The sequence below is a fragment of the Dendropsophus ebraccatus genome, chromosome 3 (genome assembly GCF_027789765.1).
Source record: "Dendropsophus ebraccatus isolate aDenEbr1 chromosome 3, aDenEbr1.pat, whole genome shotgun sequence".
NCBI lineage: Eukaryota > Metazoa > Chordata > Amphibia > Anura > Hylidae > Dendropsophus > Dendropsophus ebraccatus.
In genome coordinates, this window is record NC_091456.1 from 197,738,043 (window position 1) to 197,810,131 (window position 72,089).

At 49.7% G+C, this 72,089-nt stretch overlaps 3 protein-coding genes, 1 long non-coding RNA gene and 1 pseudogene across 4 annotated transcripts; 3 read left to right on the plus strand and 2 right to left on the minus strand.

Annotated features, from left to right (window-relative positions):
• Window positions 1–12,091: 12,091 nt before the first annotated feature.
• On the plus strand, window positions 12,092–12,264 carry LOC138787698 (U2 spliceosomal RNA; annotated as a pseudogene).
• A 4,338-nt stretch (window positions 12,265–16,602) lies between these two features.
• RPP25L (ribonuclease P/MRP subunit p25 like) lies at window positions 16,603–18,562 on the minus strand. The gene is made up of 2 exons (XM_069964881.1): window positions 18,456–18,562; window positions 16,603–17,457 (listed from the first exon to the last, which is right to left on the minus strand). Exon 2 carries the CDS (start codon window positions 17,440–17,442, stop codon window positions 16,885–16,887), a length of 558 nt encoding a protein of 185 aa, XP_069820982.1. The 5' UTR covers window positions 17,443–17,457; window positions 18,456–18,562; the 3' UTR covers window positions 16,603–16,884.
• A 2,598-nt stretch (window positions 18,563–21,160) lies between these two features.
• DCTN3 (dynactin subunit 3) lies at window positions 21,161–38,205 on the minus strand. Its single transcript, XM_069964882.1, has 7 exons — window positions 38,084–38,205; window positions 35,954–36,038; window positions 29,397–29,483; window positions 29,238–29,321; window positions 28,034–28,092; window positions 24,815–24,874; window positions 21,161–21,840 (listed from the first exon to the last, which is right to left on the minus strand). Exons 1-7 carry the CDS (start codon window positions 38,165–38,167, stop codon window positions 21,751–21,753), a joined length of 549 nt encoding a protein of 182 aa, XP_069820983.1. The 5' UTR covers window positions 38,168–38,205; the 3' UTR covers window positions 21,161–21,750.
• Window positions 38,206–57,861: 19,656 nt separating this feature from the next.
• On the plus strand, window positions 57,862–64,956 carry LOC138786361 (uncharacterized). Its single transcript, XR_011362214.1, has 2 exons — window positions 57,862–59,108; window positions 59,164–64,956. It is a non-coding gene; the product is annotated as an uncharacterized lncRNA (long non-coding RNA).
• A 1,969-nt stretch (window positions 64,957–66,925) lies between these two features.
• Window positions 66,926–68,161, plus strand: LOC138786686 (basic salivary proline-rich protein 1-like). Its single transcript, XM_069963666.1, has one exon. The coding sequence runs from the start codon at window positions 66,926–66,928 to the stop codon at window positions 68,159–68,161; it is 1,236 nt and encodes a 411-aa protein (XP_069819767.1).
• The last annotated feature ends 3,928 nt before the right edge of the window (window positions 68,162–72,089 follow it).

Consider the following 72,089-nt stretch of genomic DNA (forward strand, 5'->3'; position numbering starts at 1 on the left):
CAAAACCACTGGACACCAGGGACTGAACCACTGGACACCAGGGATGAAACCACTGGACACCAGGGACAAAACCACTGGACACCAGGGAAAAAAAACACTGGACACAAGGGACCTAAACCACTGGACACCAAGGACAAAACCACTGGACACCAGGGACTAAACCACTGGACACCGGGGACGAAACCACTGGACGCCAGGGACTGAACCACTGGACACAAGCGGCGGAACCACTGGACACCAGGGACTAAACCACTGGACACCAGGGACTAAACCACTGGACCACAGGGGCAAAACCACTGGACACCAGGGAATAAACCATTGGACACCAGGGGCCATACCATTGGACACCAGGGACAAAACCACTGGACACCAGGGACGAAAACATTGGACACCAGGGACTGAACCACTGGACACCAGGGACGAAACCATTGGACACCAGGGACGAAACCATTGGACACCAGGGACAAAACCACTGGACACCAGGGACTAAACCACTAGGCACCAGGGACGAAACCACTGGACACCAGGGACCTAAACCACTGGACACCAAGGACAAAACCATTGGACACCAGGGACAAAACCACTGGACACCAGGGACAAAACCACTAGGCACCAGGGACGAAACCACTGGACACCAGGGACCTAAACCACTGGACACCAAGGACTAAACCACTGGACACCCGGGACAAAACCACTGCACACCGTGGACAAAACCACTGGACACCAAGGACTAAACCACTGGACACAAGGGACGGAACCACTGGACACCAGGGACTAAACCACTGGACACCAGGGACTAAACACTGGACCCCAGGGACGAAACCACTGGACACCAGGGACTAAACCACTGGACACCGGGGACGAAACCACTGGATACCAGGGACGAAACCACTGGACCCCACGGACGAAACCACTGGACACCAGGAACGAAACCACTGGATACCAGGGACGAAACCACTGGACACCAGGGCCGAAACCATTGGACACCAGGGACAAAACCACTGGACACCAGGGACGAAACCATTGGACACCAGGGACTGAACAATTGGACACCAGGGACGAAACCATTGGACACCAGGGACAAAACCACAGGACAATAGGGATTTAACCACTGCACACCGGGGACGAAACAACTGGATACCAGGGACTGAACCACTGGACACCAGGGACTAAACCACTGGACACCAGGGACTAAACCACTGGACTCCAGGAACTAAACCACTGGATACCAGGGACGAAACCACTGGACACAAGAGACTGAACCACTGGACACCGGGGACAAAACCACTGGACACCAGGGACTGAACCACTGGACACCAGAGATGAAACCACTGGACACCAGGGACAAAACCACTGGACACCAGGGATAAAAACCACTGGACACAAGGGACTTAATCACTGGACACCAGGGACTAAACCACTGGACACCAGGGACAAAACCACTGGACATTAGGGACTAAACCATTAGGCACCAGGGGCAAAACCACTGGACACCAGGGAATAAACCACTGGACACCAGGGACGAAACCACTGGACACCAGGGACGAAACCACTGGACACCAGGGACGAAAACCACTGGACACCATGGACGAAACCACTGGACACCAGGGACGAAACCACTGGGCACCAGGGACGAAACCACTGGACACAAGAGACTGAACCACTGGACACCGGGGACAAAACCACTGGACACCAGGGACTGAACCACTGGACACCAGAGATGAAACCACTGGACACCAGGGACAAAACCACTGGACACCAGGGAAAAAAACCACTGGACACAAGGGACTTAATCACTGGACACCAGGGACTAAACCACTGGACACCAGGGACAAAACCACTGGACATTAGGGACTAAACCATTAGGCACCAGGGGCAAAACCACTGGACACCAGGGAATAAACCACTGGACACCAGGGACGAAACCACTGGACATTAGGGACTAAACCATTAGGCACCAGGGGCAAAACCACTGGACACCAGGGAATAAACCACTGGACACCAGGGACGAAACCACTGGACACCAGGGACGAAACCACTGGACACCAGGGACGAAACCACTGGACACCAGGGAATAAACCACTGGACACCAGGGACTGGAAACTAAAAGTTATAATAATGAATAACTTGTCCCTAGGGAGGCACCTGGATATTTCTGTGAAGCTGCAACACCTGAAGACATGTCTATATACACTGTATATACTGAATGTAGTATCTATAGACTGTATGTAGTATCTATATACTGTGTGTAATATCTATATACTGTGTGTAGCATCTATATACTGCCTGTACTATCTATATACAGTGTGTAGCATCTATATACTGCCTGTACTATCTATATACTGCGTGTAGTATCTATATATACAGAGTGTAGTATCTATATACTGTGTGTAGCATCTATATACTGCCTGTACTATCTATATACTGTGAGTCGGTTACATAACACCTCTATGGGTTCCCTAGGCTGCAGGTATTGGAGGGGTCCCTCCTGGCGGACCCCCTCTTATCACCCGGTTGCTGGAGAGCGGCCATAGTGGGTGAGGTAAGATGCAGCGGTGGGGGAGGGGTGTTACAGAGTCGCCTCCCGGTGTCCTCGTCTCCAGCAGCCGGCAGCGATACGACGCGACGGCCCTTCCCGCTATAAAAGCTTTTCTATGTCGGATATATTTAGCCGGGAGCAGCAGATGGGCGGTCGGACATGACGGCTGAGCTGTCAGCTCTTCTCACCGCAGGTTGTTACCGATCCTCAGGGCCGAGCGGAAGAATCCTCCATCTGGGACGGTAATTACCAACTAACGGCATCTGCTCCGGCGACAGGACTGCGGATACAGACGGAGCGCCAAGTGTCAATCTGGACCACAGAAAGATGACCAACACCCCCGAAAATATGGCGGCCGAGATATAGAAAGAGTATATATCAATCTCTAATAAAGAGAAAGAGGCCCATCAGCTGTGCTGTACAGACTGGGACAGAGTTAGCAGAGTAATCTCATTATTATTAGGGGGTGGTGTGGATACAGGAGTGGGGGGATACAGGCGCGGTGTGGGGTGGGCAGGATACAGGGGCAGGGTGGGGGAGATAGAGGGGCACTGGGGGCAGGCAGGATATAGGGACGGTGTGGATATGGGCAGTGCGGGGCGGGGGAGATACAGGAGCATAAGGGATGTGGGGCAGTGAGGGGATACAGGGGCGCTGTTATATGGTATATGGGGCGGTGTGGATACAGGAGTGGGGGATACAGGCACGGTGTGGGGCGGGCAGGATACAGGGACGGTGTGGATACGGCAGTGTGGGGCAGGGGAGATACAGGAGTGGGAGGGATATGGGGCGGTGTTATGTGGGTGGTATACAGGGGTGGTGTGGGGCAGATAGGGATAAGGGGTGGGGTGGGTGGTATACAGGGGCGGGTGGGATACAGGGGCGGTGTGGGAATACAGGGGCGGTGAGGGACGGAAAGGATACGGGGTGGGTAGGATACAGGGACAGTGTGGGGTGGGAGGGATAAAGGGATGGGAGGGATACGGGGCGGTGTGGGTCCGGCAGGATACGGGGTAGGTGGGATACGGGGCGGTGTGGGTCCGGCAGGATACAGGGTAGGTGGGATACGGGGCGGTGTGGGTCCGGCAGGATACGGGGTAGGTAGGATACAGGGCGGTGTGGGTCCGGCAGGATACAGGGTAGGTAGGATACAGGGCGGTGTGGGTCCGGCAGGATACGGGGTAGGTGGGATACGGAGCGGTGCGGGTCCGGCAGGATATGGGGTAGGTGGGATACGGAGCGGTGTGTGTGTGTGGGGCGGGCGCTCCTCCAGGCTGCAGCACTCAGCATTATTCCCCAGTCCACTGACTTCCATCTGTTTGCAGCTCCCCATCAGCGGGGTCCCCGGGGGCCGCAGTGATGGGCTGTGTACATGTCACGTCTATTAGTTCCACATAACTGGCCTCATATTGTCAGAGCCGGAGAGAAGCTGAAATGTGTTTTATTTTTAACCCTGAGATGGTTCAATTGTAAAACACTCAACCAGTCCGGTCAGCTCCGTCCTCCGGTCTACGGGCCCCAATGTGGTGATGTGGGGCCCAATATTCTTACTCAACATACGGCCTCCATGCACAGCAGAAGCCTCTGGGCAGGAGACCCCTGTATGCAGGATACCCCCCTGGGCAGGAGACCCCTGTATGCTGGAGACCCCTCTGGGCAGGTGACCCCTGGGCAGGATCTCCAGGCCCGGTGTATCCTCTATGTATCTATAGTATCTCCAGGCCCGGTGTATCCTCCATGTATGTATAGTATCTCCAGGCCCGGTGTATCCTCCATGTATGTATAGTATCCCCAGGCCCGGTGTATCCTCCATGTATGTATAGTATCCCCAGGCCCGGTGTATCCTCCATGTATCTATAGTATCTCCAGGCCCGGTGTATCCTCCATGTATGTATAGTATCTCCAGGCCCGGTGTATCCTCCATGTATGTATAGTATCTCCAGGCCCGATGTATCCCCCATGTATCTATAGTATCTCCAGGCCGGTGTATCCTCCATGTATATATAGTATCCCCAGGCCCGGTGTATCCTCCATGTATCTATAGTATCTCCAGGCCCGGTGTATCCTCCATGTATGTATAGTATCCCCAGGCCCGGTGTATCCTCCATGTATCTATAGTATCTCCAGGCCCGGTGTATCCTCTATGTATCTATAGTATCTCCAGGCCCGGTGTATCCTCCATGTATCTATAGTATCCCCAGGCCTGGTGTATCCTCCATGTATCTATAGTATCTCCAGGCCCGGTGTATCCCCCCCCATGTATCTATAGTATCTCCAGGCCCGGTGTATCCCCCCATGTATCTATAGTATCTCCAGGCCCGGTGTATCCTCCATGTATCTATAGTATCCCCAGGCCCGGTGTATCCCCCCCATGTATATATAGTATCCCCAGGCCCGGTGTATCCTCCATGTATCTATAGTATCTCCAGGCCGGTGTATCCTCCATGTATCTATAGTATCTCCAGGCCCGGTGTATCCTCCATGTATATATAGTATCTCCAGGCCCGGTGTATCCTCCATGTATCTATAGTATCTCCAGGCCCGGTGTATCCTCCATGTATCTATAGTATCTCCAGGCTCGGTGTATCCTCCATGTATCTATAGTATCTCCAGGCCCGGTGTATCCTCCATGTATCTATAGTATCTCCAGGCCCGGTGTATGATCCATGTATCTATAGTATCTCCAGGCCCGGTGTATCCCCCCCATGTATATATAGTATCCCCAGGCCCGGTGTATCCCCCCCATGTATATATAGTATCCCCAGGCCCGGTGTATCCTCCATGTATCTATAGTATCTCCAGGCCCGGTGTATCCTCCATGTATCTATAGTATCTCCAGGCCCGGTGTATCCTCCATGTATGTATAGTATCTCCAGGCCCGGTGTATCCTCCATGTATCTATAGTATCTCCAGGCCCGGTGTATCCCCCCATGTATGTATAGTATCTCCAGGCCCGGTGTATCCTCCATGTATATATAGTATCTCCAGGCCCAGTGTATCCCCCATGTATCTATAGTATCTCCAGGCCCGGTGTATCCTCCATGTATCTATAGTATCTCCAGGCCCAGTGTATCCTCCATGTATCTATAGTATCCCCCAGGCATGGTGTATCCTCCGTGTATATATAGTATCCCCAGGCCGATGTAGCCTCCATGTATATATAGTATCCCCCAGGCATGGTGTATCCTCCATGTATCTATAGTATCCCCAGGCCCGGTGTATCCTCCATGTATCTAAAGTATCCCCAGGCCCGGTGTATCCTTCATGTATCTATAATATCTCCAGGCCCGATGTATCCCCCATGTATCTATAGTATCTCCAGGCCCGGTGTATCCTCCATGTATCTATAGTATCTCCAGGCCCGGAGTATCCTCCATGTATGTATAGTATCCCCAGGCCCGGTGTATCCACCATGTATCTATAGTATCCCCAGGCCGGTGTATCCTCCATGTATCTGTAGTATCTCCAGGCTCGGTGTATCCTCCATGTATCTATAGTATCTCCAGGCCCGGTGTATCCTCCATGTATGTATAGTATCCCCAGGCCCGGTGTATCCTCCATGTATCTATAGTATCCCCAGGCCGGTGTATCCTCCATGTATCTGTAGTATCTCCAGGCTCGGTGTATCCTCCATGTATCTATAGTATCTCCAGGCCCGGTGTATCCTCCATGTATCTATAGTATCTCCAGGCCCGGTGTATCCTCCATGTATCTATAGTATCTCCAGGCTCGGTGTATCCTCCATGTATCTATAGTATCTCCAGGCCCGGTGTATCCTCCATGTATCTATAGTATCTCCAGGCCCGGTGTATGATCCATGTATCTATAGTATCTCCAGGCCCGGTGTATCCCCCCCATGTATATATAGTATCCCCAGGCCCGGTGTATCCCCCCCATGTATATATAGTATCCCCAGGCCCGGTGTATCCTCCATGTATCTATAGTATCTCCAGGCCCGGTGTATCCTCCATGTATCTATAGTATCTCCAGGCCCGGTGTATCCTCCATGTATGTATAGTATCTCCAGGCCCGGTGTATCCTCCATGTATCTATAGTATCTCCAGGCCCGGTGTATCCCCCCATGTATGTATAGTATCTCCAGGCCCGGTGTATCCTCCATGTATATATAGTATCTCCAGGCCCAGTGTATCCCCCATGTATCTATAGTATCTCCAGGCCCGGTGTATCCTCCATGTATCTATAGTATCTCCAGGCCCAGTGTATCCTCCATGTATCTATAGTATCCCCCAGGCATGGTGTATCCTCCGTGTATATATAGTATCCCCAGGCCGATGTAGCCTCCATGTATATATAGTATCCCCCAGGCATGGTGTATCCTCCATGTATCTATAGTATCCCCAGGCCCGGTGTATCCTCCATGTATCTAAAGTATCCCCAGGCCCGGTGTATCCTTCATGTATCTATAATATCTCCAGGCCCGATGTATCCCCCATGTATCTATAGTATCTCCAGGCCCGGTGTATCCTCCATGTATCTATAGTATCTCCAGGCCCGGAGTATCCTCCATGTATGTATAGTATCCCCAGGCCCGGTGTATCCACCATGTATCTATAGTATCCCCAGGCCGGTGTATCCTCCATGTATCTGTAGTATCTCCAGGCTCGGTGTATCCTCCATGTATCTATAGTATCTCCAGGCCCGGTGTATCCTCCATGTATGTATAGTATCCCCAGGCCCGGTGTATCCTCCATGTATCTATAGTATCCCCAGGCCGGTGTATCCTCCATGTATCTGTAGTATCTCCAGGCTCGGTGTATCCTCCATGTATCTATAGTATCTCCAGGCCCGGTGTATCCTCCATGTATGTATAGTATCCCCAGGCCCGGTGTATCCTCCATGTATCTATAGTATCCCCAGGCCCGGTGTATCCTCCATGTATGTATAGTATCTCCAGGCCGGTGTATCCTCCATGTATCTATAGTATCTCCAGGCCCGGTGTATCCTCCATGTATATATTGTATCCCCCAGGCATGGTGTATCCTCCATGTATGTATAGTATCTCCAGGCCCGGTGTATCCTCCATGTATCTATAGTATCTCCAGGCCCGGTGTATCGTCCATGTATCTATAGTATCTCCAGGCTCGGTGTATCCCCTCCATGTATCTATAGTATCTCCAGGCCCGGTGTATCCTCCATGTATGTATAGTATCTCCAGGCCCGGTGTATCCTCCATGTATCTATAGTATCTCCAGGCCCGGTGTATCCTCCATGTATCTGTAGTATCTCCAGGCTCGGTGTATCCTCCATGTATCTATAGTATCTCCAGGCCCGATGTATCCCCCCCATGTATATATAGTATCCCCAGGCCCGCTGTATCCTCCATGTATATTTAGTATCTTCAGGCCCGGTGTATCCCCCCCATGTATATATAGTATCTCCAGGCATGGTGTATGATCCATGTATGTATAGTATCTCCTGGTCCGCTGTATCCTCCATGTATATATAGTATCCCCAGGCCCGCTGTATCCTCCATGTATATTTAGTATCTTCAGGCCCGGTGTATCCCCCCCATGTATATATAGTATCCCCAGGCATGGTGTATGATCCATGTATGTATAGTATCTCCTGGTCCGCTGTATCCTCCATGTATATATAGTATCTCCAGGCCCGGTGTATCCTCCATGTATCTATAGTATCTCCAGGCCCGGTGTATCCCCCCATGTATATATAGTATCTCCAGGCCCGGTGTATCCCCCCCATGTATATATAGTATCCCCAGGCCCGGTGTATCCCCCCCATGTATATATAACATCTCCAGGCCCAGTGTATCCTCCATGTATCTATAGTATCTCCAGGCCCGGTGTATCCCCCCATGTATATATAGTATCTCCAGGCCCGGTGTATCCCCCCCCTGTATATATAGTATCCCCAGGCCCGGTGTATCCCCCCCATGTATATATAACATCTCCAGGCCCAGTGTATCCTCCATGTATCTATAGTATCTCCAGGCCCGGTGTATCCCCCCATGTATATATAGTATCTCCAGGCCCGGTGTATCCCCCCCATGTATATATAGTATCCCCAGGCCCGGTGTATCCCCCCCATGTATATATAACATCTCCAGGCCCAGTGTATCCTCCATGTATCTATAGTATCTCCAGGCCCGGTGTATCCCCCCATGTATATATAGTATCTCCAGGCCCGGTGTATCCCCCCCATGTATATATAGTATCCCCAGGCCCGGTGTATCCCCCCCATGTATATATAGTATCTCCAGGCCCGGTGTATCCTCCATGTATATTTAGTATCTCCAGGCCCGGTGTATCCCACCATGTATATATAGTATCTCCAGGCCCAGTGTATCCTCCATGTATATATAGTATCTCCAGGCCCGGTGTATCCCCCCCATGTATATATAGTATCCCCAGGCCCGGTGTATCCTCCATGTATATATAGTATCTCCTGGTCCGCTATATCCTCCATGTATATATAGTATCTCCAGGCCCGGTGTATCCCCCCCCCCATGTATATATAGTATCTCCAGGCCCGGTGTATCCCCCCCATGTATATATAGTATCCCCAGGCCCGGTGTATCCCCCCCATGTATATATAACATCTCCAGGCCCAGTGTATCCTCCATGTATCTATAGTATCTCCAGGCCCGGTGTATCCCCCCATGTATATATAGTATCTCCAGGCCCGGTGTATCCCCCCATGTATATATAGTATCCCCAGGCCCGGTGTATCCCCCCCATGTATATATAGTATCTCCAGGCCCGGTGTATCCTCCATGTATATTTAGTATCTCCAGGCCCGGTGTATCCCACCATGTATATATAGTATCTCCAGGCCCAGTGTATCCTCCATGTATATATAGTATCTCCAGGCCCGGTGTATCCCCCCCATGTATATATAGTATCCCCAGGCCCGGTGTATCCTCCATGTATATATAGTATCTCCTGGTCCGCTATATCCTCCATGTATATATAGTATCTCCAGGCCCGGTGTATCCTCCATGTATATATAGTATCTCCAGGCCCGGTGTATCCCCCCCATGTATATATAGTATCCCCAGGCATGGTGTATGATCCATGTATGTATAGTAGCCGCAGGCCCGCTGTATCCCACGGTCTCGTTTAACACCTCGATGCCTGGGTAGAATACAGATTCCAGGCTCTTTGTGATGATAATTCGCTTCCCCATCTGACCCGCTGGCTCTGGCTCTGCACAATGGATCTTTGTCGTCCTCGTCCACAATTCCCTCCAGTCAGTACCAGGATCCTGGATTGTGCCCATTGTGGACTGATGGATGACGGAGGAGTGGGTTAGGGCTGGAGGACAGGGGGTCTCCAGCTCAAATTTTTTTTAACCCCCTCAAGAATAGCGGCTGCGGCCCTTACAAGCTGGAGAAGTGCAGAGGAACGTGACAACCCTTATCTGTGCCCCATCCTGTGAGTCATCATGGAGGTTCTGTGGTCTTAAAAGGATGAAGGGGGCACAACACTTTCCCCAATCCTAAATTATTTGCCCCAACCAAAATGTCTTTAATGGACGTGATGCGCCAACAATAGCAGCCCTAATACCCCAATACCAGGCTTAGGGGAGGTATATAGGTTGGTGCCCTCACTGGAGTCCTTGCCTTGTTTAAGGTTTCCTGGCTGTATGCCAGAGGCTGCTGTTGTAACCCAGTTAGTGGCAGGAGCCAGCAAACCAACCCAGTGGGCAGCCAGAGGCAGCAAACCAACAGGTGGGCAGCCAGAGCCAGGGAACCAATGGGTGGGCAGCCAGAGCCAGCGAACCAACCCAGTGGGCAGCCAGAGCCAGGGAACCAACCCAGTGGGCAGCCAGAGCCAGCAAACCAACCCAGTGGGCAGCCAGAGGCAAGGAACCAACAGGTGGGCAGCCAGAGGCAGAGAACCAACCCAGTGGGCAGCCAGAGGCAGCGAACCAACAGGTGGGCAGCCAGAGCCAGGGAACCAACCCAGTGGGCAGCCAGAGCCAGGGAACCAACCCAGTGGGCAGCCAGAGCCAGGGAACCAACCCAGTGGGCAGCCAGAGCCAGGGAACCAACCCAGTGGGCAGCCAGAGCCAGGGAACCAATAGGTGGGCAGCCAGAGCCAGGGAACCAATAGGTGGGCAGCCAGAGCCAGGGAACCAACCCAGTGGGCAGCCAGAGCCAGCAAACCAACCCAGTGGGCAGCCAGAGGCAGGGAACCAACAGGTGGGCAGCCAGAGCCAGAGAACCAACCTAGTGGGCAGCCAGAGGCAGCAAACCAACAGGTGGGCAGCCAGAGCCAGGGAACCAACAGGTGGGCAGCCAGAGCCAGGGAACCAATAGGTGGGCAGCCAGAGCCAGGGAACCAACCCAGTGGGCAGCCAGAGCCAGGGAACCAATAGTTGGGCAGCCAGAGCCAGCGAACCAACCCAGTGGGCAGCCAGAGCCAGGGAACCAACCCAGTGGGCAGCCAGAGCCAGGGAACCAACCCAGTGGGCAGCCAGAGCCAGGGAACCAACCCAGTGGGCAGCCAACCAACAGGTGGGCAGCCAGAGCCAGGGAACCAACAGGTGGGCAGCCAGAGCCAGGGAACCAACCCAGTGGGCAGCCAGAGCCAGGGAACCAACCCAGTGGGCAGCCAGAGCCAGGGAACCAATAGGTGGGCAGCCAGAGCCAGGGAACCAATAGGTGGGCAGCCAGAGCCAGGGAACCAATAGGTGGGCAGCCAGAGCCAGGGAACCAACCCAGTGGGCAGCCAGAGCCAGGGAACCAATAGGTGGGCAGCCAGAGCCAGCAAACCAACCCAGTGGGCAGCCAGAGCCAGCGAACCAACCCAGTGGGCAGCCAGAGCCAGGGAACCAACCCAGTGGGCAGCCAGAGCCAGCAAACCAACCCAGTGGGCAGCCAGAGCCAGCGAACCAACCAAGTGGGCAGCCAGAGCCAGGGAACCAACCCAGTGGGCAGCCAGAGCCAGGGAACCAACCCAGTGGGCAGCCAGAGCCAGCAAACCAACCCAGTGGGCAGCCAGAGCCAGGGAACCAAGCCAGTGGGCAGCCAGAGCCAGCAAACCAACCCAGTGGGCAGCCAGAGGCAGGGAACCAATAACCAAATAACCCATTGCATCTTTTTATATCTAATTTTACTTCCCTTCTTTCAAAAACTAACTCACTTTTCTCCACCTTTAAACAACCTTATATGTCCTTTCTGTGTTTCCAATCCACTCCTGGTTTTGATTGCAAAATATTGAGCAAAAATACTGTGTGTGAACATGGCCTAAGTCATATTTTACCTCAATACTTATTGCAATCCATCTCTATCCTCGTGTCCAAGAATTTTAGCGTTCTGTAACTTCCTCCGGCAGGAACCAAAGCCACGCGTCTCCTTTACACAACTTACCGAAGTTACTTGGAGGGTTCAGTCTTCCAGACTCGGCCTCTTGCTATGAGGCTGTACATGTGTCTAGATAGTAGTGTCAGAGCTCCCGTACATGGGGATCAAATTGGCTGCTATTAAAAAAGCAAATGAGATACTCCTGTAGACACGACCCTGCACTCTCGCGCCAGTCCACCATCTCTGTTGTGAAAGAATTGGTCAGTATCGCTTCTCAGGCTTTTGGCAAAGTTTAGGTATAGTATCCGTTCTTATCAGTCTAATATCCTATGTGGGGACCGTAGATATTTAGAACATGGATTTTTAGAACAGGGTGATGAAATTTGAGCTCCAGACATTGACCTGGTATGGCAAAGCTTTAAGATTCAGTGCACAAAAAAAACAAAAAATCTAGTCAGTAAAGATCCTCATTTCACTAACCCCCCTCCCCCCTCCCCCGAATGTTGGCCCAAACCAGTTCCAAATGTTACACCTAAGCTGGTCCTGTTATGGGGCCCCCTCAACCCAGCAATCGGAGGGTGCCAGGGTACCAACCAAATGGTTTGAAGAAGCCGGGGAACCAACCCAGAGGTCGGAAAGAGCCGGGGAACCAACCCAGAGGTCGGAAAGAGCCGGGGAACCAACCCAGAGGTCGGAAAGAGCCGGGGAACCAACCCAGAGGTCGGAAAGAGCCGGGGAACCAACCCAGAGGTCGGAAGGAGCCGGGGAACCAACCCAGAGGTCGGAAGGAGCCGGGGAACCAACCCAGAGGTCGGAAGGAGCCGGGAAACCAACCCAGTGGTAGGAAAGGAGCCGGGAAACAAACCCAGTGGTAGGAAAGGAGCCGGGAAACAAACCCAGAGGTCGGAAGGAGCCATAGGTCTAACTCATTGGACACCAGTAGTGGTGACTGGGAGAAGTTTTCCAGGCACCTGGAGCAGAGCAGCACAGAGATCAATGGCAGCTGACAAGCAGACTACCGAGCCGAGCAAAGTACTAGTAAATCCGCTCATTTCTCTCAATAACACTAATACACTGGACACTAGAAGTCGTGAAACTAAATTTATGGCCAGGATGGAATGGGGCACATACCCAATGGGCACCGGGAGCCATGGAAATAACCCACAGAGAGCAGCCATGGAGCCAAGGTGATCAACTGTATCTGCCAAATTGTTCTTGCTAATTAGTGATCCCTCTCCATTCATATAATTACAGTGCAGCTAATCTTTATATAATTACAGTGCAGCTGAGCTGTGGCACAGCAGGACAGGTGATTGCTGCCACTCTTATTGGGGTAACGCTGGGGGCACACTCAGTTCCCTGACCCTACAGCACAGAATAATGCATAGATCCAAATATATACCACAAAAACTCTCACTAATAAATAACAGATAGATCAAATAGTGAAGTACAGCTAATTAAATCTAAAATGTAGCTTTTATTAATATAAAGTTAAAATTTCATTACCAAAAATAACCAGACAAATATAAGGAAAAAGTATCCTAGGTGAAAAAATATCTTACCACTCAACGGTGACTGCTGAGTAGGTTGTGCCGGAGCGGTAGTGGACCATTCGGGTGCCGTAGTCGTCCTGAACCTCAAATGGATTCCACAATGAGCGGCTGAGGTCCTCTGGTGTCTTGAAAAAAGTGGAGGACAAAATAGGGTGCACACTGTGTGGGAGATGGGACAGCCGATCCCTGACACTGTCCTATTTTACCCTAAATGTACTGTCCCTCCAGACAGAGCTCTCGCCCTAATAAGGGCGACTCCGCCACACTCACTCCTAGGGTCCCTAGTTAAACCCTAATACTCACTAGTGGCTGTGTACACTGTGTATTAGGGTTTAACTAGGGACCCTAGGAGTGAGTGTGGCGGAGTCGCCCTTATTAGGGCGAGAGCTCTGTCTGGAGGGACAGTACATTTAGGGTAAAATAGGACAGTGTCAGGGATCGGCTGTCCCATCTCCCACACAGTGTGCACCCTATTTTGTCCTCCACTTTTTTCAAGACACCAGAGGACCTCAGCCGCTCATTGTGGAATCCATTTGAGGTTCAGGACGACTACGGCACCCGAATGGTCCACTACCGCTCCGGCACAACCTACTCAGCAGTCACCGTTGAGTGGTAAGATATTTTTTCACCTAGGATACTTTTTCCTTATATTTGTCTGGTTATTTTTGGTAATGAAATTTTAACTTTATATTAATAAAAGCTACATTTTAGATTTAATTAGCTGTACTTCACTATTTGATCTACACAGAATAATGCAGCAGCATAGTTAGGCATGATTAGTTCATCCTCACTGACTCCTGTGTCATTCGGGGGGGGGGGGGGGTTATCCCTTCTATTGCTGCCCAAGTAGTCAGCGACTCACTCATCATGTTATATAAGATCCAGGCTGATGATGAAAGCCTCTCCCAGACAAAAAGACTATTTAAGGCTGAGAAGTGAGCGAAGAAAGAAGATTAATGACCGAGAAGCCGAGAAATCCCAGAGAAGAGTGAGCAGAGGGCGCCCCCTAGTGTCCAATATCACAACAGCAGATGGAGAAGAACAGAACACCCACTAATCCGTATTATAGACTGAGTACAGATAATGTAGATGTGACCTGCAGTCCTATGTAACACCACAGATAACACAGTGATATCTCTGAGTACAGATAATGTAGATGTGACCTGCAGTCCTATGTAACACCACAGATAACACAGTGATATCTCTGAGTACAGATAATGTAGATGTCTTCTGCAGTCCTATGTAACACCACAGATAACACAGTGATATCCCTCTGAGTACAGATAATGTAGTAGTCACCTGCAGTCCTATGTAACACCACAGATAGCACAGTGATATCTCTGAGGACAGATAATGTAGTAGGTGTCACCTGCAGTCCTATGATAACAGTGATATCTCTGAGTACAGATAATGTAGTAGATGTCACCTGCAGTCCTATGTAACACCACAGATAACACAGTGATATCTCTGAGTACAGATGATGTAGTAGATGTCACCTGCAGTCCTATGTAACACCACAGATAACACAGTGATATCTCTGAGGACAGATAATGTAGTAGTCACCTGCAGTCCTATGTAACACATGGTGGAGATATTGGAGGTATCAGTGCAGATTTATCAGAGTTATCAGATTTGTGTAGCTGAAGTGTTGAGCTCACAGAGCATTGTCCGCACTGGATATAAATGTAACAAACCCTCAGCTGTGAGAAGTTATTACACCATCATCCTGTGTCCATTCATTGACAGTAGATAAGACATCTTGGACGAACCTGGCGGTGGGATTATGTTCTGGGATTACTGGCCCTTTAAGTGTTAGCTGCCGCTGGGGACTCTGATGGGGACTCCCATTCTGGGCACAGTCATAAAACATCTTCTAAATACGGTGTTAGCGGCGAATGATGGACGCTGCTGCTGACCCCCCCGCGGCACCTGAGCCGCTACAATGTAATCTCAGCCAGACGAGCGTCTTATAAAGAGGGACATGAGTACAGAGACTGTACCGAGAACACAGGGACCGTACAGAGAACACAGGGACTCTACAGGGACCATACAGAGAACACAGGGACTCTACAGGGACCATACAGAGAGCACAGGGACTCTACAGGGACCATACAGAGAACACAGGGACTCTACAGGGACCATACAGAGAACACAGGGACTCTACAGGGACCATACAGAGAACACAGGGACTCTACAGGGACCATACAGAGAACACAGGGACTCTACAGGGACCATACAGAGAACACAGGGACTCTACAGGGACCATACAGAGAACACAGGGACTCCATGGAGACTGTACCGAGAACACAGGGACTGTAGTGAGAACATAGGGACTCCACTGAAACCCTATTGAAAAACACAGCCCTGTACAGGGAACGTACTGAGAACACAGGCCTCACCTCACCCCCGGGATGTGTGCACCCGGTACGGCGTTACCGCTGCCACAGACACCAGATCCATTGTACAAGTCCAGTAGTGGAGCCCATAACCCCAATCTGCAACCCTGAGGGGGCGGGGCATGACAAGGATTTGCTCACAGATATCTGGAGTCATGCTCCGCCCCTCAGGTAATCATTGGTTACAAGTAGAGATGAGCGAACCGGGTTCGAGTCCAGCAGAACCTGAGCGTCCGGCATGTGATTAGCGGTGGCTGCTGTAGTTGGATAAAGCCCTAAGGCTATGTGGAAATCATGGATATAGTCATTGGCTGTATCCATGTTCTCCAGACAACCTTAGAGCTTTATCCAACTTCAGCAGCCCCCGCTAATCAAATACCGAACACTCAGGTTCTGCTGGACTCGAACCCGAACCCGGTTCGCTCATCTCTAGTTACAAGGCAACTTGTGGCCACTTGATATAAGATATTGTGCTCTTACATCACAATGGATAATACAGAGAGAGATGACATCATCACCGCTATCTCATCAATGACATCATCACCACATCGTAATCTTACATCACAATGGATAATAAAGAGAGAGATGACATCACCGCTATATCAATAACTAATGACATCATCACCACACCGTAATCTTACATCACAATGGATAATACAGAGGGAGCGATGACATCATCACCGCTATCTCATCAATAACTGATGACATCATCACCACACTAATCTTACATCACACGGCCAATGAAGCTTTACAGACCCGGATGATACGTCCACGCTGTGACCCGTCTTGTATGACATCAGACGCATCAGTAATGGCCGCAGAACACAATGACATAATAAAATACACATTTATTAGGGGCGGAGCTTCGTCTTTTGCCTCCGATAATTTCTCGTCTTATCCAGAACATCGTCCATAAATAAACCCATATGATAGGAAACCCTCCGCTTTAAATAACTCTGGAGCGTAGGGTTGACCCCTGACCTCCTCATCGTTGCCCTTCTCCTTAAAGATGACCGTATCCAGGGTGGTCCCGAGTGACCCTCTATAGACCTCCTGGAGGTCGGGACTGGATCCACCCAATGGACATTGTGGTGACGCAGAGTGGACAGTCTACACCTTCTTGGGGGTCTCACCTTGTCCCCCGGGGGCTCTTGGCTGTTTCCTTCCGGTTGCGGCCCCTCTACCCATCCCTGGTCTCCTCCTCTTTGGTCCCTTGGATTCCCCTTTAAGTTCCTGGATCCACATAGAGTGGTAGTCTCCGGGGGCCTGGTAGCCGGACTCTGCGGTGTCCAGGGGGTCCTTACTGAGCAGGACGCAGATGGAAGGGCTGTTCCTCTTCACGGTCAGGGGGTCCAGGCCCACCTCCGGCACTATGGGCTCCCAGATCTCCTCAGTCTGGCGGTAGAAGATCTTGGTGATCTGGTGGAGATCCTTCAGCCTCCTCTTCATGATCTCCACACAGGTGATGGTCTTGCTGAGCGCCTTCCCAGAGCCGCTGAACATCATCTGCCGCACCTCCTCGCTCTCCATCTTACCCATAGCGAAACCCATCAGGTTGCGGATTTTGCTGCCATCTTTTACCTTCATCTCGATAATATCTGGGGGGAGGGAGGAAAATGGCGGCTCTGGGGGCTTCTCCTCCACCCGCACCTTCTTATAGTTCTCCATGGTCCCGGATCAGCTCTGGGTATAAGAAAACAGGCAAGGTGAAGAAAGGGAAAGACCCCAAATGGGACAGAACCCCCCCCCCCCCCCCCAAGGCTACGACATCGACATCCCATCTCCCCAGATGTCACAACCAACTAGAGGAATCTCAGCCCCAACACCCCCCCCCCCCCAGGAAGCAACTATCTCACCCCAGACACAACCATCTCACCCAACACCCCCCCCCCAGGAAGCAACTATCACACCCGTCTCCCCCCCCCCTCCCCATCACACCCGTCTCCCCCTCCCCATCACACCCGTCTCCCCCCCCCCTCCCCATCACACCCGTCTCCCCCCCCCCCTCCCCATCACACCCGTCTCCCCCCCCCCCTCCCCATCACACCCGTCTCCCCCCCCCCTCCCCATCACACCCGTCTCCCCCCCCCCCTCCCCATCACACCCGTCTCCCCCCCCCCCTCCCCATCACACCCGTCTCCCCCCCCCCCTCCCCATCACACCCGTCTCCCCCCCCCCCCTCCCCATCACACCCGTCTCCCCCCCCCCCTCCCCATCACACCCGTCTCCCCCCCCCCTCCCCATCACACCCGTCTCCCCCCCCCCTCCCCATCACACCCGTCTCCCCCCCCCCTCCCCATCACACCCGTCTCCCCCCCCCCCTCCCCATCACACCCGTCTCCCCCCCCCCCTCCCCATCACACCCGTCTCCCCCCCCCCCCATCACACCCGTGGTGACCCCAACCAATCACCTCACACCCCACCAGACACATACAACCCCCACCCGGTGTCCCACCTCATACACGTAGGAGCCCATTCACACCCAGTAATATACATCAGCTGCATTAGGTGACATTCACCAGCGCCACCTCCAGTCCCAGGAGAACTTTATAATGGAGGAAGCTGCACATACAGACAGGGGGCCCCTGCGTGTTATATACTCTTGTAGAGTAGCTGTGGGACTACAACACCCAGCATGCCCCGGTCAGTGAGGCGGGGGGGGGGGCACGGCTGCCACTCACCTCACACTCCCGGCTGCCGCCCGCGCACGCTGCTCCTCACTGCGCCGCCATCTTGCCAGGATGCCGTGGGGGCGTGGCTAAGCACCCGTCAACTCTGGAAAAGTAAGCGGCTCTACACTTCCGCGTTCCAGCGTGACACGCACGTTTATAAATCAATGTCCTGAGCACTGCTGCCACCTGCTGGAAACCTGATAAACTACAGCGAGGACTCCGGCCATTCAATTGCTGAAAGATCCGAGCTGCAGAAATTACCCAGCATCCCCTTATTAACCCCTCCCCTGCTGTACATTACCCAGCATCCCCTTATTAACCCCTCCCCTGCTGTACATTACCCAGCATCCCCTTATTAACCCCTCCCCTGCTGTACATTACCCAGCATCCTCTTATTAACCCCTCCCCTGCTGTACATTACCAGCATCCCCTTATTAACCCCTCCCCTGCTGTACATTACCCAGCATCCTCTTATTAACCCCTCCCCTGCTGTACATTACCCAGCATCCTCTTATTAACCCCTCCCCTGCTGTACATTACCCAGCATCCCCATATTAACCCCTTCAGGGAGGAGGGGGACACAGTCACTGGAAGACAGCGGCGCCCCCTAGTGATGGCGGCTCCGGAGGAGGGGGGGGGACTCAGTCACTGGATGACAGCGGCGCCCCCTAGTGATGGCGGCTCCTCCTCCGCGGAGGGGGACACAGTCACTGGATGACAGCGGCGCCCCCTAGTGATGGCGGCTCCAGAGGAGGGGGACACAGTCACTGGATGACAGCAGCGCCCCCTAGTGATGGCGGCTCCGGAGGAGGGGGACACAGTCACTGGAAGACAGCGGCGCCCCCTAGTGATGGCGGCTCCGGAGGAGGGGGACACAGTCACTGGATGACAGCAGCGCCCCCTAGTGATGGCGGCTCCGGAGGAGGGGGACACAGTCACTGGAAGACAGCGGCGCCCCCTAGTGATGGCGGCTCCGGAGGAGGGGGACACAGTCACTGGATGACAGCGGCGCCCCCTAGTGATGGCGGCTCCTCCTCCGCGGAGGGGGACACAGTCACTGGATGACAGCGGCGCCCCCTAGTGATGGCGGCTCCGGAGGAGGGGGACACAGTCACTGGATGACAGCAGCGCCCCCTAGTGATGGCGGCTCCGGAGGAGGAGGGGGACACAGTCACTGGATGACAGCGGCGCCCCCTAGTGATGGCGGCTCCGGAGGAGGAGGGGGACACAGTCACTGGATGACAGCAGCGCCCCCTAGTGATGGCGGCTCCGGAGGAGGGGGACACAGTCACTGGATGACAGCAGCGCCCCCTAGTGATGGCGGCTCCGGAGGAGGGGGACACAGTCACTGGATGACAGCGGCGCCCCCTAGTGATGGCGGCTCCTCCTCCGAGGAGGGGGACACAGTCACTGGATGACAGCAGCGCCCCCTAGTGATGGCGGCTCCGGAGGAGGGGGACACAGTCACTGGATGACAGCAGCGCCCCCTAGTGATGGCGGCTCCGGAGGAGGGGGACACAGTCACTGGAAGACAGCGGCGCCCCCTAGTGATGGCGGCTCCGGAGGAGGGGGGGGGACTCAGTCACTGGATGACAGCGGCGCCCCCTAGTGATGGCGGCTCCTCCTCCGCGGAGGGGGACACAGTCACTGGATGACAGCGGCGCCCCCTAGTGATGGCGGCTCCAGAGGAGGGGGACACAGTCACTGGATGACAGCGGCGCCCCCTAGTGATGGCGGCTCCAGAGGAGGAGGGGGACACAGTCACTGGATGACAGCAGCGCCCCCTAGTGATGGCGGCTCCGGAGGAGGGGGACACAGTCACTGGAAGACAGCGGCGCCCCCTAGTGATGGCGGCTCCGGAGGAGGGGGACACAGTCACTGGATGACAGCAGCGCCCCCTAGTGATGGCGGCTCCGGAGGAGGGGGACACAGTCACTGGAAGACAGCGGCGCCCCCTAGTGATGGCGGCTCCGGAGGAGGGGGACACAGTCACTGGATGACAGCAGCGCCCCCTAGTGATGGCGGCTCCGGAGGAGGAGGGGGACACAGTCACTGGATGACAGCGGCGCCCCCTAGTGATGGCGGCTCCAGAGGAGGAGGGGGACACAGTCACTGGATGACAGCAGCGCCCCCTAGTGATGGCGGCTCCGGAGGAGGGGGACACAGTCACTGGATGACAGCAGCGCCCCCTAGTGATGGCGGCTCCGGAGGAGGGGGACACAGTCACTGGATGACAGCGGCGCCCCCTAGTGATGGCGGCTCCGGAGGAGGGGGACACAGTCACTGGATGACAGCAGCGCCCCCTAGTGATGGCGGCTCCGGAGGAGGGGGACACAGTCACTGGATGACAGCGGCGCCCCCTAGTGATGGCGGCTCCTCCTCCGAGGAGGGGGACACAGTCACTGGATGACAGCAGCGCCCCCTAGTGATGGCGGCTCCGGAGGAGGGGGACACAGTCACTGGATGACAGCAGCGCCCCCTAGTGATGGCGGCTCCGGAGGAGGGGGACACAGTCACTGGATGACAGCGGCGCCCCCTAGTGATGGCGGCTCCAGAGGAGGAGGGGGACACAGTCACTGGATGACAGCAGCGCCCCCTAGTGATGGCGGCTCCGGAGAAGGAGGGGGACACAGTCACTGGATGACAGCGGCGCCCCCTAGTGATGGCAGAGCCCAGGATATAGAAATTAGTCGGAAGAGGAAAACTATCACAACTTGTAGAATTCATTTGTTTTATTAGGGAAGGGGCGGCCATGACAGTGCACACAGCCAAAGCTGCAGCGAGGCGGGGATCGGCCATCAGCCTCCAGCACTGCACAGGTTATATCTCCCCATACACTGAAGTTACATCACATCCCCTCCTCCTGCCACCTCCAGAGCTGCACTCACACATCTGCTCTGTACTAAGCACGCTCTGCTGTAGTGCACTGTGGGAGACAGAGGCAGCTCAGGCCAGATCTACAAACTACAACTCTCAGACTGTCAGGGCATGCTGGGAGTTGTAGCTCTTACACAGCCAGAGATTGGAGACAACCTCCCTATACTAAGGGTGACCCCTAGGGCCGGTAGTGGAGTGGTATTACCCAGCAGCTCTGGGGGTGACTGGAGTATACGGAGCAGTAACCGATATAGTGCTGACCGCAGGGTGAGCTCTGCTATGCTGGCCCCCCCCCCCCCCCCCGGGGGATATAAACAGGGTGCAGGTATATACAGAGAGAATAATACAGAGGTGCTGATCCCAATGCTGGAACAGGGAGATGAGAGCGGCAGCTGAGAGGTGCAGGTCACATGACACCGGGACCCCATCACTCCGGTCGCGGCTTCACCTGCTTTGCATCTTCAAGCTGAGAAAGAATCTCATCCCACATCACAAACTGCTTAGAGAGGAGAACGGTCTGAGAGCGGCTAAGGAATTACATAGGACTGCAGGTGACAGCTACTACATTATCTGTCCTCAGAGATATCACTGTGTTATCTGTGGTGTTACATAGGACTGCAGGTGACTACTACATTATCTGTACTCAGAGATATCACTGTGTTATCTGTGGTGTTACATAGGACTGCAGGTGACAGCTACTACATTATCTGTCCTCAGAGATATCACTGTGTTATCTGTGGTGTTACATAGGACTGCAGGTGACAGCTACTACATTATCTGTCCTCAGAGATATCACTGTGTTATCTGTGGTGTTACATAGGACTGCAGGTGACACCTACTACATTATCTGTACTCAGAGATATCACTGTGTTATCTCTGGTGTTACATAGGACTGCAGGTGACTACTACATTATCTGTACTCAGAGATATCACTGTGTTATCTGTGGTGTTACATAGGACTGCAGGTGACTACTACATCATCTGTACTCAGAGATATCACTGTGTTATCTGTGGTGTTACATAGGACTGCAGGTGACATCTACTACATTATCTGTACTCAGAGATATCACTGTGTTATCTGTGGTGTTACATAGGACTGCAGGTGACTACTACATCATCTGTACTCAGAGATATCACTGTTATCTGTGGTGTTACATAGGACTGCAGGTGACATCTACTACATTATCTGTACTCAGAGATATCACTGTGTTATCTGTGCTGTTACATAGGACTGCAGGTGACATCTACTACATTATCTGTACTCAGAGATATCACTGTGTTATCTGTGGTGTTACATAAGACTGCAGGTGACAGCTACTACATTATCTGTACTCAGAGATATCACTGTGTTATCTGTGGTGTTACATAGGACTGCAGGTCACATCTACATTATCTGTACTCAGAGATATCACTGTGTTATCTGTGGTGTTACATAGGACTGCAGGTGACTACTACATTATCTGTACTCAGAGATATCACTGTTATCTGTGGTGTTACATAGGACTGCAGGTGACATCTACTACATTATCTGTCCTCAGAGATATCACTGTGTTATCTGTGCTGTTACATAGGACTGCAGGTGACTACTACATTATCTGTCCTCAGAGATATCACTGTGTTATCTGTGGTGTTACATAGGACTGCAGGTGGCATCTACTACATTATCTGTACTCAGAGATATCACTGTGTTATCTGTGGTGTTACATAGGACTGCAGGTGACAGCTACTACATTATCTGTACTCAGAGATATCACTGTGTTATCTGTGGTGTTACAAAGGACTGCAGGTGACTACTACATTATCTGTACTCAGAGATATCACTGTGTTATCTGTGGTGTTACAAAGGACTGCAGGTGACTACTACATTATCTGTACTCAGAGATATCACTGTGTTATCTGTGCTGTTACATAGGACTGCAGGTGACATCTACTACATTATCTGTACTCAGAGATATCACTGTGTTATCTGTGGTGTTACATAAGACTGCAGGTGACAGCTACTACATTATCTGTACTCAGAGATATCACTGTGTTATCTGTGGTGTTACATAGGACTGCAGGTCACATCTACATTATCTGTACTCAGAGATATCACTGTGTTATCTGTGGTGTTACATAGGACTGCAGGTGACTACTACATTATCTGTACTCAGAGATATCACTGTGTTATCTGTGCTGTTACATAGGACTGCAGGTGACTACTCAGAGATATCACTGTGTTATCTGTGCTGTTACATAGGACTGCAGGTGACATCTACTACATTATCTGTACTCAGAGATATCACTGTGTTATCTGTGCTGTTACATAGGACTGCAGGTGACTACTACATCATCTGTACTCAGAGATATCACTGTTATCTGTGGTGTTACATAGGACTGCAGGTGACATCTACTACATTATCTGTCCTCAGAGATATCACTGTGTTATCTGTGGTGTTACATAGGACTGCAGGTGGCATCTACTACATTATCTGTACTCCGAGATATCACTGTGTTATCTGTGGTGTTACATAGGACTGCAGGTGACATCTACTACATTATCTGTACTCAGAGATATCACTGTGTTATCTGTGCTGTTACATAGGACTGCAGGTGACTACTACATCATCTGTACTCAGAGATATCACTGTTATCTGTGGTGTTACATAGGACTGCAGGTGACATCTACTACATTATCTGTCCTCAGAGATATCACTGTGTTATCTGTGCTGTTACATAGGACTGCAGGTGACTACTACATTATCTGTCCTCAGAGATATCACTGTGTTATCTGTGGTGTTACATAGGACTGCAGGTGGCATCTACTACATTATCTGTACTCAGAGATATCACTGTGTTATCTGTGGTGTTACATAGGACTGCAGGTGACTACTACATTATCTGTACTCAGAGATATCACTGTGTTATCTGTGGTGTTACATAGGACTGCAGGTGACATCTACTACATTATCTGTACTCAGAGATATCACTGTGTTATCTGTGGTGTTACATAGGACTGCAGGTGACTACTACATTATCTGTACTCAGAGATATCACTGTGTTATCTGTGCTGTTACATAGGACTGCAGGTGACTACTCAGAGATATCACTGTGTTATCTGTGCTGTTACATAGGACTGCAGGTGACATCTACTACATTATCTGTACTCAGAGATATCACTGTGTTATCTGTGCTGTTACATAGGACTGCAGGTGACAGCTACTACATTATCTGTCCTCAGAGATATCACTGTGTTATCTGTGGTGTTACATAGGACTGCAGGTGACATCTACTACATTATCTGTACTCAGAGATATCACTGTGCTATCTGTGCTGTTACATAGGACTGCAGGTGACTACTACATTATCTGTACTCAGAGATATCACTGTTATCTGTGCTGTTACATAGGACTGCAGGTGACTACTACACTATCTGTACTCAGAGATATCACTGTTATCTGTGCTGTTACATAGGACTGCAGGTGGCACAGGACCCTGTATTGGTAGGATACCATCTTGTTGTAGTCCTCCAGGAGTCTCTTGGTCTCGGTCGTCACCTCTTCGCACTGATCCTGTGGAGGAGACACATGCGGTGAGATGACACTACATGGCGGTCACATGTACAGCACCAGGAGAGGGAGGACAGTAGTGAGATGATGGGAGTGATATATAGGAGTAGAGTGTGAGCTCCTGGGGTCAGGGATGATGGGAGTGATATATAGGAGTAGAGTGTGAGCTCCTGGGGTCAGGGAGGATGGGAGTGATATATAGGAGTAGAGTGTGAGCTCCTGGGGTCAGGGAGGATGGGAGTGATATATAGGAGTAGAGTGTGAGCTCCTGGGGTCAGGGATGATGGGAGTGATATATAGGAGTAGAGTGTGAGCTCCTGGGGTCAGGGATGATGGGAGTGATATATAGGAGTAGAGTGTGAGCTCCTGGGGTCAGGGAGGATGGGAGTGATATATAGGAGTAGAGTGTGAGCTCCTGGGGTCAGGGATGATGGGAGTGATATATAGGAGTAGAGTGTGAGCTCCTGGGGTCAGGGAGGATGGGAGTGATATATAGGAGTAGAGTGTGAGCTCCTGGGGTCAGGGAGGATGGGAGTGATATATAGGAGTAGAGTGTGAGCTCCTGGGGTCAGGGAGGATGGGAGTGATATATAGGAGTAGAGTGTGAGCTCCTGGGGTCAGGGAGGATGGGAGTGATATATAGGAGTAGAGTGTGAGCTCCTGGGGTCAGGGAGGATGGGAGTGATATATAGGAGTAGAGTGTGAGCTCCTGGGGTCAGGGAGGATGGGAGTGATATATAGGAGTAGAGTGTGAGCTCCTGGGGTCAGGGAGGATGGGAGTGATATTTCTCTGTACAGGTTGGTAGATTGTGATTTCATATCTGTTGGCCGGGACACATTACAAATGAAAGACTGGGAACTGCCCTATCACAGACAGGACCCTCGTCTCCCCCTTACACACAGGGCTCCCCCCTCACCCTCAAAGGACCCCCCCCCCATCCTAACTGACACAGTCCCCATCTTCCCTTCCCATCACACACAGGACCCACCCGTCTCCCCTCCCATCACGCGCAGGACCTTCCCCCATCACACACAGCCCCCTCGTCACCCCAGACACAGACACCCCCGCCTCCCCTTCACACACACGACCCCCCGCCCCTCCTCCCATCAGACATAGATCCCCAACATCCCCCCCCTTCCCCATCACACAGGACCCCCCTGTCTCTCCCCCTCCCATCACACATAGGACCTCTCCTCCTTTATCTCCCCCTCCCATAACACACAGGACCCCTCCTCCTCCATCTCCCCCTCCCATAACATACAGGACCCCTCCTCCTCAGTCTACCCCTCCCATCACACACAAGACCCCCCTTTCTCCCCCTCCCATCACACACAGGACCCCTTCTCCTCCGTCTCCCCCTCCTATCACATACAGGACCCTCCTCCTCCGTCTCCCCCTCCCATCACACACAGGACCCCTCCTCCTCCGTCTCCCCCTCCCATCACACACAGGACCCCTCCTCCTCCGTCTTCCCCTCCCATAACACACAGGACCCCTCCTCCTCCGTCTCCCCCTCTCATCACACACAGGACCCTTCCTCCTCCGTCTCCCCCTCACATCACACACAGGACCCCTCCTCCTCCGTCTCTCATCACACACAGGACCTCTCCTCCTCAGTCTCTGTCTCCCATCACATACAGGACCCCTCCTCCTCCGTCTCCCCCTCCCATCACACACAGGACCCCTCCTCCTCCGTCTCCCCCTCCCATCACACACAGGACCCCTCCTCCTCAGTCTTCCCCTCCCATAACACACAGGACCCCTCCTCCTCCGTCTCCCCCTCTCATCACACACAGGACCCTTCCTCCTCCGTCTCCCCCTCACATCACACACAGGACCCCTCCTCCTCCGTCTCTCATCACACACAGGACCCCTCCTCCTCCGTTTCCCATCACACACAGGACCTCTCCTCCTCCGTCTCTCATCACACACAGGACCTCTCCTCCTCAGTCTCTGTCTCCCATCACATACAGGACCCTCCTCCTCCGTCTCCCCCTCTCATCACACACAGGACCCCTCCTCCTCCGTCTCTCCCATCACACACAGGACCCATCCTCCTCCGTCTCTCATCACACACAGGACCCCTCCTCCTCCTCCGTCTCTCTCATCACACACAGGACCCCTCCTCCTCAGTCTCCGTCTCCCATCACACACAGGACCCCTCCTCCTCCGTCTCCCCCTCCCATAACACACAGGACCCCTCCTCCTCAGTCTCCGTCTCCCATCACACACAGGACCCCTCCTCCTCCGTCTCCCCCTCTCATCACACACAGGACCCCCCTTTTCCCCCTCCCATCACACACAGGACCCCTCCTCCTCCATCTTCCCCTCCCATCACATACAGGACCCCTCCTCCTCCGTCTCCCCCTCCCATCACACACAGGACCCTTCCTCCTCCGTCTCCCCCTCCCATCACACACAGGACCCTTCCTCCTCAGTCTCCCCCTCCCATCACACATAGGACCCCTCCTCCTCCGTCTCCCCCTCTCATCACACATAGGACCCCTCCTCCTCCGTCTCCCCCTCTCATCACACACAGGACCCTTCCTCCTCCGTCTCCCCCTCCCATCACACACAGGACCCTTCCTCCTCCGTCTCCCCCTCCCATCACACACAGGACCCTTCCTCCTCCGTCTCCCCCTTCCATCACACACAGGACCCTTCCTCCTCCGTCTCCCCCTCCCATCACACACAGGACCCCTCCTCCTCCGTCTCCCATCACACACAGGACCCCTCCTCCTCCTCCGTCTCCCCCTCCCATCACACACAGGACCCCTCCTCCTCTCCCTCTCTAAGTGCTGAACTTCTGAAAAGAATTTTTAAGTAAGCAGAAAAAGCCATAAAGTTCCCATAACGCGGATTATCCCGGATCAGCAGCCACCACAGCGATCAATGATAATGTGCAGGGAGAGAGAGAGCGGACGTGCCAGTAACCCCCGCACTGCCAGGACCACCAGACCCCCGGGATGCAATACAGCGGCAGCCATCAGAGCTGGGAAAGCAGAGTAACAAACTCCATTCTGAAATAACTGCCTGCCCCCCCACCCCCTCAATACCCCGAAGCCTGCCCCCCCCAATACCCAGAAGCCTGCCCCCCCCCCTTTCAATACCCCGGAACCTGTCCCTCCCCAATGCCCCGGAGCCCCCTGACACACACCCACCTGTTGTTTGATGTGGATCTGGGCCAGCGCCTGTAACCTGGAGGCCTGGGAGGGCACCGCTGCCGACACACAGAAACGGATACGCATCAGTAAACAGTCACCAGTATACAGGATCTCTGCTGCTGTCAGTGAGGAAGAGTCCTTTCTTATATCCCGACTGAAATCCTGCTCAGAACTAACACCTCACACAGCTGAGAGTTTGTTACAATAGTATACAGTCAATAGAGGCTGATACTCTGTAACCCAGGACAGGAGACAGATGCTGCTGCAGGTTGTGTACACTGTATGCAATAGTACCAAACCCTCAGCTGCTACAGGTGATCCCATACACTGACAGCAAGCAGAGACTGTGACAATCATGGGAATCTGAGACACAGAGTCCATTATAGAGGACACAGGACTGCCCCCCAGGACAAAGGATCCCCCGCCCACCAGGACACAGGACCGCCGGCCCCCAAGGACAAAAGATCCCCCGCCCACCAGGACACAGGACCGCCGGCCCCCCAGGACAAAGGATCCCCCGCCCACCAGGACACAGGACCCCCAGGACACTGGATTCCCCGCCCACCAGGACACAGGACCCTCCCCCCTCCAGGACACAGGATTCCCGAACCCCCAAGACAAAGGATTCCCAGACCCCCAGGACAAAGGATCCCCTGCCCACCAGGACAAACGATCCCCTGCCCACCAGGGAACAGTATCCCCTGCCCTCCAGAACAAAGGACCCCCAGCGCCCCAGGACAACCCCGCCCCCAAGAACACAGGATCCCCGGATCCCCAGGACCCCCAGCCCCCCAAGACACAGGACCCCCAGCCCCCCAAGACACAGGACCCCCAGGACATAGGATCCCCCGCCCCCAAGGACACAGGACCCCCTGGCCCCCAGGACACAAGATGCCCCGCCCCCAAGGACAAAGGACCCCCAAGGACAAAGGATCCCCCACCCCTAAGGACACAGGACCCCCCGCCCCCAGGATTCCCCACCCCCCAGGACAAAGGATACCCCGCCCCCAAGGACACAGGACCCCCAGATCCCCAGGACACAGGACCCCCAGGACACAGGACCCCCGGATCCCTAGGACACAGGACCCCAAGGACAAAGGATCCCCCGCCCCCAAGTACACAGGAACCCGGGACCCCCAGCCCCCCAGGACACAGGACCCCCCACCCCCCCAGGACACAGGGTACCCCCCTCCACCCTCACCTTTGATGTGCTCGCTGTCCAGCAGGGGCTGCAGGGAATGGAGCTGCTCCAGCAGGGCGGCCTGAGACAGGATGTACTGCTCCTCTGCAAGACAAAGAGAGTCCATTACCCCCCACTGCCCCTGGATGAGAGGGTTCGGTCACCAGCGTCAGCAATCACCTGCCAGGATGAACTCCAGCTTCATGGCGTCAGGGACAGCGATCCTGTCAATGTACTGAGGGTCCAGGTACTTCATCAGATCATCGACTGCAAGATATAAGGAGAGGAGGGGCTCAGATATCACACAGGTAAACAGCAAAGGGGACGTCCCTAAACTCCTGACCCCGCCCACTTGTCATACACAAAATGTAAGCAGAAAAGGGGCTCAGATATCACACAGGTAAATGGCAAAGGGGAAATCCTTAACCTCCTGACCCCGCTCACTTGTCATACACAGGATATAAGGAGAGGAGGGGCTCAGATATAACACAGGTACACGTGGACGTCCCTAAGCTCTTGACCCCGCCCACTTGTCATACACAAGATATAAGGAGAGGAGGGGCTCAACAATCACACAGGTACACGGCAAAAGGGACGTCTCTAACCTCCTGACCCCGCCCACTTGTCATTCACAGAATATAAGCAGAAAAGGGACTCAAGTATCACACAGGTAAACAGCAAAGGGGACGTCCCTAAACTCCTGACCACGCCCACTTGTCATAAATCAGGCTGTGCATAAATCAGGAATATGTACACCAGTCACTAACAGAGTGTGGCTCTCCAGCTACTGTCACAGCATGCTAGGAGGTGTAGTTATACACCAGCTGGAGGGCCGAAGGTTAGGGAACACTGGTCTAGACTCAATAACACACAGTATATAAAGAGGGGGAGGTCTCATTATACAGATCAGCCTGCAGGGGGCAGTATATAATATACAGTATATAAGGAGGGGGGTCTCATTATACAGATCAGCCTGCAGGGGGCAGTATATAATATACAGTATATAGGGGGGGGGGGGGGGTCTCATTATACAGATCAGCCTGCAGGGGGCAGTATATAATATACAGTACATAGGGGGGGGGGTCTCATTATACAGATCAGCCTGCAGGGGGCAGTATATAATATACAGTACATAGGGGGGGGGGGTCTCATTATACAGATCAGCCTGCAGGGGGCAGTATATAATATACAGTACATAGGGGGGGGGGGTCTCATTATACAGATCAGCCTGCAGGGGGCAGTATATAATATACAGTATATAGGGGGGGGGTCTCATTATACAGATCAGCCTGCAGGGGGCAGTATATAATATACAGTATATAAGGAGGGGGGGGTCTCATTATACAAATCAGCCTGCAGGGGGCAGTATATAATATACAGTATATAGGGGGGGGGTCTCATTATACAGATCAGCCTGCAGGGGGCAGTATATAATATACAGTATATAAGGAGGGGGAGGTCTCATTATACAGGTCAGCCTGCAGGGGGCAGTATATAATATACAGTATATAAGGAGGGGGGGGTGTCTCATTATACAAATCAGCCTGCAGGGGGCAGTATATAATATACAGTATATAGGGGGGGGTCTCATTATACAGATCAGCCTGCAGGGGGCAGTATATAATATACAGTATATAAGGAGGGGGGGGGTGTCTCATTATACAGATCAGCCTGCAGGGGGCAGTATATAATATACAGTATATAGGGGGGGGGTCTCATTATACAGATCAGCCTGCAGGAGGCAGTATATAATATACAGTATATAGGGGGGGGGGGGGTCTCATTATACAGATCAGCCTGCAGGGGGCAGTATATAATATACAGTATATAGGGGAGGGGTCTCATTATACAGATCAGCCTGCAGGGGGCAGTATATAATATACAGTATATAAGAAGGGGGGGTGGGGGTCTCATTATACAGATCAGCCTGCAGGGGGCAGTATATAATATACAGTATATAAGGAGGGGGGGTCTCATTATACAGATCAGCCTGCAGGGGGCAGTATATAATATACAGTATATAAGGAGGGGGGGGGGGGTCTCATTATACAGATCAGCCTGCAGGGGGCAGTATATAATATACAGTATATAGGGGGGGGGGGTCTCATTATACAGATCAGCCTGCAGGGGGCAGTATATAATATACAGTATATAAGGAGGGGGGGGGGGGTGTCTCATTATACAGATCAGCCTGCAGGGGGCAGTGTATAATATACAGTATATAAGGAGGGGGGTCTCATTATACAGATCAGCCTGCAGGGGGCAGTATATAATATACAGTATATAAGGAGGGGGAGGTCTCATTATACAGATCAGCCTGCAGGGGGCAGTATATAATATACAGTATATAGGGGGGGGGGGGTCTCATTATACAGATCAGCCTGCAGGGGGCAGTATATAATATACAGTATATAGGGGGGGGGGTCTCATTATACAGATCAGCCTGCAGGAGGCAGTATATAATATACAGTATATAGGGGGGGGGGGGGTCTCATTATACAGATCAGCCTGCAGGGGGCAGTATATAATATACAGTATATAAGAAGGGGGGTGGGGGTCTCATTATACAGATCAACCTGCAGGGGGCAGTATATAATATACAGTATATAAGGAGGGGGGGGTCTCATTATACAGATCAGCCTGCAGGGGGCAGTATATAATATACAGTATATAGGGGGGGGGTTCTCATTATACAGATCAGCCTGCAGGGGGCAGTATATAATATACAGTATATTAGGGGGGGGGGGGGTCTCATTATACAGATCAGCCTGCAGGGGGCAGTATATAATATACAGTATATAAGGAGGGGGAGGTCTAATTATACAGATCAGCCTGCAGGGGGCAGTATATAATATACAGTATATAGGGGGGGGTCTCATTATACAGATCAGCCTGCAGGGGGCAGTATATAATATACAGTATATAGGGGGGGGGTCTCATTATACAGATCAGCCTGCAGGGGGCAGTACATAATATACAGTATATAGGGGGGGGGTCTCATTATACAGATCAGCCTGCAGGGGGCAGTATATAATATACAGTATATAAGAAGGGGGGTGGGGGTCTCATTATACAGATCAGCCTGCAGGGGGCAGTATATAATATACAGTATATAAGGAGGGGGGGGGGGTCTCATTATACAGATCAGCCTGCAGGGGGCAGTATATAATATACAGTATATAAGGAGGGGGGGGGGTCTCATTATACAGATCAGCCTGCAGGGGGCAGTATATAATATACAGTATATAGGGGGGGGGGTCTCATTATACAGATCAGCCCTGCAGGGGGCAGTATAAATATACAGTACATAGGGGGGGGGGGTCTCATTATACAGATCAGCCTGCAGGGGGGCAGTATATAATATACAGTATTAAGGGGGGGGGGGTCTCATTATACAGATCAGCCTGCAGGGGGCAGTATATAATATACAGTATATAGGGGGGGGGGGTCTCATTATACAGATCAGCCTGCAGGGGGCAGTATATAATATACAGTATATAGGGAGGGGGGGGGGTCTCATTATACAGATCAGCCTGCAGGGGGCAGTATATAATATACAGTATATAGGGGGGGGGGGGGGGTCTCATTATACAGATCAGCCTGCAGGGGGCAGTATATAATATACAGTATATTGGGGGGGGGGGTCTCATTATACAGATCAGGCCTGCAGGGGGCAGTATATAATATACAGTATATAGGGAGGGGGGGGGGGTACTCATTATACAGATCAGCCTGCAGGGGGCAGTATATAATATACAGTACATAGGGGGGAGGGTCTCATTATACAGATCAGCCTGCAGGGGGCAGTATATAACTATTCAGTATATAGGGGGGGGGGGGGGTCTCATTATACAGATCAGCCTGCAGGGGGCAGTATATAATATACAGTATATAAGGAGGGGGATGGGGGGTCTCATTATACAGATCAGCCTGCAGGGGGCAGTATATAATATACAGTACATAGGGGGGGGGGGGTCTCATTATACAGATCAGCCTGCAGGGGGCAGTATATAATATACCAGTATATAGGGGGGGGGGGTCTCATTATACAGATCAGCCTGCAGGGGGCAGTATATAATATACAGTATATAGGGGGGGGTCTCATTATACAGATCAGCCTGCAGGGGGCAGTATATAATATACAGTATATAAGGGAGGGGGGGGGGGGGTCTCATTATACAGATCAGCCTGCAGGGGGCAGTACATAATATACAGTATATAGGGGGGGGGGGTCTCATTATACAGATCAGCCTGCAGGGGGCAGTATATAATATACAGTATATAAGAAGGGGGGTGGGGGTCTCATTATACAGATCAGCCTGCAGGGGGCAGTATATAATATACAGTATATAAGGAGGGGGGGGGGGTCTCATTATACAGATCAGCCTGCAGGGGGGCAGTATATAATATACAGTATATAAGGAGGGGGGGGGGGTCTCATTATACAGATCAGCCTGCTGGGGGCAGTGTATAATATACAGTATATAGGGGGGGGGGTCTCATTATACAGATCAGCCTGCAGGGGGCAGTATATAATATACAGTATATAGGGGGGGGGGTCTCATTATACAGATCAGCCTGCAGGGGGCAGTATATAATATACAGTACATAGGGGGGGGGGTCTCATTATACAGATCAGCCTGCAGGGGGCAGTATATAATATACAGTATATAGGGGGGGGGTCTCATTATACAGATCAGCCTGCAGGGGGCAGTATATAATATACAGTATTAAGGGGGGGGGGGGGGGTCTCATTATACAGATCAGCCTGCAGGGGGCAGTATATAATATACAGTATATAGGGGGGGGGGGGCTCATTATACAGATCAGCCTGCAGGGGGCAGTATATAATATACAGTATATAGGGGGGGGGGGTCTCATTATACAGATCAGCCTGCAGGGGGCAGTATATAATATACAGTATATGGGGGGGGGTCTCATTATACAGATCAGCCTGCAGGGGGCAGTATATAATATACAGTATATAGGGAGGGGGGGGGGTACTCATTATACAGATCAGCCTGCAGGGGGCAGTATATAATATACAGTACATAGGGGGGAGGGTCTCATTATACAGATCAGCCTGCAGGGGGCAGTATATAATATTCAGTATATAGGGGGGGGGGGGGGGTCTCATTATACAGATCAGCCTGCAGGGGGCAGTATATAATATACAGTATATAAGGAGGGGGAGGGGGGTCTCATTATACAGATCAGCCTGCAGGGGGCAGTATATAATATACAGTACATAGGGGGGGGGGGTCTCATTATACAGATCAGCCTGCAGGGGGCAGTATATAATATACAGTATATAGGGGGGGGGGTCTCATTATACAGATCAGCCTGCAGGGGGCAGTATATAATATACAGTATATAGGGGGGGTCTCATTATACAGATCAGCCTGCAGGGGGCAGTATATAATATACAGTATATAGGGAGGGGGGGGGGTCTCATTATACAGATCAGCCTGCAGGGGGCAGTATATAATATACAGTATATAGGGGGGAGGGTCTCATTATACAGATCAGCCTGCAGGGGGCAGTATATAATATACAGTACATAGGGGGGGGTCTCATTATACAGATCAGCCTGCAGGGGGCAGTATATAATATACAGTACATAGGGGGGGGTCTCATTATACAGATCAGCCTGCAGGGGGCAGTATATAAAATACAGTACATAGGGGGGGGGGGGGTCTCATTATACAGATCAGCCTGCAGGGGGCAGTATATAATATACAGTACATAGGGGGGGGGTCTCATTATACAGATCAGCCTGCAGGGGGCAGTATATAATATACATTACATAGGGGGGGGGGGGGGTCTCATTATACAGATCAGCCTGCAGGGGGCAGTATATAATATACATTACATAGGGGGGGGGTCTCATTATACAGATCAGCCTGCAGGGGGCAGTATATAATATACAGTACATAGGGGGGGGGGGGTCTCATTATACAGATCAGCCTGCAGGGGGCAGTATATAATATACAGTACATAGGGGGGGGGGGGGGGTCTCATTATACAGATCAGCCTGCAGGGGGCAGTATATAATATACAGTACATAGGGGGGGGGGGGTCTCATTATACAGATCAGCCTGCAGGGGGCAGTATATAATATACAGTACATAGGGGGGGGGGGGTCTCATTATACAGATCAGCCTGCAGGGGGCAGTATAACCTCAGTGAATGAGAAGAACGGCCAGAACAATCTTCCAGCAGATGTGGTTGGTAAATCTACAATAACTGAATGTAACCTGCCTGGTGTGTGTATATCTATCTATCTATCCTGAGATGAGAAGGAAATACTATAAGGGCGACTAGACGGACCCAGTGGTCTTTTTCTGCCGACAATTTTCTATGTTTCTATGTAACACTGTTTCTAGCTGTAACGCCTCGGATTGCCCCTGTGTATACGTACCGCCCCCGTGTATACGCACCGCCCCCGTGTATATGTACCTTTCTCGTGAATACGTACCTCCCCCGTGAATACGTACCGCCCCCGTGTATACGTACTGCCCCCGTGTATATGTACCTCCCCCGTGAATACGTACCGCCCCCGTGTATACGCACCGCCCCCGTGTATACGCACCGCCCCCGTGTATACGCACCGCCCCCGTGTATACGCACCGCCCCCGTGTATACCTATCAGTCCCCACCCCATTGGGGGTCACTTACTCTTCAGGTCGCCCCCTTATATATATGTACCACCTCCCACCCCCTCTGGGGTCACTCACTCTTCTTGTACAGGGTCTTCACCCGCTCCCTCTTGCTCGCTATATTCGCCAGCGACACCTGGACCTTAATTAACCCATCGGTGACCTGTAAGACAAAGAGAGAACGATCTGAGAGAATACCAGAAGACCCTCCACCACCATCTATGGGGGCGCTATGAGGGTCTGACGACCACCAGGCCCCCCAATAGTCAATACTGGGAACACAACACAAGGGGGGGGGGGGTGTGACTGTGTGCCCAGGTGATGATGTCATACAGTGACAGGTGTGTGCCCAGGTGATGATGTCATACAGTGACAGGTGTGTGCCCAGGTGATGATGTCATACAGTGACAGGTGTGTGCTCAGGTCATGATGTCATACAGTGACAGGTGTGTGCTCAGGTCATGATGTCATACAGTGACAGGTGTGTGCTCAGGTCATGATGTCATACAGTGACAGGTGTGTGCTCAGGTCATGATGTCATACAGTGACAGGTGTGTGCTCAGGTCATGATGTCATACAGTGACAGGCCTGTGCCCAGGTGATGATGTCATACAGTGACAGGTGTGTGCGGGTGATGATGTCATACAGTGACAGGTGTGTGCCGGGAATGATGTCATACAGTGACAGGTGTGTGCCGGGAATTATGTCATACAGTGACAGGTGTGTGCGGGGGATGATGTCATACAGTGACAGGTGTGTGCGGGGGATGATGTCATACAGTGACAGGTGTGTGCGGGGGATGATGTCATACAGTGACAGGTGTGTGCGGGGGATGATATCATACAGTGACAGGTGTGTGCGGGGGATGATGTCATACAGTGACAGGTGTGTGTGCCGGGAATGATGTCATACAGTGACAGGTGTGTGCGGGGGATGACATCATACAGTGACAGGTGTGTGTGCGGGGGATGACGTCATACAGTGACAGGTGTGTGTGCGGGGGATGATGTCATACAGTGACAGGTGTGTGCCCAGGTGATGATGTCATACAGTGACAGGTGTGTGCGGGGGATGATGTCATACAGTGACAGGTGTGTGCGGGGGATGATGTCATACAGTGACAGGTGTGTGTGCGGGGGATGATGTCATACAGTGACAGGTGTGTGCGGGGGATGATGTCATACAGTGACAGGTGTGTGCGGGGGATGATGTCATACAGTGACAGGTGTGTGCGGGGGATGATGTCATACAGTGACAGGTGTGTGCGGGGGATGATGTCATACAGTGACAGGTGTGTGTGCGGGGGATGATGTCATACAGTGACAGGTGTGTGTGCCGGGAATGATGTCATACAGTGACAGATGTGTGCCCAGGTGATGATGTCATACACTGACAGGTGTGTGCGGGGGATGATGTCATACAGTGACAGAGGTGTGCCGGGAATGATGTCATACAGTGACAGGTGCGTGTGCCCAGGTCATGATGTCATACAGTGACAGGCGTGTGCCCAGGTCATGATGTCATACAGTGACAGTTGTGTGCGGGGGATAATGTCATACAGTGACAGGTGTGTCGGGAATGATGTCATACAGTGACAGGTGTGCCGGGAATGATGTCATACAGTGACAGGTGTGCCGGGAATGATGTCATACAGTGACAGGTGTGTGCGGGGGATGATGTCATACAGTGACAGGTGTGTGCGGGGGATGATGTCATACAGTGACAGGTGTGTGCGGGGGATGATGTCATACAGTGACAGGTGTGTGCGGGGGATGATGTCATACAGTGACAGGTGTGTGCGGGGGATGATGTCATACAGTGACAGGTGTGTGCGGGGGATGATGTCATACAGTGACAGGTGTGTGCGGGGGATGATGTCATACAGTGGTGTCTGGAGGTGATGTCATACAGTGGCAGTTGGTTGGAGGTGATGATGCCATACAGTGACAGGTGCCTGCTCAGGTGATGACGTCATACAGTGACGTTATACATGATAATACAGGTATACTAATGTTCATCTCGCGCTCCTCGCTCCTTCCTCATCACTATGGAGGCCGGGCTGAGGCTGAGGACCGCGGGCTGAACTGTCACATGAGGATGATGTGACCCGGCAGAGGGAGGAGCCGCCTGTCCCGCCCTGTGCTCCCAGCAGCCTCCGCGCGGTCCTGGGGTACTACAGGTCCCAGCATGCTGCCCCCACCTCCATACCTTCCGCGTCTGGGCCCCGCTCTCCCCGTACAGACGCTGCTCCAGCTCCTGCACCCGGCTCTGCAGCTCCCGGAGCTCCGCCATCCTCTCACACCGCCACTTCCGGGATACACAGGAAGTACGTCATCACTGCACGTGACCTGCCCGGGCCTGAGGCGGCCGTGCCCAAAACCAACATGGCGTCCAATGCCTCAAAACTGTGACCGACAGTCGTTACTGTACCCCGATATTATATATCCACAGCGTGACTGTGAGTGTACCCCAATCCTGAGACACTGCAGAACCTCATACTACACCGCAGCTGCTGCAGAACCTCATACTGCACCTCAGCTGCTGCAGAACCTCATCACACTACACCTCAGCTGCTGCAGAACCTCATCCCACACCTCAGCTGCTGCAGAACCTCATACTGCACCTCAGCTGCTGCAGAACCTCATGCTGCACCTCAGCTGCTGCAGAACCTCATACTGCACCTCAGCTGCTGCAGAACCTCATCACACTACACCTCAGCTGCTGCAGAACCTCATAATACTACAACGCAGCTACTGCAGAACCTCATACTACACCTCAGCTACTGCAGAACCTCATAATACTACACCTCAGCTGCTGCAGAACCTCATACTACACCTCAGCTGCTGCAGAACCTCATTCTACACCGCAGCTACTGCAGAACCTCATAATACTACACCTCAGCTGCTGCAGAACCTCATACTACACCTCAGCTGCTGCAGAACCTCATAATACTACACCGCAGCTGCTGCAGAACCTCATACTACTACACCTCAGCTGCTGCAGAACCTCATACTACACCTCAGCTACTGCAGAACCTCATACTACACCTCAGCTGCTGCAGAACCTCATCACACTACACCTCAGCTGCTGCAGAACCTCATAATACTACACCGCAGCTACTGCAGAACCTCACACTACACCTCAGCTGCTGCAGAACCTCATTCTACACCTCAGCTGCTGCAGAACCTCATAATACTACACCGCAGCTGCTGCAGAACCTCATAATACTACACCTCAGCTGCTGCAGAACCTCATACTACACCTCAGCTGCTGCAGAACCTCATTCTACACCGCAGCTGCTGCAGAACCTCATAATACTACACCGCAGCTGCTGCAGAACCTCATAATACTACACCGCAGCTACTGCAGAACCTCATTCTACACCGCAGCTACTGCAGAACCTCATAATACTACACCGCAGCTACTGCAGAACCTCATTCTACACCGCAGCTACTGCAGAACCTCATAATACTACACCTCAGCTGCTGCAGAACCTCACACTACACCTCAGCTGCTGCAGAACCTCATAATACTGCACCTCAGCTGCTGCAGAACCTCATACTGCACCTCAGCTGCTGCAGAACCTCATACTACACCTCAGCTGCTGCAGAACCTTATTCTACACCGCAGCTACTGCAGAACCTCATAATACTACACCTCAGCTGCTGCAGAACCTCATAATACTACACCTCAGCTGCTGCAGAACCTCATAATACTACACCACAGCTACTGCAGAACCTCATAATACTACACCGCAGCTACTGCAGAACCTCATAATACTACACCGCAGCTACTGCAGAACCTCATAATACTACACCGCAGCTACTGCAGAACCTCATTCTACACCGCAGCTACTGCAGAACCTCATAATACTACACCGCAGCTACTGCAGAACCTCATAATACTACACCTCAGCTACTGCAGAACCTCATTCTACACCGCAGCTACTGCAGAACCTCATAATACTACACCTCAGCTGCTGCAGAACCTCATAATACTACACCGCAGCTGCTGCAGAACCTCATAATACTACACCGCAGCTACTGCAGAACCTCATAATACTACACCTCAGCTGCTGCAGAACCTCATAATACTACACCGCAGCTACTGCAGAACCTCATTCTACACCGCAGCTACTGCAGAACCTCATAATACTACACCGCAGCTACTGCAGAACCTCATACTGCACCTCAGCTGCTGCAGAACCTAATAATACTACACCTCAGCTGCTGCAGAACCTCATACTACACCTCAGCTGCTGCAGAACCTTATTCTACACCGCAGCTACTGCAGAACCTCATAATACTACACCTCAGCTACTGCAGAACCTCATTCTACACCGCAGCTACTGCAGAACCTCATAATACTACATCTCAGCTGCTGCAGAACCTCATAATATTACACCGCAGCTGCTGCAGAACCTCATAATACTACACCGCAGCTACTGCAGAACCTCATAATACTACACCTCAGCTGCTGCAGAACCTCATAATACTACACCGCAGCTACTGCAGAACCTCATTCTACACCGCAGCTACTGCAGAACCTCATAATACTACACCGCAGCTACTGCAGAACCTCATACTGCACCTCAGCTGCTGCAGAACCTAATAATACTACACCTCAGCTGCTGCAGAACCTCATACTACACCTCAGCTGCTGCAGAACCTTATTCTACACCTCAGCTGCTGCAGAACCTCATAATACTACACCTCAGCTGCTGCAGAACCTCATAATACTACACCACAGCTACTGCAGAACCTCATAATACTACACCGCAGCTACTGCAGAACCTCATAATACTACACCGCAGCTACTGCAGAACCTCATTCTACACCGCAGCTACTGCAGAACCTCATAATACTACACCTCAGCTACTGCAGAACCTCATTCTACACCGCAGCTACTGCAGAACCTCATAATACTACACCTCAGCTGCTGCAGAACCTCATAATACTACACCGCAGCTGCTGCAGAACCTCATAATACTACACCGCAGCTACTGCAGAACCTCATAATACTACACCGCAGCTACTGCAGAACCTCATTCTACACCGCAGCTACTGCAGAACCTCATAATACTACACCGCAGCTACTGCAGAACCTCATACTACACCTCAGCTGCTGCAGAACCTCATAATACTACACCGCAGCTACTGCAGAACCTCACACTACACCTCAGCTGCTGCAGAATCTCATCCTACACCGCAGCTACTGCAGAACCTCACACTACACCTCAGCTGCTGCAGAACCTCATCCTACACCGCAGCTACTGCAGAACCTCATCCTACACCTCAACTGCTGCAGAACCTCATAATACTACACTGCAGCTACTGCAGAACCTCATAATACTACACCTCAGCTGCTGCAGAACCTCATAATACTACACCGCAGCTACTGCAGAACCTCATAATACTACACCGCAGCTACTGCAGAACCTCATAATACTACACCTCAGCTGCTGCAGACCCTCATCACACTACACCGCAGCTACTGCAGAACCTCATAATACTACACCGCAGCTGTTGCAGAACCTCATTCTACACCTCAGCTGCTGCAGAACCTCATTCTACACCGCAGCTGCTGCAGAACCTCATAATACTACACCGCAGCTGCTGCAGAACCTCATCACACTACACCGCAGCTGCTGCAGAACCTCATCACACTACACCTCAGCTGCTGCAGAACCTCATCCTACACTGCAGCTACTGCAGAACCTCATAATACTACACCTCAGCTGCTGCAGAACCTCATAATACTACACCTCAGCTGCTGCAGAACCTCATCCTACACCGCAGCTGCTGCAGAACCTCATAATACTACACCTCAGCTGCTGCAGAACCTCATAATACTACACCTCAGCTGCTGCAGAACCTCATAATACTACACCTCAGCTGCTGCAGAACCTCATCACACTACACCGCAGCTACTGCAGAACCTCATAATACTACACCTCAGCTGCTGCAGAACCTCATTCTACACCGCAGCTACTGCAGAACCTCATAATACTACACCTCAGCTGCTGCAGAACCTCATCCTACACCGCAGCTACTGCAGAACCTCATAATACTACACCTCAGCTGCTGCAGAACCTCATTCTACACCTCAGCTGCTGCAGAACCTCATAATACTACACCGCAGCTGCTGCAGAACCTCATCCTACACCGCAGCTACTGCAGAACCTCATAATACTACACCTCAGCTGCTGCAGAACCTCATTCTACACCTCAGCTACTGCAGAACCTCATAATACTACACCTCAGCTGCTGCAGAACCTCATAATACTACACTGCAGCTGCTGCAGAACCTCATCACACTACACCTCAGCTGCTGCAGAACCTCATCACACTACACCTCAGCTGCTGCAGAACCTCATTCTACACCTCAGCTGCTGCAGAACCTCATAATACTACACTGCAGCTGCTGCAGAACCTCATTCTACACCTCAGCTGCTGCAGAACCTCATACTACACCTCAGCTACTGCAGAACCTCATAATACTACACCGCAGCTGCTGCAGAACCTCATCACACTACACCTCAGCTGCTGCAGAACCTCATACTACACCTCAGCTGCTGCAGAACCTCATAATACTACACCGCAGCTGCTGCAGAACCTCATACTGCACCTCAGCTGCTGCAGAACCTCATAATACTACACCTCAGCTGCTGCAGAACCTCATCCTACACCGCAGCTACTGCAGAACCTCATAATACTACACCTCAGCTGCTGCAGAACCTCATAATACTACACCTCAGCTGCTGCAGAACCTCATTCTACACCTCAGCTGCTGCAGAACCTCATCACACTACACTTCAGCTGCTGCAGAACCTCATAATACTACACCTCAGCTGCTGCAGAACCTCATAATACTACACCTCAGCTGCTGCAGAACCTCATAATACTACACCACAGCTGCTGCAGAACCTCATAATACTACACCGCAGCTTCTGCAGAACCTCATAAGTGGAAGGAACAGGAAACAGATACTGAACGTTACATCACAGGAAGTAAAGAAATCCCAGGCAACAGGTCATGTGACTGAACCTGAGAACACAAGAGGAGGTAGAAATAGATAATGAACGTGTATGTAAAACAAACGATGCGCACAGCAGACAATGCAATGACAGTATATTGAAATGTCCTGGACAACCCCTTTAACCTGTGTTTGAGTATCCTATATTCGCTGTATATACTTGTCACACTGCTGCACACTACACTGGAGTATATTGTCAGTGCAAGGGTTACCTTTATCACTGTGAGTTGGCCACAGCCAGTGGTCACATGTATGAAAGTAAGATGCATTGGTCACATGATGATCATTCTGAGCTCGGCTCTGGCTCAGCTCCTGTTAGTCAGACTAGTCAGTCAGCTACTTCAGGTAAACTTTTCTTATCATTTAGTGTATAGCCCTAGTACTGCAGACAGGGAGAGATAAGCAAGGGAGGGGATGGTTCCAGAACCAAAGTCTTCGGCCTCCTGGAGTTGCCTCTGAGCTCCACCTGACAGTAAAGTTTCTTGCTTAAGGGCCCCCCGGCATTGCCATTCTCTATGAGGCCTCTGATCGGAGACATAGCTGATTGACTTCCTTGTTGACGTCCGTGCTCCTGTATACGTCCCTCTGGGAATTATGTGACAAATCTGCAAAATTTCCCTGTGATATGAATTTTTTTTTACTTGGCCACAGCAGCCGCACTGTGCACCGACGTATGATGACTTCTTATCACCACTGATTATACAGGTTGCTTTTATGTTCTGGCTTAGGGGTATAGGTAAGTAATATGGAGAATGATTTAAAGGAGAAGTTCATCTAACTACCTCCTCCCTCCCTGCTTGGTGCAGTGTGACAGATAAGCACTACTACTCATCCCATCATCTGCTTATAGTATGAGCAGATGATGGAAGGAGTAGTACTAGGGAGATCCCCATCACCAAGCCCCCTCTCAGCCGTCAAACCCCCTTCCACACCTCAGCTGCTGCCGCCGGTAACCTCCCAGGTCTGGTCCCCATCACTAACCCCTGAGCCTCCCCCACCGCCGCACTTCCGACCCACTTCCCTGCTGTCCCGGACTGCCAGCTTACTGCCGCCCCCTCATCCTGCCAACTTAGTCCTGGATGATGAGAGCTGCTGGGGATGACATATATAATGGTATGCATATGCTGGGCTGTATATATATATATATATATATATATATATATATATATATATATGGATAATGGTATGCTGGGCTGTGTATATGGATAATGGTATGCTGGGCTGTATATATGGATAATGGTATGCTGGGCTGTGTATATGAATAATGGTATGCTGGGTTGTATATATATATATATATATATATATATATATATATATATATATATAATGGTATGCTGGGCTGTGTATATATATATATATATATAATGGTATGCTGGTCTGTATATATATATATATATATATATATATATATATAATGGTATGCTAGGCTGTATGTGTGTGTGTGTGTATATATAAATATAATGGTTTGCTGGGCTGTATATATATATAATGGTATGCTGGGCTGTATAGTTAGGTCCTATTGGTCCTGTATACCTTTAGTGTATAGTTATGGGGTCCTGTATACCTGTACTGCATAGTTGGGGGGTCCTATATACCTGTACTGTATAGTTGGGGGGTCCTGTATAGCTGTAGTGTATAGTTTGAGGGTTCCTGTATACCTGTAGTGTATAATTTGGGGGTCCTGTATACCTGCAGTGTATATTTTATACTGGACCCCCCAAACTATACAGTACAGGTATACAGGGCCCCCCAACTATACAGTACAGGTATACAGGACCCCCAACTATACAGTGCAGGTATACAGGGACCACCAACTATAGAGTACAGGTATACAGGAACCCTCAAGTATACAGTACAAGTATACAGGACCCCCCAAATATACAGTACAGGTATACAGGACCCCCTAACTATACTCTACAGGTAAACAAGACCCACCAACTATACACTTCAGGTATACAGGACCTCCACCAACTATATAGTACAGGTATACAGGACCCCCCCAACTCTACACTACAGGTATACAGGACCTCCCCCCTCCACTATACAGAACAGGTATACAGGACCCCCTAACTCTACACTACAGGTATAAAGGAGCTCCCCTCTCCACTATACAGAACAGGTATACAGGACCCCCCAACTATACACTACAGGTAGGTATACAGGACTAGCCCCCCAACTATACAGTACAAATATACAGGACTCCTAGACTATACAGTACAGAAATACAGGACCCTCCCCCCCAAATTGTACACTACAGGTACACAGGACCTCCCCCAACTATACACCAGACGTATACCAGACCCCCAACTATACACTACAGGTATACAGGACCCCCAAACTATGCAGTAAAGGTATACAGGACCCCCCGAACTATACACTACATGTATACAGGATCTCCCCCCCACACACTATACAGTACAGGTATACTGGACCTCCACCAACCATATAGAGCAGGTATATAGGACATCCTCCCAACTCTACATTACAGGTATACAGGACCCCCCCACCCACCAACACTATACAGTACAGGTATATTTGACCCCCAAACTATCCAGTACAGAAATACAGGACCCCCCAAGTATACACTAATGCACTACAGGTAAACAGGACCCCCCCCCAACTATACAATATAGGTATACAGGACACCCTTAACTATATACTACAGGTATACAGGACCTCTATCCACTATACACTACAGGTATACAGGACCTCCACAACTATATACTACACGTATACAGGAAACCCCAACTATACAGTACATGTATACAGGACTCTCTGAACTATAAAGTACAGTTAGACAGGACCCCATAACAATACACTACAGGTATACAGGACCTCCACCAACTATATGCTACATTTATACAGGATCCCCCAAGTATACAGAACAGGTATACAGGACACCCCAAATTATACCCTACAGGTATACAGGACCTCCCAACTATATACTACAAGCAGTTAAGCATCATTTGCAATGACAATAAACTAGGGCAAAGGCCAATCACTGCAGGTGGCGACATAAATCTGGATGCTGCATGTTTTCTGCATGGACAATTGTATGTTGCTGCTTCAGAGTTGAATCAGGTAAAAAATCTTTAGGTTTATGCACCTGGCAATAACACTGCCAATGTTGTATAAAAACCAGGCTTTGTATAACACTGCCAATGTTGTATATAACCAGGCTGTATTTAACAGTGCCAATGTTGTGTATAACCAGGCTCTGTATACAACTGACAATGTTGTATATAACCAGGCTGTATCTAGTATAACACTGCCGTTGTTGCATATAACCATATAACCAGGCTCTGTATATAACAATGCCAATGTTGTATATAACCAGGCTCTGTATAACACTGTCAATGTTCAATATAACCAGGCTGTTTATAACACTGCCAATGTTGTATATAACCAGGCTGTATTTAACAGTTCCAATGTGATATATAACTGGGCTCTGTAAACCACTGCCAATGTTTTATATAACCAGGCTGTATCCAGTATAACACTGCCGTTGTTGTATATAACCAGGCTGTATATAACACTGCCAATGTTGTATATAACCATGCTGTATATAACACTGCCAATGTTGTATATAACCAGGCTCTGTATATAACACTACCAATGCTGTATATAACCATGCTGTATATAACATTGTCAATGTTGTATATAAACAGGCTGTATATAACACTGCCAATGTTGTATATAACCAGGCTGTATATAATACTTCCAATGTTGTATATAACCAGGCTGTATATAACACTGCCAATGTTGTATATAACCAGGCTGTATATAATACTTCCAATGCTGTATATAACCATTCTGTATATAACACTGCCAATGTTGTATATAACCAGGCTGTATATAACACTGCCAATGTTGTATATAATCAGGCTCAGTATAACACTGTTAATGTTGTATACCAGGCTGTATACTGTATAACACAGCCAATGTTGTGTATAACCAGGCTGTATATAACACTGCCAATGTTGTATATAACCAGGCTGTATATAACACTGCCAATGTTGTATATAACCAGGCTCTGTATAACACTGTCAATGTTGTATATAACCAGTGTGTATATAACACTGCCAATGTTGTGTAAAATTAGGTTCTGCATACAGTCTGATCACATGACACCTCAGTTTGGCTTTTAGGTATTTAGTATGTTAAACATTTTTAGTTTATTTATAATGTGCATACATTAGAATAATCAGAAACAGTGCATAACTGTCAGGGTATATAGTGTATATAGGGTAAATAGGGCTCCTGGGGATTTCCCCTTAAACAAAAAATTTGTGGGCATAGATTGGCCTTCAGGAGGAAGAAGGGAAAGGGAGGACATGATGGAAACCTTTATATATGTTACAGGGGGAAGAAGGGAAAGGAAGGACATAATGGAAACCTTTATATATGTTACAGGAGGAAGAAGGGAAAGGGAGGACATGATGGAAACCTTTATATATGTTACAGGAGGAAGAAGGGAAAGGGAGGACATGATGGAAACCTTTACAGGGCTCCAGACTAAAAAATTTACCTGGGAGCCATTGGCTCCTAACCTGAAAAATTTAGGCGCCAAATAGAATATTTGGTCGCCAACATTTTAAACCATGTAAAATTAATGTTATGTTAAATGGGACTTACTGTGTGCAGAGGCCACGGCAGCCTCCTCCTCCTTTAGATTCTTTCTTTTCTTAGTTTGAAAACGTTCAACATGGAAACTTGCAACTTGACAACCATATACAGTCTGACAACCATATACAGTCTGACAACCATATACAGTCTGACTCAGTACTTCAGCTTCACTTGGCTAGCCTTTTAATGAGGCTTACTCTTCTGAACTTGAACTTAAAGGGAACCTGTCGACCCCCGTACCGGGGTGACAGGCTCCCAACCCCCCGTTAGAACCCCCTATACTCACCTCATCTTCACCCTGCTTCTGAAGATGGTCGGGTCCCGGAGATCTCAGCCGCTGCAGCCCGGCGTGCGCTGAGAGATGAGTCCAACGCTCATAGAGAATGACGGGAGAGTCCAGCGCTCTGTCATTCTCTATGAGCGTTGGACTCATCTCTCAGTGTGCGCGTCAGGCTGCAGCGGCTGAGATCTCCGTGACCCGACCATCTTCAGAAGCGGGACCCAGCGCGATGAGGTGAGTATAGGGGGTTCTAACGGGGGTTGGGAGCCTGTCACCCCGTCACCGGGGGAGACAGGTTCCCTTTAAAAGCTTGCAACAGTCTATACATACTGAGCTAGACTTCTGACTGCAGCCATAGTGACCCCCCACAAGATGTGTATATAGATAGATATATCTCTCACCTAGTGACTAATGCAAGTGACCCCCTACAATACAGACACCTGAGCGGCCCTGATAATAATAATTGTGCATATATCTATCTCCCAGTGTCTGCAGCCAGTTTGCCCTACACTTATAGATGGCCCCCTCCCCTTATAGATGACCCCCTCCCCTTATAGATGACCCCCTCTACCCCCATTATAGATGCCCCCTCCTCCCCCCCATTATAGATGCCCCCTCTCCCCCCCTATTATAGATGCCCCCTCTCCCCCCCCTTATAGATGCCCCCTCTCCCCCCCCCATTATAGATGCCCCCTCTTCTCCCCCCTTATAGATACCCCCTCCCCTTATAGATGCCCCCTCTCCCTCCCCCATTATAGATGCCCCCTCTCCCCCCCCCCATTATAGATGCCCCCTCTTCTCCCCCCCTTATAGATACCCCCTCCCCTTATAGATGGCCCCCTCTCCCCCCCTTGAAGATGGCCCCTCTTCTCCCCCCATTATAGATGCCCCCCTTCTCTTCCCCCCATTATAAAGCCCCCCCCTTTCCTCTATGCTAAGCAATATTTAAAAAAAACAAACACACAAACTCACCTGACAACCCGCTCCCCCGGCGATCCTCTTCTTCTTCAGGTGCTGTCCCCGGCTGATGCGCGGCTGCCTTGGGTGTCCCATTCTATCCCCGGCAGCGCGGCGCGTCAGTGAGCTCCCTGTACGCCGGGGCTGTGACTTCTGACACAGGAAGCGTCTCTGACGCGCGCTTCCTGTGCCGGAAGTCAGGGCCCCAGGCAGCTCACTGATGCGCCGCGCTGCCGGGGATAGGATGGGACACCCCCGGCAGCCGCGCATCAGCCGCGCATCTTAAAGAGACAGCGCGCCGCCGGGGCCAGTCGCAAATGGCGCCCAGATTAATAAATCTGGGCGCCATTTGCAAAATGTCAGTCGCATTGGCGACCATTTTGGTCGCCATCTGGAGCCCTGCTTTATATATGTTACAGGAGGAAGAAGGGAAAGGGAGGACATGATGGAAACCTTTATATATGTTACAGGAGGAAGAAGGGAAAGGAGGACATGATGGAAACCTTTATATATGTTACAGGAGGAAGAAGGGAAAGGGAGGACATGATGGAAACCTTCATATATGTTACAGGAGGAAGAAGGGAAAGGAGGAAACATGATGGAAACCTTTATATATGTTACAGGAGGAAGAAGGGAAAGGGGGACATGATGGAAACCTTTATATATGTTACAGGAGGAAGAAGGGAAAGGGAGGACATGATGGAAACCTTTATATATGTTACAGGAGGAAGAAGGGAAAGGGAGGACATGGTGGAAACTTTTATATATGTTACAGGAGGAAGAAGGGAAAGGGAGGACATGATGGAAACCTTCATATATGTTACAGGAGGAAGAAGAAGGGAAAGGGAGGACATAATGGAAACCTTTATATATGTTACAGGAGGAAGAAGGGAAAGTGAGGACATGATGGAAACCTTTATATATGTTACAAGAGGAAGAAGGGAAAGGGAGGACATGATGGAAACCTTTTATATATGTTACAGGGGGAAGAAGGGAAAGGGAGGACATGATGGGAACCTTTATATATGTTACAGGAGGAAGAAGGGAAAGGGAGGACATGATGGAAACCTTTATATATGTTACAGGAGGAAGAAGGGAAAGGGAGGACATGATGGAAACCTTTATATATGTTACAGGAGGAAGAAGGGAAAGGGAAGACATGATGGAGACCTTTATATATGTTACAGGAGGAAGAAGGGAAAGGAAGGACATGATGGAAACCTTTATATATGTTACAGGAGGAAGAAGAAGGGAAAGGGAGGACAGGATGGAAACCTTTATATATGTTACAGGAGGAAGAAGGGAAAGGGAGGACATGATGGAAACCTTTATATATGTTACAGGAGGAAGAAGAAGGGAAAGGGGGGATATGATGGAAACCTTTATATATGTTACAGGAGGAAGAAGGGAAAGGAGGAAACATGATGGAAACCTTTATATATGTTACAGGAGGAAGAAGGGAAAGGGAGGGACATGATGGAAACCTTTATATATGTTACAGGAGGAAGAAGGGAAAGGGAGGACATGATGGAAACCTTTATATATGTTACAGGAGGAAGAAGGGAAAGGGAGGACATAATGGAAACCTTTATATATGTTACAGGAGGAAGAAGGGAAAGTGAGGACATGATGGAAACCTTTATATATGTTACAGGAGGAAGAAGGGAAAGGGAGGACATGATGGAAACATTTATATATGTTACAGGAGGAAGAAGGGAAAGGGGGGACATGATGGAAACCTTTATATATGTTACAGGAGGAAGAAGAAGGGAAAGGGAGGACATGATGGAAACCTTTATATATGTTACAGGAGGAAGAAGAAGGGAAAGGAGGACATGATGGAAACCTTTATATATGTTACAGGAGGGAAGAAGGGAAAGGGAGGACATGATAGAAACCTTTATATATGTTACAGGAGGAAGAAGAAGGGAAAGGGAGGACATAATGGAAACCTTTATATATGTTACAGGAGGAAGAAGAAGGGAAAGGGTGGACGTGATGGAAATCTTTATATATGTTACAGGAGGAAGAAGAGAAAGGAGGAAACATGATGGAAACCTTTATATATGTTACAGGAGGAAGAAGAGAAAGAAGGACAGGATGGAAACCTTTATATATGTTACAGGAGGGAAGAAGGGAAAGGGAGGACATGATAGAAACCTTTATATATGTTACAGGAGGAAGAAGGGAAAGGGAGGACATAATGGAAACCTTTATATATGTTACAGGAGGAAGAAGAAGGGAAAGGAGGGACATGATGGAAACCTTTATATATGTTACAGGAGGAAGAAGAAGGGAAAGGGAGGACATGATGGAAACCTTTATATATGTTACAGGGGGAAGAAGGGAAAGCAGGACATGATGGTAACATATATGTTACAGGAGGAAGAAGGGAAAGGGAGGGCATGATGGAAACCTTTATATATGTTACAGGAGGAAGAAGGGAAAAGGGAGGACATGATGGAAACCTTTATATATGTTACAGGAGGAAGAAGGGAAAGGGAGGACATAATGGAAACCTTTATATATGTTACAGGGGGGAAGAAGGGAAAGGGGGGACATGATGGAAACCCTTATATATGTTACAGGAGGAAGAAGGGAAAAGGGAGGACATGATGGAAACCTTTATATATGTTACAGGAGGGAAGAAGGGAAAGGGAGGACATAATGGAAACCTTTATATATGTTACAGGAGGAAGAAGAAGGGAAAGGGAGGACATAATGGAAACCTTTATATATCTTTCCAGGGCCGGCCTAATGGGCCTATTACACAGGTCGTTTAGAGGTGCAAACGAGCGTTCTCAGCGCTTGTTTGCTCCTCGTTCCCCGCTCGCTGCCTCCGCTATTTAACGCGGCCGCAGTGAGCGGGTGAGTGCGGGAGGGGCGGCGGGGAGCTGCGGGGGGGCTGCTCAGGGGATCGCTGATCGTCCGGGCAGCCCATAGGATACAGTAGCGTCTGCTGCCGACGCTCCTATTCAACGGAGCGACAGCAGCAGATCGTTGCTGTATCAGTCGCTTGTTTTTCAACATGTTGAAAAACAAGCGACTGCAACGATCAGCCGACATGAACGATGTCGGCTGATCGTTGCACTCTATTCCACGGGGCGATTATCGTCCGTAGCGGCCGATATCAGCCGAATACGAACGATAATCGTTCCGTGGAATAGGGCCTTTAGGGTAGATGGCACCCTGTGTGGAATCTGCTTTGGCAATTTTCTGAAAATTCTCTCCATCCAGCAGAGGCCATCTTCAAGTCTTCTCCTCGCTACGAATCCTCTTTAGAATCTGCCAGAGAAACATTTTAGGTTCCTTGCTGTAGTACATATAGTAGTTAGATCCCCTGTGCCCCTATATAGTAGTTTGTCCCATCATAATATAGTAGGTGGCCCCCTCAGTGCAGTCTTCATATAGTAGGTGCCCGTCCCTTCTGTGCCATCCCCTATAGTACTGCCCCCCGATGCACTCCCCTATGGTAATGGATCCCTTTGTGCAGTCCCTTATAGTGAAACCCCTATGCAGTCCCCAAAGTAGGTACCCCCCCTCTGTCCAGTCCCCTTTAGTAGATGATCCTTTGTGTAGTCCACATTATAGATGCCCCCTCTGTGTATTTTCCATAGTAGAGACCCCCTCTCTGTCCAGTCCCCTATAGTAGATGCCCACCAGTTTTTTCAATCTCCTATAATAATGGTCCCCTGTGTAATTCCCTTATAGTAAGGCCCCTTCTGTACTCCCCTCATAGTAATGGCCCCCCTGTGTTCTCCCCTCAGTCATGCTCCCCCATGCTGCTGCCTGTATAGTAATGTCCCTGTGTGTACTGCCCTTATAATAATGCTGCCCTCTCGTGTTCTATCTTTATAGTAATGCCCCCCAATTCCCATGTGACACAAAACAACACAAAAAACTTACCTTTTGCACGCTCCACCGCAGCAGCATCCCTCCCCGAGCAGCTCCTATGCGACACAGGCTGCATCTGTGATGCAACGTCTGTGCCGGAAGTCCCGAGTGCTGGCGCAGGCACATTAGTTATCTCAGAGTTCCGGGTGGCCCTGCAACCGTTGGCGCCCACTGGAGGATCTTCTGATCCTTCAGTGGGCCAGTCTGACATTAAAAAGGGGGCACAGGTCACACACCCCTAATCTATCCTAAGGTCATAGGGAAGGAAATACTAACAGAGCCGACTAGATGGAGCCGGGGGCTTTCTCTGAAGACACTCTTCTATGTTTCTATGTTAATACACAGTAAGAAGCGATAAGTTTTGGGTGGGAGGGTAAGAAGAGGCTCCTGCGGGGGGCGATGGGAGCCTTATACCCTGCACCTGTGCTGGGGGTCCATTGGTGTTTATAGAATCTGTTGGCACTCGTATAGACTGTATACTGTCATATACTGGTGGGGATAATATTTGGGGGTGTTGGCGGAGAGGCTATCCTCCATGTTACCTTCCTGCCATTGTCTTCACAGTCTGGTAACATCACTGCTTGACATCCATCATCTCACCTTACAAGAAGAGGCAGTGCCATGTATAAGATCAGTGTGGCCCAGCGCTCTGCGGGCATCCACAGGCTTTGTGAGCGTTTTCTGTCAGATTATACGAGTCCCTCTTGATGTGACTTTGCGGCTGAGGACATTTTCTGTATAATCATTCATCATCTATCGTCGGGCGGATATTCATATATAGACCCTCGGGCAGACAAGGCTTTGTCCTTGGGAAAGATCTCCAAAGTGTCATTCAGAGTTAAAAGCCGGAGGTGTCGGAGTGTCCGATCCCTGGGCGAGATTGTCAGAGCCGGTCCCCGGGCCGCCTCTCGCCTGCATCGATTAGCAGAGAGGCGCTCAGACGCCATGGCCATCTCTACAGTGCAAATCACCATTGATTTTGGAGCCGGGTGTTTGTTCTCTCGCTTTTCTTTCGGGCTCTTTTCTTAAGCTGAATTTCTTCTCATTAACGCTCCCTATGCAAATGTTGTTCCGGCCTCGTCAATACTTATAATTAATCCTGCAGGAAAAAATACCAACTTGTCCGCAGAAGTTTAACTGCAGGTAGATGCATGGGGCAGGAGATCGATGGCGGACGCCGCACAAAGCCGCACGCTTCACCAAATGAGATTTTTTTTTACGATCCTGGCAGGTGAAAAGGGCAGAAAAGTCATCATTTCTCCCCGAATTATCATCCCGCTCAGCAATACTGGGAACCCATTGTCACAAGCCTTGGCGCGATATGTGCACCCATTAATACCGTACGCTGGCAAAGCAGATCTAATGGGCCGTCACACTTTTTCCCTTTTTTATTATTTTATTGATGATCCAGAAGCTTCTGGGGCTGGAGTTAAATTGTACTGGGACCCCCTATCTCTTATGGGGCATTGTGGCCACCTGCTCTACCCTCTGATCCCAGAAATGTCCATAGGAACAAGATCTGGGGATCGAGAGGCTGAGGAAGCTAATAATACTTACCGTCTCTAAAGCCAATCCATGACTATATGTGGATGGGGCATTGTCCTGCTGACTGTCTCCTGCCATGAGGAAAACACCCGCCATAGAAGGATGAACTTGGCCACCACAGTTCTTAGATAATCCCTACTGTGCAAACATTAACATGTATCAAAGAAACCAGGGTGCACCAATAAAACATTCCCCTCACTTAACATCTTCACCAGCTGGGGCTGTCTATGCCAAAGTCTTACACCCCCCATCCCAAACATGGTGCCACGAAGATCTAAATCCATCTGACCGATCATGTTTCTTTACAGAGATCAGGATCCATTTGGCTGACCAAGTTTCTTCACAGAGATCTGGATCTATCTGACCGGCCATGTTTTTCCAAAGAAATCTGCATCAATCTGACCAGCCATGTTTCGCTACAGAGTCTGGATCTAGCTGACCAGTCGTATTTCTCCACAGAGTCTGGATCCACCTGACCGGCCATGTTTCTCTATAGAGATTTGGATCCATCTGACCGGCCATGTTTTTTCACAGAGATCTGGATCCACCTGATGGGCCATGTTTATTTACAGAGATCTGGAACCATCTGACCGGCCACATTTCTCCACAGAGATCTGGAGCTATCTGACCGGCTATATTTCTCCACAGACATTTGGATCCATCTAACCGGCCATGTTTCTCCAAAGAAATCTGAATCCATCTGACCGGTCATGTTTTTCCATAGAGATCTGGATCCATCTGACCACCCATGTTTCTTTACAGAGATCTAGATCTATCTGACCGGCCATGTTTTTCTACAGAGATCTGGATCCAGCTGACCGGCCATGTTTCTTCACAAAGATCTGGATCTATCTGATCGGCCATGTTTCTTCACAGACATCTGGATCTATCTGACCTGCCATGTTTCTCCCTAGAGATCTGGATCCACCTGACCGGCCATGTTTGTCCACAGAGATCTGGAGCCATCTGACCAGCAATGTTTCTATATAGAGATCTGGATCCATCTGACCGGCCATGTTTCTATATAGAGATCTGGATTCATCTGACCAGCCATGTTTCTCCACAGAGATCTGGATCCATCTAACCGGCCAAGTTTCTCCCCAGTGATCAGGATCCATCTGACCGGCCATGTTTCTCTATAGAGATCTGGATCCACCTGAACGGCCAGGTTTCTCTATAGAGATCTAGATCTATCTGACCGGCCATGTTTCTCCACAGAGAATTCATAAGGATCCACTGGATCGGCCATGTATCTCCACAGAGATCTGGATTCACCGGACCAGCCATGTTTCTCCCTTGAGATCTGGATCCAACTTACCGGACATATTTCTATATAGAGATCTGCATCCATCTGTCCAGCTATGTTTCTCCACAAAGATCTGGATCCATATGTCTGGCCATGTTTCTCCACAGAGATCTGGATCCACCTGACCACCCATGTTTCTCAACAGAGATATGGATCCATCTGACCAGCCATGTTTCTCCACAGAGATCTGGATCCACCTGACCACCCATGTTTCTCAACAGAGATATGGATCCATCTGACCGGCCATGTTTCTCCACAGAGTCTAGATTCATCTGACTGGCCATGTTTCTCCACATACATCTGGATCCATCTGACCAGCCATGTTTCTACACAGAGATCTGGATCCATCTGACCAGCCATGTTTCTATACAGAGATCTGGATCCATCTGAGTGGCCATGTTTCTCCACAGAGATCTGGATCCACCTGACCACCCATGTTTCCCTACAGAGATCTGGATCCATCTGACTGCCATGTTTATCAACAGAGATATGGCTTCATCTGACCAACCATGTTTCTCCAGAGAGATCTGGATCCACCTGATCTGCCATTTTTCTCTACAGAGATCTGGAGCCATCTGACCGGCCATGTTTCTACACAGAGATCTGGATCCATCTAAACAGCCATGTTTCTCCACAGAGATCTGGATTCATCTAACCAGTCATGTTTCTTCACCTAGATCTGGATCCATCTGACCAGCCATGTTTCTCCAGAGAGATCTGGATCCACCTGATCGGCCATTTTTCTCTACAGAAATCTGGATTCATTCTGACCAGCCATGTTTCCCCACAGAGATCTGGATCCATCTGACCGGCCATGTTTCTCAACAGAGATATGGATCCATCTGACCAGCCATGTTTCCCCACAGAGATCTGGATCCATCTGACCGGCCGTGTTTCTCAACAGAGATATGGATCCATCTGACCGGCCATGTTTCTCCACAGAGATCTGGATCCACCTGATCGGCCATTTTTCTCTACAGAGATATGTAACCATCTGACCGGCCATGTTTCTCAACAGAGATCTGTATTAGAGATGAGCGAGCCTGGAGCATGCTCGAGTCGATCCGAACCCGAACGTTCGGCATCTGATTAGCGGTGGCTGCTGAACTTGGATAAAGCCCTAAGGCTATGTGGAAATCATGGATATAGTCATTGGCTGTATCCATGTTTTCCAGACAACCTTAGAGCTTTATCCAAGTTCAGCAGCCACCGCTAATCAAATACCGAACGTTCGGGTTTGGAACGACTTGAACCCGGTTCGCTCATCTCTAATCTGCATGCATCTGACTGGCCAAGTTTCTCCACAGAGAGGGGCTTGTTCACACACTGATCGCTCCGCAGGAATCATGCCACTGGTTCCCATTGCACCAAAGTTGCAGTTTATAATCACAGACTATTACAGACTATTACTTTAGATGATGGGGTCCGCAGCAGCTCCGTACTAAGTCAGGATTAGTAAGGGGGGGGGGGGGAGGTCACATGGTTTTTGCACAATCACTTGTGTAGTTCTGAGTTTTACTTGTGAGTTCTCGGGGTGACTGTGTCCCCCGCTGCGGGCTCACCCTGCTCTTCTGGTAAAATATTGCGCTCTTTTCCCGTTAACCGCAGCCATAAAAAGGCATTTAAAGGGAAGTGCGAGCGAGCGATGGATTCTATTCACAGTTTTAATTAGGAGAGGACATTGAAACAAAAGGTGATTTAGGAAAAGCTTGGCAGGCAATGGAGCCTAACGGAGTGTTAATTGATCTGCCCGGGTGCTATATAGGACATTATTCATCCGCCATGATTTATCTCTGCCTGTACCCCGGTGGGGGGGGGGGGGGGGGTGCTGAGACAACGGGGTAAATCATAGTGATTAATAGATTGTTGGTGAAAGGACACAAAAGTGACGGCTTCATCTTGGGCTACACCCAGGTCCCCGCTCTTATACTTTATTCTCTAATAAACTCTTCCTGGTATCATCCGGCACGTTGTCTCCTGGAGAACGTCTTTATAATATATTCAGTCTCCGAGAATGGAGGCCGTGACTGCAGCGGCCTCTACTTTCTGTTATGTAGAACTATCCCGTTGTGATTGTCATAGATATCGGCCTCCTTTACAGACCACAATTATCGACTTGGTGGGAGACAGACTATGGACTACAACCATGGATGCCATACCCCATAGGCTTCATACCCCATAGGCTTCATACCCCATAGGCTTCATACCCCATAGGCTTCATACCCCTTAGGCTTCATACCCCATAGGCTTCATACCCCATAGACTTCATACCCCATAGACCTCATACCCCATAGGCTTCATACCCCATAGACCTCATACCCCATAGGCTTCATACCCCTGATAAGGCCAGCGATACGATTTTACCTACCTGCACCGTACCTATATGAATACACATATATATAGGCCTCTTGCTCAGAAGCTCCAGCACATTAGAGAGTCCCTGATAGGGTTAACTTATAGTTGGACCATTTCTTACCTTGGAAAACTTCTGATATGACACTAGAAAGAATGTTTTGTCTCAAGAACTATTTCCCTCAGAGACATGTTTATCAGCGTCCAAGGCCGTTCTCAGAGGAAAGTTGCCTGTCTGTTACAGTGGGAATAATGTGAAAGTATCATTGCAGAGAATGTATTGTTCTAACCTTTTTGAATAATAATAATGAATACTAATATAGATGCCATTGCGCATGACTGAATATCTAAATCACTAGCACCGCCTCATCTATGTCTTATTAGCATTTGTTACCACCCTATATTTTATCTGTCTATAAAATGTGATGACCATAATAAAACCTGGGCCATTTTCTCCAGGCTTATAATCATGATACATTGTCTTATCTGTGTCCATGACGTATAAGTAACGAGCTGGTAATACTGCAGGATTCCAACTCTAGATATAATTAAAGAACCATCCTTTACCTGGGTTTTTGGCTTCTCTCCATAGAGAGAGGTCAACATATAAATTTAACCTTAACATTTGGCGCCCGAACAGGGACTCAGCCGCTTGCAAACTAGAACGCAGACTGACGGGATGTGGTGATTTATCCGTCATCGGACGCGCAGATATAACTGGCCAGGTAAGAAAGACTTTCCTTTCTTACGTACTATCTGCGCCTCAGGGGAACGGATCTAATCAGATTCCCGTCACACCTGTGTTCTCTATATATGTTTGTAAAGCTGAGTCTATTTGTTAGACAAAGAACTCTGTAACCCAGGATAGGACAAGGTTAAAGTGCTGCATTGCCGTCGCAAACTGTTGTGTGATTGAGATAAGCTGTTGCTGTATTTATGCTGAATTAAGGAAAGGGATTGCCGAACATGATCACTTCTGCGTCCTTACGGGGAGGCTGTGATTAATGCTTAACCCTTGTAATACAGCATGGCATCGAGAACAGCTGCGAGGTCACAGACAGTAGGCATATAACTTTTGGAGTGAACGGGTTCCTGATAAGTGATATCTGTCTCGAGCAGCGGGAACAATACTTGTATTGATCCCATTATTTGTGCTTGTACTGTGGTAGAGAGCAGGTCAGAAGATCTGTGACTTACCCCCTTGCCCCCTAGGAGGAATTAGCAACGAGGGACAGTAGGTTGCTGTAGTGCGTCGCCATAGTGTGTCACTGTGACGGCTGGGCCTATAGCAAGGTTGCTGTAGTGCGTCGCCATAGTGTGTCACTGTGACGGCTGGGCCTATAGCGGCTGTGCTTGTTAAAACCTAAGGTTTAGGTTTCGTTCCCCAATACGCTACCTAGGGATTAGCTGAGCAAGGATGAGACAGTTATTCACTAAAAGAAGGGATCCCCAGTCTCCACAAGAAGTTTATGTGAAGCTGATGTGAAGCTAAGGAAGATATAGTTAGCGATGGGCATGAGAAGATGCAGTGCAAGATCTAGAACAGATCTTTAGGAGGTTTGATATGAAGGCAGATACATGCCTTAGCCCCACCAACCTCTGGCTCTCTGACCAACACCTGGGAAACCCCTTACACTCCTGTGCACACTTATTTTTGCCTTGTGGGTAGGTAACCAGACCTACATGTAACATGCAGGGCAAATGGGTCCTTGGAATTTCCAGGAACCTTGGGGGTTAATCGAAGTATTATCCCTAAGGGGGAATCAAGGATTAGAGTTCTAAGAGGGGAGGGTGTGGAGTAGATAGATGAGAGCCAGAGGGTCAGACAGAAGGAAAACATTCAGGATAATGGGTGGGAAGCACAGGTCCAGCTGGGTGGACATGTGCCGGTGACCAACAATATCTAGATAAGACAGAATATTGTAGTGTGTGTGGCAGACCTAAGCCACATCATTATGTTACACCATTGTACCCAGTTTATATCTGTATACAAACCCCAGATCCTGCGAAAAGCCAACCTACGTCCAATGGTGGCATATAGACCCTTTGTTCTGCAGGAATCTTCCCCTTGGTCGGCTGTTGAAGTAGTTACTTTGATTTAAAGTGCCCCTGACCTGATAGTAAGACCAATGCCTTTTTGGAGGTGGCAGCCTAACCTCAAATAGTGTATATTGCCATGTAAGTGTCTGAGTACAAAGCCACGTACTCAGACAAGGAGAACAGTCTAGCTCATTGCTAGATACAGTACTGAGAGAGCTGAAGAGGTTAATTAATGCTGCGTAGTGAAGCAGCATACAAAGTACATAATGTGTGTTATTTGTTATGTTTTGTACAAGGCCATCAACCAGCTCTGAGGGCTGCAGATCACATGCAAGCAGCATTAGGAAAAAAAAAAAAAAAGAATCAGAGCTGTTAGTGTAATGTAATGTACTCTCCTACATTATACTGTATTTCAGCCAGTCTTACTAAGCTGGTGTTCCCCTTTAGAAGTATGTTACATGTTACAAAATGTTGATCATTTTCTGTTGTCCCGACCGTGGAACATTTGCTTATTTGTGTACGCCACTTTTCTGTAATCAGCCCTCAAAGATGGCGACGGAAAGCCAACCACTCCCACATATCATCCACGTCTGTATTATAATTGTGACGTCTCAAAACCATGCCCTAAGCCAACACCCTTATATCCGGTTATCTAGTCCGGTGGCCATTTTAACTCCTGGCATTTCTGTCCTCCGCCCATACTGCTTAGTGTCACTGAGGGGGCGGGCACAGGACTTTCCGATAGAGTCTAACAACTGTTTTGCACATTTATTAATGAATATTATTACCTGATGGTGAAGAAAGTTAGACAAAGGTTTGTTGGAGGGAAAAGCAATGAGACTGTTTGAAGGAGCTGGGTCTATTAGACCTATTAGTGTATAAGATTGTTATACGGAAGTGTCAGTAGGAGTCAGAGAGAAAAAGTACGTTTTATTAGGAATGTCAAGAGAAAAGTGATAATTGGTAAAGATCAAACGCAGAATTTTGTGCACTTATTAAGAACCCAATGGTATAAGGAGTCTGTAGTAACTTATTACTGTAACTTACACATTTATTTAAAAAGTATATATATGTATCCCAATATATATTGTAAGCAGATTTTCTTTAAGTGTGTGTCCCCAACGTATGATATTTCAAAGAAGAAGTAGTTTACTACAGTAAAATATATATATTTCTATGTAACTTTATTTAACAAGTGTTTATATATATATATATGTGTACATATGTGTACACAACTATCCTAATAAGTTCTACGCAAATTGTTTTTTTTCCTACTAAGTTATAAGTATGTGTGCCACTGTCCAAGGTTACAGTCTGGTGCATAAGAGCACAGCGCTGATATCTTCTGTAACTTCAAGGATGTTAGAAAAAAAAAAAAGAAGTTTTAACTCTTGTATCTATGATTTTACTGCTCACTGCTCAAGGTTAGAAGTGAGGTACAGAGCGTTCTACTTACTGATAAGAGACGCTTACTAGAGGAATGGATTCATTTCAGCTAATGATGGTACAAATTAAGCTGAAGGTTCTGACAAAAAGAATTATTCTATATACCGTATGTTTTACATTTCATCTTTAAGGTGTGTTTTATTAAATTTTTTTATCAAAAGAAGGTTAATATAGGACGAGTGTACAATGTTTAATTATTTTTATTTGTTATTTTTAGGGGTAACAGTTTTGTGATGATTATAGCAAACTTAGCTCATGAATATATATGTACTTTTATCCCTAGTAAAAACCAAACCCATGTCCATGGCTCCAGTCTGCACTCCTTATGCCCCCCCAATATATATATATCTTGTGCTAAGTGCATTGAATCCAGCATCTCTGTTGCCTCTTGATGTAGATTCAAATGGGGGAGGGGATAGAGGTGAATGGAAATGGGAGTAGCCCATTTTGATGTTTAAAAAAAAAACAAAAAAAAAAAAAAAAAACATTTTAAACACCGTACAAATTTTTATTTTTGAATAAGGATGTTTTTGTTACTTATTGTGTTTGATATTTTAAATTGTGAAAGATGAAAATGTAATTGAAAGCCCAAATATTAATGAAAGTTTAAAAGTTTTCATTGTAGATTATCTCAGACTTTTCAAAGATGGATGACACAAGACGCAAGGATATATGGTGACCGCCATGCAGAGTGACGTTCCACTGCAGAAACCGCTCCTGCTATAAGCTGGAGGTGAGGACAATCACTGAGACATGTAGGATGGTTGAAGGTAACTGTGCAGATGTCTATATGAAGCCAACTATTATGGGTTAATTGGCAAATTAGAGATTTGTTTGGTCCCTGGGCTTACCAAAAACACTTCAAAGAAGCGTTCAAAAAAACTGTTCAAAGAAGAAGAAAAGCTGCCATAGAGCGGCTGAAGCAACGTTCACGCAGACAAACCCTGAAGCCTAAATGGTGATGGATGAAGCTGGTGATGCGGTGGTTTCTGTGCTCTTCCCAAGGTAACAGTGTACAAAGCGTACAAGGGAATGGGGAGATGTTTCCAGTCTCTTCCTGAGGTAACCGCACATAGTGTACAGGTGGAGGAGGAGATGTGGATCTGTTTGTTTTTAAGTCTTTTCCAGAGACAATCAGCAACAAGCTGTGAGACCAGCGGATGGAGAAGAGGTACTGGGTAAAGATGGCAGTCAGACAGTAAGTAACTGTGTTTGCCGCCTGCCTTGTATCCCACTGTAAGTTATCTGACAAAACCAGCAGAAGGAAGCCATGTGTAATGTGGTGTAGTATCCTCACATTGGGCGGCCCAGGGGACAACAAATATAGCAGAGAGGGTTGTGTACGGCTGTATTATCTACACCTGTCATAACCTACTGTAAGTAACACCGTAAAGTGCCTGTCTGCATAGTCTGTCATCTTCCTGCCTGTTTCAGGGAATGTAAGTGGACGTCATCCACCTGCCACAGGTGGTCCATATAGGTATGTCCTTGTCTGTATTGGTGTCTTCTTTACAGGTCAAGCCAAAACTATGGGAGACGACAAAGCCAATGTCTGAGGTGATACGAGTGGCCTTAAAAGAAGCTTTATAACTGAGGCCAAGAGTCCAAGTGTCTGTAAAGAGGCCTGTCAGTCAAAAGATGGGTTTAAGGATAAAGGATCCATACCAATGCTACTACTACAAAAAGGATCATATGATATATATTATTCTCATAAAAAGGCTTTGAAACTTTAGGTGATGTATGGTTTACACTTTGCTTTTATTTCTATGGTGGTTATTTTATGTGTAATATATGATGATCTCAGTGAGACAAGAGACAATTCAGTAGGATCCAAATATTATATCGGTATTAAGCGCCCAGTTACTTCATATTATTGGTGTATGTATAATACTATATGATTATGTACAGGAAGAGATGTGACCATGCGACCAGTCATTAGTCCTGTGTGATCTAATCATAAAGACGTTTTCTAGGTACAAAATGAAGTAAAAAGACTAAAAAGAAGTGGAAATTTTGAGAATCCGGTACTGAAGATTGTGAATTCACTAATTGGTTATTATAAGTGAATCTAGTGGTTACATAGTAGGTCACATTGTGGAGATTTTATTGCATTTACCTGTTATGCTGTTTTTGGTTTATGTATCAATCAACTTTTTATTTTTGCTTTTGCCATGAGATAAGATTTGTTCACATCTAAACTTTTTATTTTCAGAAACTTTTTAAAGTTAGTTTTTGTGACTTTCCAATACCCACATGATACCAAAGTGGTAGAGTCCTTGTGATAGAGTCACATCTGTTATATACAGTGAAGAACTTATTGTCTGATCACTCAGTGTCACAGGGAGACGTAGGAGTGACAGGAGACTAGTTAGGTTCGGGACGGAGGATTGTCTTACCTTTAAAGCAGTCCTACGGTAAAGGGACCTAGAGAAGGGGGCTACATCTGTAGTCAAGATTAGGGACAAATCTTAGGGACAGGAGTGATAAGACAATAAGGTTTGGTTATTTTGATAAAAATCCGGAGAGGTATTTGTCATATACATATATTAGTTTGGGTATTGATAATAAGCTTTTATTTGTTTTGTTGTAACTAAGCTGTATATTGATGTATACTATACAGACTCACCCATTGTTTAGTATTTTCTTTCGGTTATTGCAGATCTTACTACCACATCTGCTGTAAGTTTGTTCCGCCATCTATAACTTTCAATAAAACGTATGGTACTATTTTTGTCTATCCTATGGTGATGCCCATAAACTAATGGGAGTCCTTCAGGGTCTCTTCCAAGTGGTCTTATGCATAATACTGATCTGTTTTTCAGTAAAAGTGTTCATGTGTATTTTCTCTCGTATAAAACCTCGACAAACAGGAAGAAGCTTCACTCTCATATAAGAGACTAACGTTACTATGCTTTCTTTCTCTTATCGGTTCTCTTGAATCTGTGCCGCCTGGACATTTCTGGAGGTTGGATGCTGTACTAGTACTTGGAGGATGTTTTCACCTGTGGTCCCTTGATCAACCTGCGACTGAGGGTAGAGTCCTTAAAACCTCCAGCTACGACCCAACCACCAGTGATGAACCATATCCATGCTCCACGGATGTCAAATGGGGGAATGATAAGGCCAGCGATACGATTTTACCTACCTGCACCGTACCTATATGAATACACATATATATAGGCCTCTTGCTCAGAAGCTCCAGCACATTAGAGAGTCCCTGATAGGGTTAACTTATAGTTGGACCATTTCTTACCTTGGAAAACTTCTGATATGACACTAGAAAGAATGTTTTGTCTCAAGAACTATTTCCCTCAGAGACATGTTTATCAGCGTCCAAGGCCGTTCTCAGAGGAAAGTTGCCTGTCTGCGACAGTGGGAATAATGTGAAAGTATCATTGCAGAGAATGTATTGTTCTAACCTTTTTGAATAATAATAATGAATACTAATATAGATGCCATTGCGCATGACTGAATATCTAAATCACTAGCACCGCCTCATCTATGTCTTATTAGCATTTGTTACCACCCTATATTTTATCTGTCTATAAAATGTGATGACCATAATAAAACCTGGGCCATTTTCTCCAGGCTTATAATCATGATACATTGTCTTATCTGTGTCCATGACGTATAAGTAACGAGCTGGTAATACTGCAGGATTCCAACTCTAGATATAATTAAAGAACCATCCTTTACCTGGGTTTTTGGCTTCTCTCCATAGAGAGAGGTCAACATATAAATTTAACCTTAACACCCCATAGACCTCATACCCCATAGGCGTCATACCCCATAGGCTTCATACCCCATAGGCTTCATACCCCATAGGCTTCATACCCCATAGGCCTCATACCCCAAAGGCTTCATACCCCATAGACCTCATACCCCATAGGCTTCATACCCCATAGGCTTCATACCCCATAGACTTCATATCCCATAGACCTCATACCCCATAGGCTTCATACCCCATAGACCTCATACCCCATAGGCTTCATAGACCTCATACCCCATAGGCTTCATACCCCATAGGCTTCATACCCTATAGACCTCATACCCCATAGACTTCATACCCCATAGGCTTCATACCCATAGGCTTCATACCCCATAGGCTTCATACCCCATAGACCTCATACCCCATAGGCTTCATACCCCATAGACCTCATACCCCATAGGCTTCATAGACCTCATACCCCATAGGCTTCATACCCCATAGGCTTCATACCCTATAGACCTCATACCCCATAGACTTCATACCCCATAGGCTTCATACCCATAGGCTTCATACCCCATAGGCTTCATACCCCATAGACCTCATACCCCATAGGCTTCATACCCCATAGGCTTCATACCCCATAGACCTCATACCCTATAGGCTTCTTACCCCGAGACCTCATACCCCATAGACCTTATACCCCATAGGCTTCATACACCATAGGTTTTATACCCCGGAGACTTCATATCCCATAGACCTTATACCCCATAGACCTCATACCCCATAGACCTTATACCCCATAGACCTCATACCCCATAGACCTCATACCCCATAGGCTTCATACCCCATACACTTCTGAACTGTGTGGTCCATGATTGCAGATGGCACACTGAGCATCATCCATAGGCCGCCCATTACAGAGACACATATGGCCATGTGAAGGCAGAAGGTGGAAGATCAGGGCTCAGGAGATGGCTGTACTACTAACCACCAGGGATCAGGAGATGGTTATACCGCGTATCTCCAGGGATTAGGAGATGGTTATACCACTGACCACCAGGGATCAGGAGATGGTTATACCGCGTATCACCAGGGATTAGGAGATGGTTATACCACTGACCACCAGGGATCAGGAGATGGTTATACCGCGTATCACCAGGGATTAGGAGATGGTTATACCACTGACCACCAGGGATCAGGAGATGGTTACTGACCACCAGGGATCAGGGGATGGTTATACCACTAACCACCAGGGATCAGGAGATGGTTATACCACTAACCACCAGGGATCAGGGGATGGTTATACCACTGACCACCAGGGATCAGGAGATGGTTATACCACTAACCACCAGGGATCAGGGGATGGTTATACCACTGACCACCAGGGATCAGGAGATGGTTATACCACTGACCACCAGGGATCAGGAGATGGTTATACCACTGACCACCAGGTATCAGGAGATGGTTATACCTCTTACTGTTAGGGTAATGCACATTGGATGATTGTTGGCCGCACTCGGTGGTGCTGAGGATACGTTGGGTGTTACCCGCAGCCCCTTCATCAGTAACATTACCTTCTGTATCTGCAGGGATGGGTACATGCTCAGCAGGCAGTATCACACATGACAGGCTTAGATACAGCAGCTCATTGTCTTTCTTTCGGATTAGCACTTTACACGGATCAGTTCTTTATAGAATCCAATCTTTCTTCCATCCTGACACATATAATGGCGCTGATCTCCTGGGGTCTGTCCACCTCTGAGGCCGGGATCTGAGACCTCATAATTCATGTGACAGACCCCCGGCCTTGCTGCCCCCCATGTTACTCTGTAATACCTGCTGGGATTTATAGTGACAGTGATGAGCAGCGAGATGAGACCCAATTACAGCCGGGATCAATCTCCCCTCATTGCTGCTCTGATGATGATGGCAGAAAGATACCAGGATCCCACACATGACACCTACATGGGGAGGCCAGGAGGAGACCCCCACAGCCCAGACAAGAGGAGACCCCCACAGCTCAGACAGGAACATCAGGGCAAAGGCCAGGAGGAGACCCCCACAGCCCAGACAGGAGAAGACCCCCACAGCCCAGACAGGAGGAGACCCCCACAGCCCAGACAGGAGGAGACCCTCACAGCCCAGGCAGGAGGAGACCCTCACAGCCCAGACAGGAGGAGACCCTCACAGCCCAGAGAGGAGGAGACCCCCACAGCCCAGACAGGAGGAGACCCTCACAGCCCAGGCAGGAGGAGACCCTCACAGCCCAGACAGGAGGAGACCCTCACAGCCCAGACAGGAGGAGACCCCCACAGCCCAGACAGGAGGAGACCCTCACAGCCCAGGCAGGAGGAGACCCCCACAGCCCAGACAGGAGGAGACCCTCACAGCCCAGAGAGGAGGAGACCCCCACAGCCCAGACAGGAGGAGACCCTCACAGCCCAGAGAGGAGGAGACCCCCACAGCCCAGACAGGAGGAGACCCCCACAGCCCAGACAGGAACATCAGGGCAAAGGCCAGGAGGAGACCCCCACAGCCCAGACAGGAGGAGACCCCCACAGCCCAGACAGGAGGAGACCCTCACAGCCCAGGCAGGAGGAGACCCTCACAGCCCAGACAGGAGGAGACCCTCACAGCCCAGGCAGGAGGAGACCCTCACAGCCCAGGCAGGAGGAGACCCTCACAGCCCAGACAGGAGGAGACCCCCACAGCCCAGACAGGAGGAGACCCTCACAGCCCAGGCAGGAGGAGACCCTCACAGCCCAGACAGGAGGAGACCCTCACAGCCCAGAGAGGAGGAGACCCCCACAGCCCAGACAGGAGGAGACCCTCACAGCCCAGAGAGGAGGAGACCCCCACAGCCCAGACAGGAGGAGACCCCCACAGCCCAGACAGGAGGAGACCCCCACAGCCCAGACAGGAACATCAGGGCAAAGGCCAGGAGGAGACCCCCACAGCCCAGACAGGAGGAGACCCCCACAGCCCAGACAGGAACATGAGGGCAAAGGCCAAGAGGAGACCCCCACAGCCCAGACAGGAGGAGACCCTCACAGCCCAGACAGGAGGAGACCCCCACAGCCCAGACAGGAACACTAGGACAAATACTAAAGTTTTATTCCTGTGGTTGTAATACCAGCAGTGTGCAGCAGGTGGCAGCAGCATCCCAGGATGATCAGGGTGCTAATAGACATCATTTAGGCATAAAATTGATTATAATATATATATATATATCTCTTAAACCCAGGGCACCACCAGGCACCCAGGGACCTGTGTCTGGGGCAGCACTTAAAGGGTCATCAAGAATAAGAAAAATTCTCTTAAAGTGCTCAGAGTAACTGAAACAGTAAATAAGATCCTGGCTCTGACCCATGGTGGGCCAGACCCCACAGCCCTGTGATGTGTCCCCAGTACATGGACCCCATAGCCCTGTGATGTGTCCCCCAGTACATGGACCCCATAGCTCTCTGATGTGTCCCACCAGGCCCAGGCTCCATAGCCCTCTGATGTGTCCCCATTACATGGACCCCATATCCCTCTTATGTGTCCCCCATTACATGGACCCCATATCCCTCTTATGTGTCCCCCATTACATGGACCCCATAGCCCTCTGATGTGTCCCCCAGTACATGGACCCCATAGCCCTCTGATGTGTCCCCCAGTACATGGACCCCATAGCCCTGTGATGTGTCCCCTAGTACAAGGACCCCATAGCCCTCTGATGTGTCCCCCATTACATGGACCCCATAGCCCTCTGATGTGTCCCCCAGTACATGGACCCCATAGCCCTCTGATGTGTCCCCTAGTACAAGGACCCCATAGCCCTGTGGTGTGTCCCCCAGTACATGGACACCACAGTCCTGTGATGTGTCCCCCAGTACATGGACCCCATAGCCCTCTGATGTGTCCCCCAGTACATGGACACCACAGTCCTGTGATGTGTCCCCCAGTACATGGACCCCATAGTCTTGCGATGTGTCCTAGGGGTCTGGGGGGGGGGCACATCACAGATACTGGATACTGTGAACAAAAGTTACTTGGGTGATGGAACCCCAGTCCATAGCTGTGCCCCCGGCCAGCAGGAAGAGGAGGAGGTAACAGGAAAGGCCCGGGAAGCAGCCATGGCGGCTGATCATCTGCTGTCCTGTCAGCTATGGATGACTGTCCTGTTACTGTTACTGACACAATGTAAGTAAGGCTCCTGAACAGGGACCCCCCTGCTGTTGCCTTATGTTGGGGACTGGCGGACCCCCTGTGCCGCACTGTGCCCATCTGCAGTGACGTGATGGCATTCACTATGGGCTGTGGGTCTGGATAGCTGTAACGTGTGTATCACAGTACGAGCTCTGCTACATCTCACAGGCCCCGCCCCTTTACATCAGTATTTTTTAAGCACTTGAGGTGGATAATCCGGCCATAACAGGGTTAAAAATCTAATTTGCTTGTGAAAATCCTGCATATTGGCGTCTTCACGGCCCAGTTCCCTTTATATTGACCAGTTAACCCTTCCCTTCCAGGAGGATGAATATCGCTCTTTAGGTCCCTTTACTGCTGTTACCTGAACCAACATCAGCCCGAGCCAATCAGAACAAGACACCGGTCAGTGACCGCTCCTACAGAGGCCTAACCTGAACCAACATCAGCCCGAGCCAATCAGAGGAAGCCACCAGTCAGTGACCGCTCCTACAGAGGCCTAACCTGAACCAACATCAGCCCGAGCCAATCAGAGGAAGCCACCAGTCAGTGACCGCTCCTACAGAGGCCTAACCTGAACCAACATCAGCCCGAGCCAATCAGAACAAGACACCGGTCAGTGACCGCTCCTACAGAGGCCTAACCTGAACCAACATCAGCCCGAGCCAATCAGAACAAGACACCGGTCAGTGACCGCTCCTACAGAGGCCTAACCTGAACCAACATCAGCCCGAGCCAATCAGAGGAAGACACCAGTCAGTGACCGCTCCTACAGAGGCCTAACCTGAACCAACATCAGCCCGAGCCAATCAGAGGAAGACACCAGTCAGTGACCGCCCCTGCAGAGGCCTAACCTGAACCAACACCAGTCCGAGCCAATGAGAGGAAGCCACCAGTCAGTGACCGCCCCTGCAGAGGCCTAACCTGAACCAACATCAGCCCGAGCCAATCAGAGGAAGCCACCAGTCAGTGACCATCCCCACAGAGGCCTAACCTGAACCAACATCTGCCCGAGCCAATCAGAACAAGACACCAGTCAGTGACCGTCCCCGCAGAGGCCTAACCTGAACCAACATCTACCTGAGCCAATCAGAGGAAGACACCAGTCAGTGACCGTCCCTGCAGAGGCCTAACCTAAACCAACATCTATCTGAGCCAAACAGAGGAAGACACCGGTCAGTGACCGCCCCCGTAGAGGCCTAACCTGAACCAACATCTACCGGAGCCAATCAGAACAAGACACCAGTCAGTGACCGTCCCTGCAGAGGCCTAACCTGAACCAACATCTACCCGAGCCAATCAGAACAAGACACCAGTCAGTGACCGTCCCCGCAGAGGCCTAACCTGAACCAACATCTACCCGAGCCAATCAGAACAAGACACCAGTCAGTGACCGTCCCCGCAGAGGCCTAACCTGAACCAACATCTGCCCGAGCCAATCAGAGGAAGACACCAGTTAGTGACCGCCCCCACAGAGGCCTAACCTGAACCAACATCTACCGGAGCCAATCAGAGGAAGACACCGGTCAGTGATCGTCCCCGCAGAGGTTATTCCTAAACCAATCAGAACTAGACATGGTCAGTGACCGCCCTGGCAGAAGCCTAAACTAAGGCTCCTGGACCCTAGTGTACCATCTTAACCTGGGCCCCCACCTGCCATGTGTAATACCGGGGGCATTGGCCCCTCTAGAGATACACACTCTGCTCTTCTTAGATACATCCTCTTTAGGTACACCTTCTACTCCTCATAGATACACCCTTTGATCCTATTAGACACACTCTGTGCCCCTCTTTAGATACACCCTCTGTTCCTCTTTAGATACACCCCTGCCCGGAGCCATGTAGTGACCCCTCAGCAGCTTACGTCTAGTGCTGTCAGGCAGGCAGGGGGTTAATAAGCCTGATTATTAATGAGATTTGTGGGTATTATCGGCGGCCATGCCTTGTCATGACAATAGGGAGGGGGTGGGGAGGACACAGAATGGGACACATTATCGTAGGGTCAGGGGTCACTTAGCAATCAATACACTTACATAAACTCACTTACAATAAAGTGACACATCCGGCCCGGTGCAGCTCAACCAGCGCCAGGATAATCCCGGCAAATCCTCAGAACTGCAGACGCTATGCTGTTTACTGTATCTAAGCTCTGTGTGATACAGCCCCTGAGAAGCCCAGTGCACTACTGCCCCCATCATCCTATATTACTGTATGTGATGAAATAACCAGGGATGATGCAAGGGCTCATATTCTATACACCTGTATATATTACTGTGGGTTACACTAGACCAGATGGGCTGGGGGCTAGTACTCTATATACCTGTATATATTATTGTGGGTTACAGAAGTCCAGATGGGCTGGGGGCTAGTACTCTATATACCTGTATATATTATTGTGGGTTACAGTAGTTCAGATGGGCTGGGGGCTCGTACTCTATATACCTGTATATATTGTTGTGGGTTACACTAGACCAGATGGGCTGGGGGCTAGTACTCTATATACCTGTATATATTATTGTGGGTTACAGAAGTCCAGATGGGCTGGGGGCTAGTACTCTATATACCTGTATATATTATTGTGGGTTACAGAAGTCCAGATGGGCTGGGGGCTAGTACTCTATATACCTGTATATATTATTGTGGGTTACAGTAGTCCAGCTGGGCTGGGGGCTAGTACTCTATATACCTGTATATATTATTGTGGGTTACAGAAGTCCAGATGGGCTGGGGGCTAGTACTCTATATACCTGTATATATTATTGTGGGTTACAGTAGTTCAGATGGGCTGGGGGCTTGTACTCTATATACCTGTATATATTGTTGTGGGTTACAG

Bases quoted from the DNA above. Each gene is read 5' to 3' on its own strand.
- RPP25L (XM_069964881.1), bottom strand. From the start codon at position 17,442: ATGGAGAACTATAAGAAGGTGCGGGTGGAGGAGAAGCCCCCAGAGCCG.
- LOC138786686 (XM_069963666.1), top strand. From the start codon at position 66,926: ATGAGCAGCGAGATGAGACCCAATTACAGCCGGGATCAATCTCCCCTC.
- DCTN3 (XM_069964882.1), bottom strand. From the start codon at position 38,167: ATGGCGGAGCTCCGGGAGCTGCAGAGCCGGGTGCAGGAGCTGGAGCAG. The intron at 28,093-29,237 runs GTGAGGGTGGAG...GTGTGTCGGCAG, and splicing joins GGACAGCGAGCACATCAAAG to CGGTGCCCTCCCAGGCCTCC. The intron at 24,875-28,033 runs GTGGGTGTGTGT...TCTCCTCCACAG, and splicing joins AGATCCACATCAAACAACAG to GATCAGTGCGAAGAGGTGAC.